Source organism: Henckelia pumila, chromosome 2 (assembly GCF_033568475.1).
Source record: "Henckelia pumila isolate YLH828 chromosome 2, ASM3356847v2, whole genome shotgun sequence".
NCBI lineage: Eukaryota > Viridiplantae > Streptophyta > Magnoliopsida > Lamiales > Gesneriaceae > Henckelia > Henckelia pumila.
The window spans coordinates 16,840,984-16,896,781 of record NC_133121.1 but is presented as its reverse complement, the minus strand read 5'-3'; the positions used below and the strand labels follow the sequence as shown (position 1 = coordinate 16,896,781).

General features: G+C 34.5%; 5 protein-coding genes across 7 annotated transcripts in view; 2 read left to right on the top strand and 3 right to left on the bottom strand.

Annotated features, from left to right (window-relative positions):
- LOC140880147 (magnesium-chelatase subunit ChlD, chloroplastic) overlaps positions 1-6,252 on the top strand; it is an 8,592-nt gene extending 2,340 nt beyond the window's left edge. Inside the window, exons 5-15 of the mRNA XM_073284317.1 lie at positions 18-141; positions 344-436; positions 966-1,061; positions 1,529-1,663; positions 1,853-2,056; positions 2,276-2,431; positions 2,529-2,636; positions 5,285-5,419; positions 5,509-5,670; positions 5,753-5,873; positions 5,960-6,252. Of these exons, the coding sequence (XP_073140418.1) occupies positions 18-141; positions 344-436; positions 966-1,061; positions 1,529-1,663; positions 1,853-2,056; positions 2,276-2,431; positions 2,529-2,636; positions 5,285-5,419; positions 5,509-5,670; positions 5,753-5,873; positions 5,960-6,045 (1,420 nt within the window). The 3' untranslated portion in view covers positions 6,046-6,252. The remainder of the gene's footprint in view (positions 1-17; positions 142-343; positions 437-965; positions 1,062-1,528; positions 1,664-1,852; positions 2,057-2,275; positions 2,432-2,528; positions 2,637-5,284; positions 5,420-5,508; positions 5,671-5,752; positions 5,874-5,959) is intronic.
- Positions 6,253-7,460: 1,208 nt separating this feature from the next.
- On the top strand, positions 7,461-10,402 carry LOC140884413 (uncharacterized). Its single transcript, XM_073291166.1, has 7 exons — positions 7,461-7,673; positions 7,789-7,905; positions 8,524-8,991; positions 9,087-9,226; positions 9,369-9,489; positions 9,717-9,857; positions 10,116-10,402. Exons 1-7 carry the CDS (start codon positions 7,506-7,508, stop codon positions 10,197-10,199), a joined length of 1,239 nt encoding a protein of 412 aa, XP_073147267.1. The 5' UTR covers positions 7,461-7,505; the 3' UTR covers positions 10,200-10,402.
- A 450-nt stretch (positions 10,403-10,852) lies between these two features.
- LOC140880146 (hexokinase-3-like) lies at positions 10,853-15,948 on the bottom strand. The gene is made up of 9 exons (XM_073284315.1): positions 15,376-15,948; positions 13,779-13,929; positions 13,505-13,687; positions 12,922-12,996; positions 12,354-12,509; positions 12,149-12,247; positions 11,934-12,061; positions 11,695-11,776; positions 10,853-11,618 (listed from the first exon to the last, which is right to left on the bottom strand). The coding sequence occupies exons 1-9, from the start codon at positions 15,645-15,647 to the stop codon at positions 11,232-11,234; spliced, it is 1,533 nt and encodes a 510-aa protein (XP_073140416.1). The 5' UTR covers positions 15,648-15,948; the 3' UTR covers positions 10,853-11,231.
- An 8,371-nt stretch (positions 15,949-24,319) lies between these two features.
- LOC140882371 (zinc finger CCCH domain-containing protein 46-like) lies at positions 24,320-28,473 on the bottom strand. 2 transcript variants are annotated; one of them, XM_073288339.1, is made up of 9 exons: positions 27,247-28,473; positions 26,536-26,718; positions 26,274-26,453; positions 26,088-26,176; positions 25,750-25,989; positions 25,175-25,328; positions 24,913-25,058; positions 24,742-24,806; positions 24,320-24,631 (listed from the first exon to the last, which is right to left on the bottom strand). In XM_073288339.1, exons 1-7 carry the CDS (start codon positions 28,197-28,199, stop codon positions 24,941-24,943), a joined length of 1,917 nt encoding a protein of 638 aa, XP_073144440.1. In that variant the 5' UTR covers positions 28,200-28,473; the 3' UTR covers positions 24,320-24,631; positions 24,742-24,806; positions 24,913-24,940. The 2 variants fall into 2 exon arrangements, with proteins under 2 accessions (XP_073144440.1, XP_073144441.1); XM_073288340.1 differs by having other exon boundaries at positions 24,918-25,058.
- Positions 28,474-31,374: 2,901 nt separating this feature from the next.
- On the bottom strand, positions 31,375-39,704 carry LOC140880992 (protein TRAUCO). Of its 2 annotated transcripts, XM_073285928.1 has the most exons (4): positions 38,641-39,704; positions 35,307-35,546; positions 34,306-34,439; positions 31,375-31,631 (listed from the first exon to the last, which is right to left on the bottom strand). In XM_073285928.1, exons 1-3 carry the CDS (start codon positions 39,680-39,682, stop codon positions 34,342-34,344), a joined length of 1,380 nt encoding a protein of 459 aa, XP_073142029.1. In that variant the 5' UTR covers positions 39,683-39,704; the 3' UTR covers positions 31,375-31,631; positions 34,306-34,341. The 2 variants fall into 2 exon arrangements, with proteins under 2 accessions (XP_073142029.1, XP_073142028.1); XM_073285927.1 differs by lacking the exon at positions 31,375-31,631 and having other exon boundaries at positions 31,649-34,439.
- Between the last annotated feature and the right edge of the window lie 16,094 nt (positions 39,705-55,798).

Sequence of the window (55,798 nt, the reverse complement as noted above, 5' to 3'; positions counted from 1 at the left end):
TCATCATTACTGTGCAGTGCAGATCTTCCAATGAGTTTTGAAGATCGTGTTGCAGCTGTTGAAATTGCTACACAGTTTCAAGAACAAAGTCGTGAAGTGCTAAAAAGGGTTGAGGAAGATATGGACGTAGCAAAGACACAGGTTTGGTTGTAAAGAAACATGAAGGATAACAATGATATCATATTATAGATATTATATGTCAAAATAAATCAATTTATGTATATCCTGTCAAACAAATTTAGTTGCACAAATACCTCATAGCAGATAATGGCCTATGATTCTGAAATCTTCTTAATTAATCATTTGGAAGCTGAACGAAGGTCTTTTTGTTTATTTGCTGAAGATAATTTTGGCTAGAGAGTATTTAAAGGATGTGATTATCAGCAGGGAGCAATTAAAGTACCTTGTTCTGGAAGCCCTCCGAGGCGGTTGCCAGGTTTTTAATGTTAAACCCTCCCATTGTTTGCTTTCTTATATCATGATTGAGTTTTTCCATGCTTTTTTGACGAAAAGAAGCACACTTATGCTATCACGGGTTCTCTACTTTTTTCTCCAATTTTTTTCTCTGGGGTTGGTGAATTTCAAGTTACATGCTTCAAATTTAAAGAGAGACCTGTTTATTTATCATCAAAGTTTTATACTTATATTTTTTTCTTTGTATGATTCCCACTTGTTTTTATCGATCATGTCAGGATGCTAGAATTTTAATGGTTTTAAATTTTTTTAACATATAAATTTACCACAGTGTGTAAAGAACCATCTTGATGCATATCATATATGCTTGACGCCAGCACACTTTCACCAAGTTACTTGATGCAAATATGTGATGAAGGGATATGCTAACGCTATAATTACTTATGAAGTGATACTGTTATCAGATATTCATTTTTTTTTTAAAAACACTGATTCCTCTATTCCGCAATGAGCCTTGTGGTGTTATTTGAACATCTTTTGTGTAAGTGCAGGGGCACAGAGCTGAATTGTACGCTGCACGAGTGGCTAGATGTCTAGCTGCTCTTGATGGACGTGAAAAAGTTGGTGTAGAGGACCTGAAGAAAGCTGTTAAGTACCATATTCCTCTGCTTTAATTGTTTTGATGTGTATCAGCAATAGTAACTTCTAAGAGGAGTGCCAAGATCAATGTAGATGAGTTGAACTGTTCACTGGACTTTTGAAATTTATAGATAGCTAAATATGTTTTACATCTGAGATGCCTTTTAAGTCTGTCCTTTGGATTGCCACAAGTTTTGTTTCTTGATATGGTTTCAAATCATTCGAGACAAGGAAAAGAACAAGCAGCGTTTGTTGAAAAGACGACCCTCATTCATCAAATGCAACTTATCCTACCTAGTTTTACAGTATACTAAGCATTTTATCTTTAGATCAGTGCTGATTAGATGGACACTCAGGCCTTTATCTTGCGTGTGTGCATCTTTAAAATAAAACATTTCATCTCAAATATTTGTTATTGTTGCTATTTTCATGAGTGCACCACCTTTGGAGAATTCATGGCAATCACTGTTAACAGGTAGAATTGGTCATACTTCCACGGTCAATCATTAATGAAAGTCCACCTGATCAGCAAAACCAGCAGCCTCCTCCCCCTCCTCCTCCGCAAAGTCAAGATTCTGCAGAAGAGCAGAATGAAGAGGAAGATCAAGAGGTTTATTCAAATATTCACTTCATTTTAAAAATTTTAACTTCTTTTCTTATACTCTTCTTTTTTCTTTTTTCCTTCCAAATCTGGCTCTTCTCATTACCAACTGTGTGACCTCAGGAAAGGAGTAACCTTCCTCCCGAATGGAATGATTTTGTATTTCCTTATGGACTGATCATGCCCTTTTTATAACAGGATGATGACAAGGATGAAGAGAATGAGCAGCAACAGGAACAAATACCTGAAGAGTTCATCTTCGATGCTGAAGGGGGTTTGGTGGATGAGAAACTTCTCTTCTTTGCGCAACAGGCGCAAAGACGACGAGGAAAAGCTGGGAGAGCGAAAAACGTTATATTTTCCGAGGACAGAGGGAGATATATTAAGCCAATGCTTCCAAAGGTCAGATATCCTTTCTTCTTCTTATGTGTGGACCCTCCAAAAGCATCTTACACATTGAGAGGGTAATGAAAGCTGCGGCCGATTATGAATGCTGGTGTCCTTTTCAAAGAAATCTTCTTACATTCCCTAGCTAGCTCACTGGCTAAGAATAGGATAGGTTGTTCTGTGAGGTCTGCTTTTATGTGAACTTTTCTGATAAAGTTTTCCATTCATGACCAGGGGCCTGTAAAGAGGTTGGCTGTTGATGCAACCCTTAGAGCGGCAGCACCATATCAAAAGTTGCGGAGAGAGAAGGATGTTCAAAAAATTAGGAAAGTGTTTGTGGAGAAGACAGACATGAGAGCTAAAAGAATGGCTCGAAAAGCAGGGGCATTGGTAGTGTTCTAGTCGATTGCTGTCAATTTTCAGTATTTAAGTTCCATATTATGTCAGCTTCAGTGTAGTAAACCTGCAACCTCTTTATATGTGGCAGGTTATATTTGTTGTTGATGCAAGTGGAAGTATGGCGTTGAACAGAATGCAAAATGCTAAAGGCGCAGCGCTGAAATTACTTGCTGAGAGTTATACGAGTAGAGATCAGGTTAGTTTTGAACGTGGTATATATATCCCAAATTTTCTGCCATGTTTTATACGAGTAGATGTGGAGAAGTTACGAGGAAAGAAAAAGAGTAGAGGGGAGGAATGAAAAACGGAGAGTGAAAGAAAGGACTTTTTCATTTATACTCATAATCATAATTCTGCCTTTTGCCTTCTCAATGAAATAATGTAGCCTATTTATGGCCTTATTACATAGAGTTAAAAAAGGAAATAAAATTGGTACTAGATGAATGAGAAAAAATAAAAGATTTTCTAGTAAACACATTATAATCAGTTTAAATCGATTTCGAAATTTGTCTTTATATTTGTACCTGAATTAGGTTTGCAATCCCCTTGATTTGTCCTCCATTTGTAGCTTAAATTCCCTGAGTATATGTTGGTTTAGATTCCACACTATGATGGAACAAGCAAACTATGTGAAAACTGATATTGACATTTTTTTAGAATGGGAAGGAATGAGTTGTCACCTCGTGATGATATCTCGTGAGATTGAATTGATTCTTAGAGGCATGCGCGGCTAGCACATTCACATCTTGTTGCCTGTGCCCATGTTTGGTCCATTGGAGGGAATGGTCCCACTTTCCATTCTTATATTTTTACAAAACAAAATTTCAATATTAGTTTCTAAACATATATTTTAATAATAATGATAATAGTAATAAATAATTATTATAATATTATATATACATAATAAATATTTATTTATTATTATATAATAAATATTATTACTATTTAATATTATTTATTAGTATGATTTATTTATTATTAATAATATTTTTACAATAATAATAATAATAAAATAATATTTATTATTATTAATATCATTAGGCTATGTTTACTTAGTGAGATTAATTATATATAGATAAATAATGTTAAGACTATTAAACTAATTTTATAGGATGCTGAATAATGATGGATAAACAATCACATGTTTACTTTGATGGATCAATTTGGTGATTGATATTCTGATTAAGTGACGAGCTACAATTTTGCACTTTACTTATAATATATATTCTTATTTTTAGTTTGTATTTGTAAAATTAAGATTGTGATTTTTATTGAATAATGTACATTATTATTAATCCACATGTAAATTATTTTAATCCAAAATTATTTAGTATAAATATTAATTATTTTTTAAAACAAAAAATTAATAAATTGAGTTAAAAAAAGTTTTCCATGAATAAGGATAATCATATCTTAAATTATTAGATTTTTTATTCATCTTTTATAATTTTAAAATGGATTTTTCATATATTAAAATCAAATGAAATGTATTAAACGTATCTTCAAGTATTTGAAATTTATATTCATGTTTTATAATTTTTTTAAATGGGGTTTTCATGTATTATTTTTTTGGGAAATAAAGGACATTGATGTAATTTTTTTCAATTGGAAACATAATTAGTTAAAATGATTATTTATCACACCATTTATTTGTGACAAATCATTAAGGTTTAAAGTTTAAATTAGGTAAATAAGGATGAGTTTTATGAGTTAATACGGGCCCTAAAAAAGCAAGTAAACATGAGATTGATAAGATTATTAATATAATCATATACTTATCATAGCAAGTAAACGCAACCTTAGGATATAGATTTAGATTATTTAAGTAAACTTAATAACAATAATTTTATAGTACTTAATAAAACATCAATAATTATTATTTTATTATTTAATAATAATAATCACTTTAATAACAAAACTTCTTGAGTAGCTATTATTTTGAATTTTAGGTAAAAATTATTTGATTATTAAAAATAATTTCATTCTATTTCTTTTTTGTTTCTTCCATCACCAAATATCAATCACTGGGGAGTAGAACTACCATTTCATTCTCATTCTTATTTAATTTCAAAGTTCATTTCATTCTCATTCTTTTTTCCATTCCAATGTATATCAATCATGACCTTAGAGTTTTGGGCTTTTGGCAATGATCTTTTGTCTATTTTCAGTCTTGGGGAGCTGAAGTAATGCCTAAATATTCATAATGCTTATCTCCTTAATTTACAAGAGCGATTTCCTTTCATTTTGTTACGTTCTGTTACTGGACTGTGTATTGGCAGAACCCCGATACCCCGAATATCTTATGGTAGAGAGGCTATTAAGACTAGGGTGGCATGATATCAATTCGGTTTGGAAACTGCAGGAGCTTTAGCTCGAAAGGACATGAATTTACATGTGTCAATCCCTGGTTAAATATGATTTCTCAAAAGCTACCCTGAGTTTTTATTAGTTAATGTAATCTTTAAATTTATAATTTGAAATATCAAGCTTAGTTCATATATCATTATTTGAAATCCTCTTTTTACTCCTCTTTAGTAATCTAAATCACCAGTAAATCATAATTTGCGTGATGATGGTTCTTGAGCTGGGTTTCTCGCTTTTTCTCAAATAATGTGTTGATCATCGTCTGATAGCAACTGCAATAAACAAAGCTTCAGTTTAGGTTTCTGTCCAACACAGACTTGAAGTTATAAATGATTTAGACACCCGGCTTTATTAAACTCGTTTTGCAACCCCGATTGAGATTCTACTCTCCTTTTACTTTAAGGGTTGTTCGATGAAGATCACGTAGAACCTAACAAGAATTCTGATATGGTAAATTGATGTTGGAATATACTTGAACAGGTATCTATCATTCCCTTCCGTGGGGATGCTGCAGAAGTTCTCCTGCCTCCTTCGAGGTCAATCGCCATGGCTAGGAAGCGTCTTGAGAGGCTTCCATGTGGTGGAGGTTCTCCTCTTGCCCATGGCCTTACCACGGTATGAAAGTTGCATTTATATATCTGTTCACATCATTTTTTCTAGCATTATTATATGAACTTTCAAACTCTCTGTTAAAATTCCCTCAGGCTGTCAGAGTTGGAATGAATGCAGAGAAGAGCGGTGATGTCGGACGTGTAATGATCGTGGCAATAACTGATGGAAGGGCCAACATATCGCTAAAGAGATCCACGGATCCTGAAGCTGCTGCTGCTGCTGATATGCCTAGACCCTCCGCTCAAGAATTGAAGGTGGATCTCAAGTTTACCCATTTTAGAGTACTCACGAATTTTACAGTTTCCAAATTTGATAAATTTGTTAATATTGTTTTAGGATGAGATTCTTGAAGTTGCTGGGAAGATTTATAAAGCAGGGATGTCACTTCTAATCATTGATACAGAAAACAAGTTCGTTTCAACCGGTTTTGCCAAAGAAATTGCAAGAGTTGCTCAAGGTCTGTAAATCTTAATTCTGGGATCATATTCTATATTTCGGCATTATAACGAAATTTTTCATGAGATATGGTTATCGAATATCCAGGAAAATACTACTACCTGCCGAATGCTTCAGACGCAGTTATCTCAGCAGCGACGAAAGATGCGTTGTCGGCTTTGAAAAATTCATAATCCGACCCCATTATAAGATTCAACTTATTGTTAGTTTTAATCTGAGATGAAACATGCAAGTAAGCGAGCAATGTCTTGTATTGGCTTTTTTGAAATTTTCTCCTCTTTTTGGTTTAATGTTAATGTAATATTGTTCTTTTTTTCTTTGACAATTTTGCCATGAGATTTTGGAATTGCACAGACCATCTGATAACATTTGTTGCAGAGTTCCTCTGTGTCTTGTTCGAAACAGTCTAGAATCTAAAGACATACTGTCTATGGATACATGAAAGTGGAGGCGGACATGACAGCAGGTTGGTTTTGGATCAATGGATTTTGATTTGTAAGGAAATTTCAAATCAATGCATTTGAAATCCATTAAATTTGAAATTAATAGATTGAGAATTGAAATTGAAGGGAAAAAAAATGCACTTGGTTAACATAAGAGATTTCAAATCTAACTCTAATCTGCACCCAATATATACAATGGATTTGAGGTGTAGATTTGAAATCAAATTCATTTAAATTCTTCAATTCAGACTCTTAGCATGAGAACCATATATGAGAATGATAATGATAATGAAATATGTATTATGGACATGTAGCAAAAAGCGATAGTTGATTGAAAAAACAAAGAGATGTTACAAAGTAAACCAGATAACGTGAATGAATTCGAAAAGGAATACATATTAAAATTGAATTTTGACAATATAAACGATAAAAATCTCGACTGAATATAAAATAATTATAAACAACAAATGACCACAAATACTTTCAATATAATTGTTCATAGTTTTATATAAAAAAACTAACTAAAAATAATAATTAGCCGCTAAAAACAAACTGTAAAGTGGAGGATATCATCTATACTATCTAAACAACAAAATGACCACAAATACTTCCAATTCCTTTATTTGTTTGTCCTTTAGTATATATTTAATTACCAAAATTTTATTTTATTTTGTTCATTGATAACTAATTATTTACGAAAATGTCACTTTCATTATATTTTTTTTTGGATATTTATTTATAATAATGTCATTTTTTTATTTCACTATTTATTATTTTTATTTTTAGTTAAAAAAAAATAACAGCACGCGCGAGTACTAGTTTAAATAAAACTTAAATATTAAATTTGGTATGCTTCTCCACATCTTCAGAAAATAAGAGTTAGTGTTAGTGCCCCAAAGGGGGTGTCCAATAGAGTAGGTGAACTTTTGGCCAGAGGTCAGAAGTTTGATTCCTCCTACCAACAATTTTTTGGACTAGTCTGTCACACATGGTTTGCCCAGTGTGGTTCACCTGACTAGCGTAGTGCGTTAGTCCGGGGTTTACCCAGAGCGCACCAAAAAGTAGCGGCCGCGGGTTTCCACATAAAAAAAATAATAATAATGTTAGTTCAAGTGCAAATCCAAATAGCAAAAAAGTTAGAGTGGGCCCAATACAATTTGGGCCGAAACAGAACTTCTAAAAATTGGGACATGAGCCCACAGTTCGAGCCCAAAATAGGCCATCAAGATTCAAGACGTATCTCGGCAACCTCTGCAATTTACCTTCGCAGCTCTTCAATGGCGACTGAGAATAAATCGAAGCCAAACAGCCACCCCAACAAAATTAACAAGAAAAGAAAGCACTACCTCCCTCACAATGTACTCTGTTTCTGTTCATCTCTTTTCCCATGATAAAAGATACTACACTTTCAGAATTTTGTTCCAAGTTGATTGTTTATTGGTTTGCTGAACTTTTTTTGTGGTTTTTTTTCAGAGGCCAGTGAAGAAGGGCGCTCACCCTTTATGCCCAGGAGTTCAGGGTTTCTTCATAACGTGTGATGGTGGGAGGGAACACCAAGCCTCGAATGAAGCCATCAATGTTATTGACTCTGTATGTATATATTTTCCCTTGAGAACAAAGGAAGAAGGCAAAGTTTTGAGGAGTTGTTTTGTTTGATGTGTTAAAGATTGAAGCTTTTTGTTGTTTCCATGTCGATTATTGTGGTGGGTGTTATGATATTAAAGTTTTGGTGCTATTAGGAGGAGGGTTCGGGGTGGTTATTATTGAAGTCTTGTTTTCTGAGTTTATCTGCTTTTAAAGATTTTCGTTTTCATCTCATAAATTATGATCTCTCTACTGCACCCTATTGCTTCACTCAACATAAGCTTTAGAGACTCAAATTATCTTCACTGTCTTTGCTTAATTAATTGGTGTTTTGTGATCTAGATTCTACTGTCCTTTTCTTGTTGCCCTTATGGTTGGTAGACCTGGTACCTCTTTGTTTTAGAACTCGCAGTCAGTCTCCAAAAACATTTTAAGTCACCATCTCTCGAATAAATATCCAGATCATTTGTTGAGTCTTGATTCCTGACGTAGGAATTATGTTTTTCCGGGATGTGTCATCTACCACTACCTGGATTTGTTTGTTGTATCTGTTAGTTTTTCTTCTCGGCCTTCTCTTTGAAGCTAGTTATAGTTAGTTTTATAATTTGTTGTTTCTGGATGCAGTTCTATGAAGAGGTTGTGGAGGGGATTGAGTCAAAAGTTGAGAAACTGAAACCATCAGTTAACCCTTTGAACAAAGTAACCAAATTCTCATACTCTGATTCTTCCAGTAGTGACGATGAAGGTGATGATGAGAATAAAGACCCAGAAGATGATGGTCAAGGGGATGGAGATGAATTGCAGAAAAATAATGTAGATGAACCTGTCACTGCAGTAAACGTTGATTTGAGAGATGAGCCAGGACCTCAGAATGAAGATGATGCATCTTTAGAGAAGAAAACACAAGAAATCGAAGAGAAGCCTGAGGATCACCTCAATCAAGAGGCTGAAGCTGTGGTGCCTCCTGTTAAGAAACAATGTGTGCGAACAGGTACAGCTGAATCTGGAAATGGCTCATCTCTCAAGGTAGAAAAAAAATCTATTGATCAGCTAATTGAAGCTGAGCTAGCGGAGTTGGCTGACAAAGGCAAGGTGAGTGGAAAATGACTGCCAGAGTTTTTTTTTGGTTGAAATTTGAAAAACATATGCTTTTGCTATTGATACAATGTTTCTTTCTAAAAAATTAGAGGCTTTTTACCAAACTAGACCCCGGTTGTAATGGCGTTGCCTTCATACAAATGCGCAAGAGAGATGGAGATCCTAGTCCGAAAGATATCATTCAACACATGATGACGTCTCTTGCATCCACCAGGAAACATATGTCAAGGTCCGAATTTTACAAGTTGCTTCCTCCTGATTCTCCCTCTAGAGGGAATAAAAATGGGTTTTTTTAGAATGCCCGTTGTTTCATTCATTTATTATTTTCACATTTGGCATGAGTGAGCTTAGAATCTGCTCTCTCTTACCAGATTTTTGTTAAGAGTACTTCCTATAGAAATTACATGCTATGCATCAGATGAAGAAATCAGAAGAGCTATCAAACCTCTGGTCGAAAAGTATTTTCCAGAAGAAACTCAGACCCCACTTAAGGTAAACGCACAACCCAGTGATTTTAGCCATTTTGCGTTTTGTAGGTACCGAACCATTGTGTACTCAATTGTAACCAGTTCTAGATTTCATTAACGAGTGAAAATTCAAAAGGGCAGTCATCTAGCTTGTTTAAGTTGCTTCTTTGAGGTTGATATATAATGTATACTTTTACCCTCAATCAAACATTACAAAGTAAATCTCCATCTTAATAACTATTTCCTCTGCAGTTTGCAGTTCTCTATGAAGCTCGCGCAAACACTGGCATTGATCGAGCTAAAATTATAGGTGCAGTTGCCAAATCTGTCCCACCACCGCATAAAGTCGATCTTGGCAGCCCCAACTTGAGTATAGTGGTCCAAATTGTCAAGGTAAGAAATCATTCTTTTCGGGATTCAAAAACCAGTGCATCTCTATATCGATTCGTCTAAACCACCCAAAAAAATTGTAAATTGGGGAGGGGACTTGAATTTGGTACTTTCCCATTAACTGGACGACAGTGCTGTTGTACAAGCTAGAAGCTGTTTTTCGTATATGTTCCTCACAATTCAAAGCAACAAAATCCATTGAGACTTGGGGATGCACTTGTTTCTAAATGTGCTGACACGCTTGTTCTTCATTTCTTTCAGACTGTATGTTTAATCGGGGTTGCCGAAAGGTACAAGGAACTGGCCAAGTACAACGTGAGGCAGCTCACATCAGAGACAACATAGCGACAGCCAAGAATTGTCCAACCTCGGTTATTGCACTAGATTTGGTTGTAATAATATGGCAGTTCGCATGTTTACATGTTCAACAACGAGTCTGAAACTGGTTAAGTTAGTGAAAACCGAGATCTCATTTTTGGATTTTACATATTGGAAATATACATTTCTAATTGCTTCTGCCCATTATTATCTTGGAACAGACGTATATGATATGTTCAAATCTTACTCAAGAGGCACAAAATCTTGAATCCCCTGCTTTAAACTAACCGAGGCAGAGTCAGGAGTTTATTGAGGAAAAATACCCTGGTGGGCCACCTATTGTCTTTCGGTTCTTGATTTTTCAATATTTGGTTTCATAGAAATCGAAATCCTCAGTTTCAGTTCAAGGATCTTTCGAAATCAAAACTGAACCAAATTCATTCAAAAAATTAAATGAAACTGAACATTGGTTGGAGAAATTTGACATCTTATCTTACCGTTACCTAGGAAAAGAGAGGTTCTTTAAGCCACAACTCATCTAGTTTCCAATTTAGTACTGTGTAAAATCTTGATTGTTTTTGGCATTCGACTTTCTAATCGATTTTTCGATTTTAGACTCACAGGAACAATCAAAATATCAACCAGCGACCATTAAAAATTACAAATCCCGAGTCGGTAAAAAAATATATATTAACGAATAAATAGAATTGAATTCAATATTTCAGACCTTAGTTACATCATATCTATCTAGCAATGTAACCTATGAGATCGACCTAGTATATATCATGAAACATATACTACAAACTGTACACCATAAGTTTATGGTTCCCACGAGTATAAAGGGGCTATGCACATTTTGATTCGCCCCTGATCCTTGGTGTGATATCTTCCATAACATGGCTGGAAATTCACCACATATCTTGCAATTCAAAATCTTGTTTGAAACATGAAAATGCATCACGAAATACGTAGCGAGCTTTCCAGCAAGTGCAAGGGAAGATATACTAAATATAACAGGAGATGAGGTCCAGGCTGTACATGTGTGTGTATATATAGCAACTATAGAACGGTATCCTCAACAGAGGATGCTGAATGAGATGCAGCTAAAAGGGCAGCACCAATACCTGATCCATCTTCAGTCACTTTAATTATGACATAAGGAGCCACATCCTCACCTAATATTTGTGCCATTGCCTCGTTTAAATACTCTCTGAACAATGTATAGTTCGTATATAAACCCCCCTCAATCGCCACCACCGTTCTTTTCATCTTGATGCTTCCCACTTTGGGTCTGACTTTCCCACTAGTGACTCCACCACTCCCATCGCGGCCAATCTTTTTCAGTATTCCCACAATTCCTGCTGCTGCCAATCTGGCTGCTCTGCAGGTCACTATATCGCATACCTTTACAATAAGCTTGCGAATATTAAGGGGAACATCAGGGATCTGAAAGGCAAAGCAATTGGGATCTTTTCAGAAAGATGCAAGTAAAATGAGAATAAAGATTGAGTAAGCATTCAACCTCCAAAACGTCTTTTAAGACTCTGGCTACCTCCCTTAAATCAGGGGATTCATCCTCGTGCATGGCAGCCATTAATGGAGTCCTGGAATAGTTTAAGGAGTGAATAAAAGAAAAAAACATGAAACAGAGAAACTATCGTACCAGTTTAAAACATAAATATGTAAAATGATAATACCAGCTTAAACATAAAGTTGAATTTGAATACTGAGACTAAATGCACCAAGAATGAGATCTATTACCTCAAGATGAAGGGCACGTGTAATTTCGAAGAACCAGGTCCAAACACATCAAACTCCTGAGACATCCGTAGAATCACTCTGCGTACAACATCTCCTAGGTACATTCCTGATATCATTTTCTCAAAACCCTATAGCATAGCATATTTTTCATTGATCAGTCGCCAGCTCGAATTAATGAGCAAAAAGTTACTTATTAACTGTTGAATTATCATCACCTGATCATTTGGGTTAGGACTCTCAGCATCCAAGTCAATATCATATGATGTTCTAGGCAAATGTGATGACCAAAAATTACCCCATTCTACGTTGACCACCTAACAACATCTCAGAAAATGTTGCAAATTAGATACGCTAGAAAATGAAAGCAAATATGTCTATATCAATCATGAAAAATACTTAATCGACACTTGGAAAGTCTACCATGTCTCTTGAAGCAGTAAGGACGCCTTGACACTTGATTATTGCATCTGCTCTTTCTAAATAACAGGCATTGGTACCTGTCCCGATAATCACGGCGACCAATGTGTCCTCATCATGGTAATGACCCACAGCCAAGGTCCCTACGGTATCATTTATCTACTTACACAATAAGAAACATTGATTGATACACCATATATGAACACGAAAAGAGATGAAATAATCATTCATATAATTATGAGGGAATCAATAATGAGTTGAATTATGAACCCACATGATATATGATGTCAATACTGAGGACTAAAAAAAAGGGGAAAAGCAATTATTCACATTAGCTAAAAACCAATACCAGAGGACTAAAGAAAAACAAAAGAAAAGAAAAAAGCAATTATTCACATCAGCTAAAAACCAATACCAACTAGAGGAAATAATTAGATTAACTCTTTTACGCTAAACATGAAATGTAAAACTAAATGAAGAAAACTGCAGCATTTCATCATATGAATGAGTATATACCTTCATTTATACTGTATGAGGCTATAACTCTATTAGGATCGAACAAAAAACTTACAAGTGCAGTCACTTGAATATCCAGTCCTTTCCGAGACAATGCATGCTGTAGGCACTGGGAAACATCTCTTCCAATCTAAAAGCAAGCATGAAATAGTACACAAAGATATAATTGATATCTACGTTCATATCAATGAATTTAAGGCAAAAATATAATTATTCTACTTTAATATAAGAAAAATGACCATATATTCTCTTAGAACGAACTAGCTTGACTGACAGATTTAACCAAGAATGACATCGGTTTGTTGGAGTAATGTCACTTTGAAGCAGGTAGAATTGAGACCAATTATATGGCAACAAGTACATTGCTTTCAGAAATCCATTGATTCTCAATAAAATCTATTGTCGCGATGTACAAAGGCAAGTTGGATGAAGGAATAAAAAGGAAAAGCAGAGTAGAATTTTACGTGGACAATAAGAGAACTGAATAAAATGGCATTTTGACACATATTTAATAATGACTGGTTACTTTAGAATAAATTCCTTCCCCCCAATCTCCCCACCCAAAACTACTTATCATCTTCCACTCATTAGGAAAGATAACTAGAACCAACACAAAGAAGCAAACATCTTTAACTAACCGTGTCTTCTATAGCGAATCCTTTCGTCCATTTGATTAGAAGTCCTGACGAAAAAGAAATTTGTTTCACTGGAAATGAAAATGTGAAGCCCAGTTCCCTCTTTCCCATTTTTGAAAGCTCAGAAACGTTATCTCCCTTTCCAACAAAAACCTTCAATGACGTGGCTATGAAATCAAAAAGCTCCTGATAGAGGAAAACCACAATGAAGAAAAATGGCTGTCTCAATTCTCAATTTACCCTGAACAGAAAAAAAAAATTGCCTAAACTTTCCTACCTCACTTGTACTAGTCATCAAAGGCTCAGGAATGGGTTGTCGATCTACGTCGTGTCCAATAATAGCAGACCTTTGGCCTCCTAGCTGAACCCGCAAGACTCGAAAGTTGGTACCACCAAGATGTAGAGCATAAAAGGTCCCTTTCTCATTCCTGGAGAAATAATGTAAGATTGAACTTAACAAGCAACGCTGAACTTAAGAAACAAAAAGGAAAAGCTTTCTAATTTTATCAACAGCAACAGAGATTTGAATACACAATTAGGACACTAAAAGAAGATTGAACAGTTATATTGCTGAAAATTTTAGCTGTTGATTTGTAACAGATGCATGTATAAGCACCATGAAACTTAGCACTAACAAAATAGCCATTCGACACAAATGAAAATTATTTTGTTTTTCATCATAATTGGAAAAAAAAATAGGAAAATACAAGCAACGAAGAGATACACACAAAAAAAGGTAACAAAATTTACCTTATAAATTTTATGAGAGAATAAAATAATGATCAACAGCAATAGAATTGAAGAAATCTAAAAACAAAAACCATTAGTGCCAGATGGTTTCGACTAACAAAACATAGTTTAGGTATGCAACAAAAATAATTTCAAAGCAACTTCATAAAGCATTTAAAAATTAAACGGTTTATCCCTAAAGAAAGCTTCTTAAAGCCAACTGAAACGAATTAGATTAGTATCATGATCGCAATGATGTAACAATAATAATATATAACTATATGTTATTACAACCAACGATATCAATACAGACGAGCACTTTATATTATCAACAATTTCGCTTTGGCAAGTAACGAATAACACAATAGTATTGAAACGATAGTATTCCAAAGTTACAGCAAAGGAAATACAGCCTTTATGAACCAGAGAATATTGAACTAGATTATTTAATGGGTGTGGGTTATCCCGAAATAAAACTGTAGAACCTAGCATACAATCCTATCCAACGCCATCAAACTAATTAAGCTTGTCTAAGAACAAAAGTGGGGGGCAGAGCCAGCAATCACAACTCCAAAACACGAATCAAATTAAAATATTAAAAAAATTAAAAAAATAAAGGAAGATTATGAATGAAATGCTATTAACACCAAAAAACTATTAATTTAAAACAAAAAACAAAACACCCACACACACACACAGAGAGAGAGAGAGAGAGAGAGAGAGAGAGAGAGAGAGAGAGAGAGAGAGAGAGAGAACAACAAAGAACAGCGCATAGCAAAAACCAGAGCAATCAAGCATATTCCCAAATGGGGAAAGAAAAAAATGACTTGGTGAAAACAACAATTTATATCCCATTCTTGAAAAAAACCAAAGTGATACCAACTTAGGAACAGACAGAAAGAAGGATACACAATCAAGCATTAACCAAACACATAAAAATTCGATAACATCACTAACAATTACTAAAAATTACAGCAATAAAAAACACAGAAAAGTCGAACATTTTCACATCATTTATACAAATAAAATCAATGCCACGCACAAAAACAAAAAAAACAAAATCAAACACTGGCAACAGCATTTTGGAGCACGATGAAAACAATAATACAATGAAGAGAGATATACAAAAGTATTGAAGGGTTTACCCAGTGGGAAGATCATGAACGTAAGTGAGGAGCATCTTGAGCTTCGAACCTCCCTCTGAAGCAAGCCCCGCGTGCATCTCAACCGCCATTGCATCCACAACCTGGCGCAGCCTCCCCACCGGGGTGGCACAGCCCTCCTCCAGCTCCTCCACCACCCTCAGAACCCTCCTCCATCCCATCCTCCTCCTCACCCTCCTCCCCACCATCACCGCCGCCACTACACACGCTGCCACTGCACACCCCGCCGCCAACCCCACCCCCACTTTCCCCATTTAAAAGAAAAAAACAAAAAAGACTCTCCCTTTCCCCCTTCTCACTCACTCCGAAGCAGAGTAATCAATCCACCATCGTCACAATAAACCGCAATCAACCAAATATCAGTGATCAATCCACGACATCATCCCGCAAGAATCAGATTTCCGGTCCAATTTATCAACAGCTGGAGCGCAAAAACGGCGACTCGCTCAAGGGTTCGCGGCACAAACGTCGTCTGAATATTTTTCCCAACACGTATCGATTCTTGCTCACTTCTTTTTACCCCCACTCTCCAATGGCGAAACGGAGAAGAGTTGGCTGCTCTCCAAGGAAAGAAAAAGTTTTCGGAATTGAGAAAGCGAACTTGGGTATTTATACTCACGTCCCAAATGACGGATTTGCCCTTCAACATTACAGAAATGCCTGATTTGTTACCTTTCTCGTTATAGCGAGGGGATCCTGAGTTTGACTGCTTAGAAATCTGAGAAATTTTTTTAGAAATTACGATTTTGCCACTGTATGGTGCTTTCTTAACATTAAAAAAAATAATAATACAGAAATTATGAAATATTTAACTTTTACGTTCTCGAATTAATAATCATTTTCATGTGATATAGTTTTTTTTTTCTTTGCGTTATTTGTAGAAATGTGTGTTAATTTCGAGTGGAACAGTAATTATAAAATAAAATACAATTATTTTGTTTAGTGTGAGGCATACCAAATTGGTATGTTGGTGTGGTTTCTTTTTTTATTTTTTAAAAATGATTTAATATTTTTTATTTTTACAATTATTTAATATAAAAACGAACGGTATATGAACGTAAATGTGCACGCAAAAACGAATCGTACAAACACGCAACGCATGTATAAAAAAGCACATTGTATAAGCACGCAACACATGCAATTTGGTACTAGTATATATATATAAATGTATCACGTGTTTGGTGGGTGGTTTTTGATGGGTTAGGATTTTGGAGCTTTGATTTAAAAAGGTGGTAGATTAATGGGACGTTTAATGAGAATGATAGGGACATTTTCTTAATGATAGCAAGAAAAAAAATTGAAAGGGATGAGACAACCTTTTGTCCTTTGATTTGGATTCTTTATGTTTGGTGTTTCTAGTGTATTATTATATTGCAATTTTAATGATGATGAGGTATTTTAAGCATGATTTTTCATTTTTTCGTCTTTTTATTTATATTATAATCTATAAATCGATGATAAACCATATAATTTTTTAAATTTTTTTTCAAATGTACAACAATTCACTATTCAACTATAATGTCTTAATCACTCTATCATAAAAATATGATCACACTCAATCTGATGTATTGTGATTTATATTCCAACTTTTCTCGGACATATTTAACCATTCATGATAAAATTTGATAGTTATAATAAATTTTTATTAGATTATAAAAATAGTGATCAGATTACGATATTCACGTATTTTTGCAGTTATTATCTAATCTGATCATTATATTTTCATAAAATAAAATTATTTTTATTATTTTTTTTTTAAAAAAAAAAAGAGAGATTGTACAAAAGAGACATTTTACTATGGGGGTGGGAGAAGATAAATAAACGACGACGTATTTTGGCGCTTTTCCTGTGCAGGGATCGTACATGGTGCCAGCTGTGATCCGCTAATTCCAGCTGTGCATCGAAAAAGCAACTGCACCAAAACCATACCATTCATTCCCATTACTAGACATTTCTTTTATTTTTTTTGTTCTTTTTTCAATTTACACCCTGTGTTTTTCTTTTTTCTTTTTTTTCCTTTGCCTTTTTTATTATTATTTTTTTGGATTTAAAAGAAAGAATAGTCAATAGACAATATAATAAAGTTTTTTTTTTTTGAAAAAAAATTGGAAATATGAGTATATAAATTTAATTAATCGATACTTTAATGCATCTTCCTATCTTTTAGAATTATTGCTCTCAAAGACTTTTAAAGCTCGACTCGGATAAATAGATTTATACAGAAGAATCACCATTCCTATTTATATTCGTATTCTCGGACACATTTTTAATAATATGTAAATTTATAACGTGTGATGTATTTGGTCTTGGTCCACGCAAACGCGACTTAGATGAGAAGGGGTTTTTGTAGAAGTATTAGTGATCCACTTTTTTTTTTTATGATTGGTCTGTCCAATACATTTTTTCTTGGAAATAGAACGTGTAATGTAACGTCACAATCTTTAAGGTCATACGAGCATGATTGTTGTACACAATGGTTATGGGATCCGGTAGCAAGTTATTTATTTGTCTTCAATTTGCGGAAAATGGTTACACTTATGTATCAATACATAATGATATGTTATTAAATCAATTTAAATATCTCACACATTCAGATATATGATATAGACAATATCACAGAGTTGTAAATAAAATACAATGATCAGTCTTTACTTGAGGGGAGCTATCTAGTAGTCATATTTTTGTGATCTTGGATTATCTGTTCTACTTCTTATCTCGACTCATCGATGTTTGTCCATCCTGTGGATTGTCCACCTTCAACATGATTTTTTTCACTTTCTCTTAGTCATTTCCTAACCAAACTCCTAAACCCTAAAACGAAAAATATAGAAGAAATATTTTCGTGAGTTACATCGCTCTAGAATTTCATGAAAAGAACGAATAATTCATATACATAATTATGATTGTATATTCCCCACTTTATGATTTCTCCTTTGTGAATCGTAATTAAAACCGTTATCTAAAAAATTAGAATTTTTTGATGTGATGTGATTTGAATTAATACGAAACATTTTTTTTTTAGTCAAAAGAAACTATTTTTTTTTTGGGCTGCGTGTAGTGTTAATATTTTGGGCGTAGCTCTTAGGTGAGGACTTGTTGTGGTTTGGAGTATTTGTTTAATTTTAATTTAATTTTATGTGAAAAGTGAATGGTTGACTCTTCCACATGTGCAGTCCACCAACAAAGCTTAGCTTTCGTGCCATCCCATTTTGTTTTACGCTACAAACGTGCTCAAATTTCCCCATTCAATGCGACACCTACCACACTACTTTCTACTTTTCAATTACTTGTTCTACTATGGGATATTAATGTTTTGTACAATCCAAATTCGCTTTTTTTCGTATTTTATATCCCTAATTTTATAAAATTTTGATCTTTTATATTGCTAAAGTTCAGCACTAACTTGTTTCTCGATATAGTGTTGATCTGACGTCAAAATGACATACATCGGGGTAGTGGCAAATTAACGAAGGATGAGATGTCACCGCGTCAAAAACATTGTCTTAAGATTCCATGTAAAGGTGGATATTTATCAATTTATATGAAGTCCATATTTGTTTCAGTTGACTCTATGTGTTAGAAAAAATATATACCTTTAGATATGAAAAATTTTATAAATAGGCTCCGTTTAATTTTTTTGTGCATTTGAATAAACTTGAGGATGTTATTTTCTTTAAAAAGCAGTTGATCGAGATTTTAAAAAATAAACCATTTGGATATATTGTTAGGTAATAGTATTATTATGGTTTGGATCTAAATTAACACCAAAAACTATCTCAATAGAATATGATTGTCAAAATTCATTTATGTAACTTTCAATAACTTAATACAATCAACGTGAGATATTGTACGAATAACATGAAATTTTCCCACATTAACAATTGTGAAGAAAAATGATTTTTTTAAAAAAAAAAACTTTTAAAGATGCAGTAAAACGCAATTAAGAGACATACAAAACGGAAATTTCAGTATCGCGTTCGTGTAAATTCAAAACTTAATACTCTGGTATAATATATTTAATGTCACATTGAATTGAACAACATCGAAACCCGAAATTTCGGTAAATATTTATTTATTATATTAGCCAATGCAAGTAGCCTAGGTTTTGGATTGGTCTTAAATTGGCAAAGATTTCAATCATAATACACATTCGCCGATCTTCAAATTAATTATCCTGTAATGTTTTTAATACATATTCTTTAATTTATGTAATGTGATAATCGTATTTAATCCAAAATAAATAAATGAACACAATTTTTTAAACAAAAAATGTAGAAAATATATACAATACCAATATATGACTTGATTTAAAATTTTAAACTCATAAAATTTCTTTTTTTTTTTTTTGCAAATCGTAATTTTATTATCCTAGTTAAAATTCAATTTATAGCCCCCAAACAAGTCAACATTAATTACGACCAAGTAAATGATCATCACCAAATCCGCTGCCCACATTTAAGTGTTGAATGAAGTGCCATTAAATGCACTTACATTAATTGCTCTCCATTATTTAATTATTGTTATTATTATTTTTTTTCAATAATAATAATAATAATAATAATAATAATAATATTTTTTCAAAAGAAATAATTCATCAAATCACATTTTACACGAAGGGGCTATTGTTTATTCATAACTCGAATTTTTATACGTCCACATTGTTCTTTCCATTAATTTACAAATAGTAAAAATGAATCTCGGGCTTTTATTTTATATTTTTTTAAAAAATAAACTTCTGTATTTTTCATTGTATTATGTATTCAATTCCAAGCACGATCTGTCGATGAATTCGATTATGATTGACCAATTAATTCGATACTAGATCGAATAGCCATTATTAAAATATATTATTGATTTTAAAATATCTAAAACGTTCTACATTGTTTTACACAATAAGAGACATATATATATATATATATATAGTAAATAATTTTTAGTTTTTGATGACAATAAACCAAATTTCCTTGCCCAGACAACCTTTCCCAAACTTTTATTTTATGAGAAAAACGCAGTAAAGTGAAAAGTACACAATTAAATTGAAAAAATTACTCCAATATGTTACTTTTCTACATAACAAAGTTTATGTAGATAAAATGATACTTTTATGAAAATTTAACGTAAACACACATATCTCCTACAAGGAATCATCGGTATAGACAATAAGGTCATCTCCAATCAACACATTACGCTATTTTAGTGTCGCATACTAACGTCGATATATATAATTTCTAAGCCAAATACAAGACTAATCTATAATCCATCAACTCGAAAATTTACATTAAAAAATATTATCGAAATATTTCTTATTATTTTATTCAACACAACTACTTTATTCCATAAAATATTAATTAACACATTAATTAAAATATCAATACACAATTAATTTATTCCAAAAAATATTAATTAACACATAAATCAAAATATCAATTGATTAATTATAAGCGTAATAAATTTCTATATCGAAATTTATTTTAAAAATTAATTAATTTAAATGAATAATTAAATATGTCTAAACAAATACTTTTAAAAATTTAAAATTTAAATATTATTATTTTAAATACTTAAAATTATAATTTTTTTATATGTAATCAATGAGTTTATACTATATTTTATTCGATTAAAAAGAACCTTAACGTTATTGCTATAGTGTTGCACCAAATGTGGTGCAACACAGTATTGTAGCATTCTTAGAACATAGCGTTAAATATAATTTAGCTAGGGGTGGAATTGGGTCGGGACTCGTCCCGTAACCCCTTTATCCGATTTCCGTCTCGATAGAAATTGGGATATTTTTTTCTCCCGATCCCGCACCCGAGAAATGTCGGGAGCCGAATGTTCGGGATCCCGAACATTCGGGATCCTTTCGGGTCGGGAGAGGGTAATCCCGAATAATATTTTTTTTTAAAAAAAATTCTATGAAAATATTTTAAAAAAAAATTATGAAAAAAATCAAACAATTTTTTTTAATACATTACAAATAAATTAAAATTTCTTTATATATAACCATTAAAAAAACTAAAATATTTTTTTAGTACATTACAAATAAACTAAAACAACTACTTAATTAATAAAAAAACATATAATTATTCATAATAATAAAAAAACAAAATAAAAATTTATAACTCAATGTTAATATTTAAAAAGATAAATATAAAAAAAAATTATATGGTATATAATTATAAAACATTAATATTAAAACATAAAATTTTTTTAAAAAATATTTTTTTAATTAAAAAATATTATTTTTATATTTGGGTCGGGTCGGAAATCCCGTCGAGAAGAGTAGCCTATCCCGATCCCGATCCCGAAATTAATCGGGTCGGAAAAAATCCCGACCACTCGGGTCGGGAAAATTTCGGGTCGGAAAACTTTCGGGACGGGGATCGGATTAAAAATCGGGTCGAAATTTATATAAAATTTGCCACCCCTAAATTTAGCATTTGGTTGGAGGAACCCATTGGACGTTACCTCAGCTTCCAATGCTAGGATAGCGTCCAGTTGGAGATGCTCTAGTTGTATTTTTTTTTACATTTTATTTACATCACATAAATTCCACAAATTGCACGAATAAATTAACGAGTAATATTTTTTCTTCACTTTATTTATATCACATATACTCAACTTTGTGGTTGATGAGTTGTAACTCATTTGACATCAATGTCCCAAATTTAGAACTATGTCTCAAATTTAAAATTCGATAGCCCTTCAACTAAAAAAAAGTCAACTTTGTAGATAAGTCATAAGTGCTTTTATACTTGAGTAGAGTGTGAGTGATATTATCGGCTAATTTTTTTTTTGACGGTAAAAACTTACAATATTATTTAGATTATGGATTAAAAGTCATTACAAGATTTATCAACCATGACGTTAAATTCCCTTGCTCCCATACAAAATGATATAAACGGCTAATTAGGATAGCTTGTGCTCGAATGATAATAATAGTTTTCTTTCAATAATCAATCAATACAAATTGTTATGTAAATAACATTGCTTATAAGTAAATAGGAAAACAGTAGAGCTCGATGTACTTTAAGGATATTAACCTAACCATAAATCTTATGTTTTGTGATTTGACATATCAACAATATAACATTAGGAATATGCATCGTTAGATATATAGTCGTTAATTTAGGTACTATCTTTAATGTACAATCTCATTAACAATACGAAAATTGCAAAAACGTAATTTTAAAAAATATATAGAAAAAGAACCATTCATTAGCATTTATTCCGACGAATTAGTCGGATCAACAAATTCTGTGTTTTTATTAGTGGACCCATTTAAAAAATACATGTCTTTCATTAATTATTATTATTATTATTATTATTACAGGCCTTAAATTCAAATAGACAAGTGAACCACTTGTAAGAGGGGAAGATTTATGTGGCCTTATTTCATTGGGTTAGCCCATGAAAAATGATAGGGGTCAATAAAATTTCCCCACAATTTTACGTTATAAAGCTTCAAGCGTTATCATAAATAATATGACTAGAGCGCCCTTCACGTGTATACATATTAAAAATATATATCATCTTAATGAATATTATGTTTATAATTAGCAATTTTGATATGTTGTTCACTCGTTGTGTCCACTTTTGTACTTATTATTGAGGTGACACTCACTTATTGGATGTTTGTACTCACCATTGAGATGACACTCACTTATTGGATTTGATGAATTATGCATTCAATAAAGTGTCACCACAACGGTGGGCACGAAAATGGATACAGTGGGTGAGTAGCATATCAAAACTCTATAGATTATATACGATTTTATTGATAACTTGAACCTGAAAATATAATAAAGATAATTTGGAGAAAAAATTGGTTAAAAGATTGAAAAAGATACGAAAGTTACTAATAATTTCACACCCAACAAAAATAGAAACAAATATTATGAATAGTAAATTTGTAAACAAATTTTAGTGTCCATTGACATACCAAAATTAGTTACCCGTTAGTACAAGGTACTAAAATTTAATAATATAGTATAGCTTTACTCAGTACTGTGGATAAAACGGCTAATATCTATAGTGGATCCAGATATTGGCATAAAACAACATTTTTATGCATAAACTAGTTATAAAAGTAAGAATCTTTTTTTAAAAAAAACACGCACACACACGAGAATTAAGAATCAAGTTTTTACGGCGAGATTTATAGTAAACTTTTCGAGCAAGGAAAAATGATGCAAGTAAAAAAGTGAAATTAACCCATAAAACAACTTTTTCATTGCTTTTCTTTGTGTGAAGTGACAACAAAATCTTTCTTCTGCGCTCAAATTTTTACCACTTTTGAAGTCGAGAACAGAGTTTAATACCACAAACCTTCTCCGCCCAAGAACTCGTTTGGCTTGGATCGTGTCCAACGAGTCCAAAGAATTCAACACATGCTTCGTCAAGCTAATTTCGTAACACATATGCTGGCAAAATTTGCTTTCAATTATGCTAAATTTGTTGTTTGGAATGATCGAACTGGATTTCGTTCTTGGTTATAAGAAGTTGTATCTCATCATTCTGGAACAAAAAAATTTTCACAAAAAAAAAAAACACAACAAAAAAAGAAACGAGTCTAACGCACACATAAATTTCCTACCTTCACTTTTAACAACTCCTGAAAGTGTCACACTCAATCGTAAGATAAGTACTTAGTATTCAAACTTTTCCTTCCTTTACGTTGAAGATTTGGTAAGATACTAAGTGCCAAACCTTCTCTCGGTTTCCTATCCTTTAACGTCCTATATCCCAAAACACAATATTTTCACAGCATAGAAGGTCGTTTTTCGAAGCACACTCAGGGGTATCTCGTTCATGACAAGATCGCCATTATCTCCTGTTCAAGTAATCCCGCCTTCGATACAGGGCAGTACATAAAGCCCAATATAATCAGGGGATTAAATTCAAGTTAAAGAAAAACAAAAAACATAAGAGGAGAAAAATTTGCATTCTGTGATAGTAAGAGTTACAACTTGCAACTGCCTTTGATTGTTATATGTGTCATATAGTTCTAAGGGGTCCAAAAAAATTGAATGAACAAAGAGGTACGGGTACCCGGTTCTAAAAGATCAGTTCTGCTGTCATCTATGCATGCATTATGTATTGATGTTCACTAGTAGTATGGTGATATAGATGATGGATGATACCGAGGAGATCTTGCTTACAGATCCTTTCCTATCGTTACGGCCATGGTTTCAGCTATACAGCTACTACACAATGTGATAGTTCTTCATAAAATTTTCTGCATCAACGTAAAAAGGTGAACATCAGCTAATTGTTTTAGCGCGACGGGGTTGGACAAGGCAGCTAATTGTAAATCAGAAAAACTTGATCTAAGATCCATGCTCTTACCATGCTAAGCTAATTCCCAGTTTGTTCGTATCAATCAGCTACAGATACCTACATATCAGTGGTTCCTTCGAAATAATAAAGCAGCATGTAAACAACTGAAGATAGGTAAATTTTTAAAATGTGGAAGACAAGGGACAAAAGGAAGCACGAGGAAATGATGAAAATAAGTACCTTACAATTTTTATTTAATGTGATTTGGCTATGGTGGAGAGGTAAAGTCGGAGGATTCATCAGAAGCTGGGAAGTGAACTGGTCGGTTTTCTGAAGTGAATTTTGTAGGCGAAGCAAACAAGTTATCAGGAAGACTGTACTCGATGCTGGTTCATGACAAAAAAAAGAAAAAAACAATAAGAGAAAATTTGTGATATGCTTTCTCAGCAAGGTTATCAAAACGCATCATGCCGCACTTCTTTAAAATAACTTCTAGTAGTACCTTTGAGATATATCAGTTTCATCTTCGTCCACACGTTCTTGGTTATTGGCACCTTCAAGATCATTGTTAATTGCCAATTTAGTTCCTCCAGTCAACTTCCAATCATCAGCAGCAACGGCTTGAGAACTAGATGCTTCTTGGCTACCATCATCATCTGCAAGAAATAAAAGACGGCCACTTGTAAGGGTTGTCCTTGGCTATATTAAGGGCTCCCAAGAACTCTATCCTACCGATGTGGGACAATATTTCAACACACCCCCCCACAGAATGAACATCTGGAGCGTGAAGATATTAACGAGTGGAATAATTATAGGCAGCACAATTATGGGCAGTCCAACACACACGGAGGGTCTGAGCTCTGATAAGTCACCCTAACTTGCCTTAAAAGCTAACTCAAGAGGTGAGCATTGTCCTTGCCTATATTAAGGGCTCCCAAGAACTCTATACTACCGATGTGGGACAATATTTCTACAAATTTGTTGAACTCATTTGTCATGCTATATTACTTGTTGCCAGTGTGTTTGCGAACACATGCTCGAGAACTTATGGAATGACAGGAGGATTACAAAACTAACCTCTGGGAACCTCCTGATCAATTGCATTAGAAGAAACAAGGATGTTCTGATTTATCAACTGGGACCGTCTTGGAGAGGAAACTGGAAAAAAATTATCCATTTGAGGCTGATTTTTCAGGTCCATTAGGCGTAAATTCATCATCCTTCTTCCTTGGAGTTCCACAGCATGCTGTAATTCAGCTTCCTTCTCAATTTTTCTTCTCAGCATCGTCTCTCGTGAATTGAGCAACATCCTCGGTCCTGTGCCAAAAAAAGAGAATAATAAAAATAAATTAAAGAAGAGTCGTGTTAAAATTCGTGTTGGTCGGGTTAATATGTAGTCATCCAACTGTACGTACCAAAAGGGACATCGAGGTGCTCTCTCAAATCAAGTTCCATGGGGTTTAGGGAAGCAGCATATTCCCCTAACTCAATGTTCTGATGTTTCCTACACGTGGTTCAATAAAAATTGGACATCATGACTGGTAAGGGATCAACAGTTATAGCTCCTAGGAGGCATAATAAAGATGGAGTGAAAAGAGTACTTGTCAGGGATAGTTCCTTTCTCTTTGTAAGGTTTGACAAGAACACGAGAATCGCAAACAAAATGAGGATTTCCTTTTGCCAAAATGAGCTTCACAGTCTCGGGGAAGGCGAAAGTGACAAAACCAAACATTCGTTTTTGCTGATACGGTATCCTAACATCTTGCACCGGCCCAAAAGTACTTCAAACAAAGATGACCAAGCACATTCTAGTATTAGTTCCAGTAATGAAAATTTCAATCAACTGTAAAAGAAATCACCTACCGAAAGTAAGCAGATACATCCTCCTCCTTAAACGTACTGTCAGCAGGAAATGTCAAGTAAATCTGTCGGGAACTAAAATTTTCACCAGAACTGAGTCCCATTGAAAAAGGGTCATTCCTCTCAGGTGGATACCGGTTAATTTTTTGGAAATTATCTCCCATCAGCAGAGCAGCAGCAGCCGACCTAACAGTACATCACATCACATCACATCACATCACGATGAGAAACTACTTGAAGTAGTTCAAAAGGAAGACCAAAATGTGTCATCCATTATCCCCACAGCCACAGTTCTATCACCAATATATAATATCCTTCTTTAACTATTCCATTATAAAGATACAAAACTACAGTGCACGATTGTCATGGAGAACTATTTCAGCAGGCATTCAGTTCATACACATCTACCAAAAACAAGATTTCACAGTAGAATTAGAATATACACCAAAGGATGAGAAGGGAGCAAGAATAATACCACAACTTACGATTCAAAAACCAGGTGAAGTAAAATAAACGTCAAATGCTATTAACCAGGACCAAAATGAGATCAAAATCAGAACACAGCCACCTTCTCATAAAGCACATAGAGATAGAAATACACAAGCACAATGGCACAAGGGAGAAAAACGTGAAAACAAAGAAAGGCAAAGAGTATTCAACTATTCAGGAAAAAGGTCAATAATTGATCTTGTGAATTGTGATGAGCTTGATTACCTCTGAATTTCATTCAGAAAGTTCGCACGCTTGTTGCATCCATAAGGAGAGCGACCTCCGGCAGCCGCCATGAGAGCGAACCTCTGCTGCTGAAGAGCCTTCATTCTCAAAAACTCATCAACCCCCGAAAAATTCCTGCATGGAGACCCTACATCAACAGCATCTGCACCACCACTGGCACTGTGCAAGAACTTGCAAGAACTACCATTCTTGCAAAACCCCCTTGCAAAGTACATGCAAGGAGTCCACCCAAACCCACTTCCAGCGCCTCCTTCCTCGAGATTAGCAAGAAATGAAGAAGCATCATTCACAGAACTACTCCTTCGGTGAAATGGGTTGGTGTGAGGGGAAGCAATACTGCTGTTAAAATCCTCGGAATAAGGTAGAATCAGAGCATCACTCCTTCCATTCGGGCTGATTCTCCTATCAGCCATGGAATCATTCTGATCGTAAACATTCTGGTGCACCTGCACTCCCCCACCACCGTTGCCGAACAATTCTTCACCAAACTCATCTCCATACAAAGACAAACTCGACGAACCCGAAAAACTATTAGCACTGCTAATACCACTAGCGTAAGCGCCATTCATTGCAGAAGCATAAGAGCCAGGCCTTGGGCTAATCCTTGGAAAAACACCCGCCGGCGAAGAAGGGTTGCTCAAATGGAACCCGTCGCCTGGTATCGAGATTCTTGGGGAACCAAGCGAAAATGGGTTCTTCGGCCTCACGGCATCCGAAGCGTCGGAAAAATTACTACTTGCACTAATTCCCAAAAACATCTTCACTTGATTAACACAAGATAACAAGATGGTATCAGAACTCTGGGCCAATCTTATTATATCCCTCTCCCCTTCGTCTTGTATCAGAATAACACCGATGATTTTAGTAGCATTTTCCGGATCCAAACTCTGAATTCTCGACATCAAAACCTTGGTAGCCTCGGATGTATCCATGGACAGTTGTTGGGACTCTTTTTCTTGATCTTTTCCCACTATTTACTGTGTTTCTTTTCTCTCTTTTTTGGACAAGTTGTACATAAACTCCAGCAAGATTTCCACTCCAACAAGGGCTTTTCTTTAATCTTTATCTTTTCGTTTTCCCATCAAAATCTCCAAGAGAGAGATCGAAAAAGCGGAGGAATTTGTAGGGTTCAAAGTACTGGTTTTTATAAAAAGACTAAAGAGGCTTTTTAGAGGGAAACAGAGCAAAGAGATGGTGATTAATTTGGGGAATGATAAGGAATTTGGATGCCAAATATTTTCGTTTGCATATTTTATTTTTATATATGGTAAATAAATTATGGGTTGGTGCCTACACATTCATAGGATTATGTGAGACCATAATATTAATTGCAAATTAGGTACATCTTTTATATATGTTGCTTCCCAATTAACAAAAATATATCATTTTTATTTAATAAAAACATTATAAAAATATAATTTAGTAAATTTGTATATTTTGATAAAATGTTTCTTTATCTTTATTTGTACGTTTTTTTTTTAAAACCTATCTTTATCTATACTTGAAAAATTTTGTATAAAGTGAGGATAATTCCGTGTTGATAAAAAGATAATTTAAGAACAGATTATGTATGATTTGTTAGATAAATGAATAAATAAGTACTGCATTTTTTTTTAATATATATATATATATAATTAGTATAGTAGTTTTTTTGTCACATTTTAGTTATAAAAATAATTTTTTTTTTAAAAAAAAAAAAACACCCAAAAGTTTGTTGAGTTTGAAGATATTTTTCCTTTGTAATACAAGGAAGTGTAAAAAGATTTATATATCAATATTAAGATTTTAGAATTATAGAACATTGATATCAATTAAATTGATAAGTTAGTTGGGATATTCAATTTTTGATTATGAATAGTAGTAAATGCAATCTAGAATCTAGAATATATATACATATATAATATATTTCTCCGTTTCAATTATATAGTCTACGTTTTTTTTGTTTGTCCCAAATATATAGTCATATACCATATTTAATATTTTTTACACTCTTATTAACTACACCTTGAAAATTGTGCAATCATTTTTTAATACATTAATAGGGATAAAATAAAAAAAATTGTATAAAATTTGTTTTTCCAATGATTTTTCTTAACCCGTGTGAAAAAAAGTATGACTATATAATCGGACGGAGGGAGTATTTATCTCTTTAATTGTTTAAAAAATATATAATTTTTTTTATTGGCGTGAAAACTCATAACCGTTACTTTTCAATATGGATTGTGTAAACCTTCTAACTAAGACAAAAATCTGCTAACCCTACAATAGACAACTTTTGTGTAACAAGCTAATCCAAAAAAGTTTTGGTAAAGAAAATCGAACACCTGATTACTACTCATTAAATGCTTACTTACTCTAACAACTTGGGGCAAATATATCTTTTTTAAAAAATATTTTTTTTGACAAATTGTTTAAACAAATATTGAAAAAATACAAACTATTTAACACTTAATTAATATAGTTACAAATATTTATAATTTGTTATTTGTTCATTTGAAAGAAATTAACTTATAGTGTTGAATAATCATAATGATTATGTACTCGTACGGAATTTAATTTAATAATTATTAATTTTGTTGGTTTCTCTGTCTCGAATTAACGTTGAGTGGGGTTGTCTCTAGACATAGGGACAAACAAAATGCTCAACAAGGAGGGGGCAAATAAATGTTCACGTGCCTTCCCATTCTATCCCACGGCTTATTTAGATATGAGTATAGATTAGTACTCAACTCTTTATTATAAGTGTTACAAAGATATCATAATGATCGGTAGATGTTAACATATGAGTAGTACTCAATTTATTATTTAAGAGTTATAACGAGATTATAATTATTTTTTTAACTTGGCCAAGATATTAAAACGGGTCAGTGGGGCAGACCAGCCTACAATATGCCGCAACCCACCATTAGGCAGGACAGGGCGGACCGGCCACCTTTTAGGTGGGTTGAAAAAACACCAACCCAACCCACCTATTTTAAGTGGCAGGACGGGCCAAGCCAGCGGGTCTAAGTGTAATTTGACGGATTTTGACGGACCAATCCGCAACCCACCCCAACCTACCATTAGGTGGAACGGAAAAATGTCAACTCAACCCACCTATTTTGTATGATGAGGCAGACCAACCTGATGGGTCTTGCCCATTTTGAAAAAAAAAAACATCATGTTGCACTAGTGCCACTCTGCATGTACACGGTAAAGAAATTTCGTGTTAAATAATATTTTTTTTTGAATTCGAGAGATTATTTTAAAATTTAAATTTTAAAAACACTTTTTTTTAATGATTTTTTATGGTTTAGAGTATACGATTATTTAACTTAAAATTTCAAAATATAGATAAAAATAGCAAAATTTTGTTAGAATGAAGTAGATAAAGATAAGATACAAATTTAATAAAATAGGTTTAGTGGCGTTTTTATTAAAAAATAAAATATTTGTAATTTGAGAAAAAAAAAGTATTTTTGGATTATCAAAAAATAGAATATAACATCAAAATTAGTTATCATATGTGTTTCAAATTAAACAAATAGTGTATATAAAAAAAGTTGCACCTTTACAACCTTTGATCAAGGGCTGGGGTTAGAATATGCATATTCTAATGATTGTGTGTAATAAAATTTGGTTTGTTTAAAATTAAAAAAAAAAAGAGTATGAACAAACCTATGTTTCACTTGGTTATATATGGGTCGGGTCAACTTGATTTGCTGACTCAAATTTGGTGATTCAATTATGTTCATATGGACAAAATTTTTATATATATAGTTACCCATATCCATAGGTACTGGATTTGGAATCATATTTCGAGTTTTTCAATATGAAATTTACGTTTATGGTGTTTCATTTAAAAATGTCGGTATTTAACAGGTTTATGATGAAAGTTTTTTCCCCATGATTTTTCATCAAAAAAATGAACTGGATGGTCTAATATATTTTAATTTATTGTTAACTTGTAGTTCAACGATTTTAATTTATTATCAAAAATATGTTACACAAGTACTACTACATTAAGTTAAAAAATTTCAACGAGATAACTTATCTAATATCAAAATCTCAGGTTTAAAACGAAAATTTCATTTTCAAAATTGTATATGAAATATGATGGCACACGATCGGACCCAATTGGGATATCAAAGATGCTAAATGGTCCCAAAAGTAAATAATACACAGGCCACTCATTCCAAGTATCTTTACCAAAATCAACCTCAAAATATTCTAGGTCGGAGGACGATGATCTAATAGATGAGGTTGTAGCTAACGGCTCTATTCTTCGACTGAAACCCGCCATGCCTCCATCGTCGTCGGTCGTCTCGGCTCCAAACAAAGCTCGGGGATGTGGTTTTTACGGCGAAGCTGAGGTTGAGGCTGACCTAAATGTAAACATAGGACACCCAAAAACCATAAAACCAAAACAAGAACCATATAAGTCGATGTTACCCGCAGGGTAGTGCCCTGTGGGTGACGTGGCGACTTATGATTGGTTAAAATCAGTGGGTCCCACGTGGGATTACACATCACCCGCAGTGGGGCCCACTGATTTAAACCAATCATGGTGCGCAGGGTACTTATCCCGCGGGCGGCATGTACAAAACCTAAAAGAACAAAGAAGCCAAATTCAGAACCATTGTATTTGCTATTAGATTCCCATTATTAAAAAGGAAAAAAACCTAAATGATCCAATTCAAGATTTTAAATTCATATTTTTTCCCTTGTAACACATCGACACAATTAATTATCAATATATAGGTTTTGTAGATGTTGCACCAACGTGTAACCCCATGATTGATCAAAAACAGTGGGTCCCACGTGAGGCCCACTAATTTTGACCAATCAAAATCTGCCCTTGTGGGTAGCATTGACACTTTCCAATATATATAACATATGACTAAAGACAGCCAATTTATAGGGTCATTTTATTGGAAAAATGATTTTTTTGATCCATTAACTTGTCCATTTTTTGGTTTTGATCCATTTCACTTTTCAAATTTTGGTTTTAGTCCAATAACTTTTAATTTTTGGTTATTTTGGTCCAACTACTGATGTGACAGCTTGACGTGTCAGTATTTTTCGATGTCACATCATCATTTTTCGATGTCACGTTATCATTTTTCGGTGATACGTCAGCAATATGACCAAAATAGCTGAAAACTAAAATTTAGTGTACCAAAACCAAACTTTGAAAATTTAATGAACCAAAAAAATATTTTCCCTATTCTATTTTTTTTGCAAATTTTACAAAATATTATCTATCTAACAAAATATATTATCAATTCACAATATTATTTTTTAAATTCATATCAAACAGTAAAATGAAATTTCAATTCCATGAATTCTAATTTCAAATCCAATTCCAAGTCACATTGTTTATAAATCCAAACACATCATCCTCGGAAGTTATCTCTTATCACTAAAATAAGTTTCTTAAGCAATTTCCCCCCTCACATCTCCTAGCGTTATCATTACTTTTCATTAAATTCTTATCATTAATTTTTAACTCAGTCTGTTATCATATTAAATTTCAATCTCAAATATCGGGCTAATTGCAAACATAAAACCATTAAAAAATATTGATAAACTAAATATATTTCATTCTTAAAAAAAATCAATCTGTTTAGTATTTACCCATTTTTAAAGGTGATTTTAATAAACGTGGTTTCCATATTTTTGCAGATGTAATTTGCCCTCAATATCTAATTTTAGATTTGTAGAACAATTTTATCTGATCATTTTATAACCTGTGTGGCATTAGTTTTTCCCAAACAAAACCAAACCACGCATGAATTTTATTTCTTTCCAAATCAAACCAATTATTGCGATAATATTTTGTAGCTATTCTAAAACTAACCGACCGACAGAAGAGGAGTTATTTCAGGAAAGCAAGAAAAACTTCCGCAAAAATGAAGAAACCATTAAACTTTTTCTCCTTTCATAGGATAGATATTTTAGTATTATTACACGGGTTGTTTTTATTTCTACTTCTGTATACTATTGTTGGAGATTCAATGTCATGCTAAGAAAAACACTCAGGGTATTTTCGTATTTGTACAAAATGTTTGACGACAATCTCACTTAAAAACAAAAAAAAAATTACTGATGAACCTCACATAATTGTTTTCAATTTAAATATTCATTCGAACATCTCGTACAAAAAATATATCGAGATTTTTTATTTTTTTCCCTTTCGAATCATGCACTATGCCTTTTGGGGATCAGTTCATGCTACCCTCAAGGTAGCTACCTTGACTTGATCTGGACGGACCAGATCAAGCAACATATCAAATGATTTGACCTGCTGATGTGATCTGGTCCGTCCAGATCACTTTGAGGACACTACCCTCAGGATAGTATCGACCAAACCGCCTTTGGGTTAGAATGACTTACTGCTTCCCCATGACACGACTTGACGTGCACAAGGAATTTAAATCCAATGACAGGCACAAAAGAGACAAATATTTCTCAAATTAAGGAGCCATCTTCAGAATACCAACGAATTTCATAGCAAATCCTTACAACACTCCAATTCCCTAATCTTATCCTTGATATTTGTACAAAAATCGGGTCAATAGTGTTTGAGAGAGTTTCTAGTCCTTCACAAAATTTCATCAAATTTCAAAATTTTGTTAAGAAAAAGCGGAGAATTGCTTCCTAGAAAATCTTCCAAACACTACCTTAGAGGGTATAAATCACATCTAAGTCCCTTGAGGCAATCAGGTTTGTATTTATCTTACATTTTAAGCTAATAAATATGTCCTTATCTTAAATTTTTAGGAGGCTAAATTAAATCCAATATAAGATAAATAAAAACATGGAAGCTACTTGTCCTTTTAGAAGTCGAGTCGTTATATTAATTCATTATTTTTCGAGGACCTAAAGAGGGATATATGCAATATTTAAATACCATACTTTTTATTTAATTATGACATCGAGAACAAGAGCAAACACGGCCGTTCTTTCTGAGTTTCAAACAAACATTCAGCCATGTTTCCACTCTCTACAAGACCATCAGCATAACGATATATAACACACAACAAGAACATGACAAACCTGAGAAATACATACTGCTCAATCTTTTGACTGCATTTAACCAATCATCTCCCCAGCTCTCGCAATTTTACCGTTTCCCTCTTTTACCAGGTTGAACATTGGGCAAATTCTTGTGATTTTCCATGGACTACCACCTGTCACCGCCAACAAATTAACTTTCCATCACTTTGAATCATACAAACAGGCGTTTCTTTGAAATTGTTGCCAAGGAAAACAGAGACTCAAAACTCAAGAATTGATAGTTAAGATGGACAGGATGATGTATGTATCCAATGACTAGTAAATAACACAAATACTCATATGAAACCGTCTCATGGATCAATCTTGTTTATGCCAAAAATATTACTGTTAACTACAAACATGAACCAAATTCACATCTCTCACAAGAGATCTCTATTCTATAAATGACCTGTTCTATAAATGGTATTCATAGAGCTTTTGTTTACACTTTCAAGCAAGTTTCGTTTCCCAAGTACCGAGGAATCAAGATTTAGGTGGTGTTTTCAACCTCTGAAAATAAGTGATTATGGATTTTTTCTTCACAAAGTTGTTGCGAAAAACTCCATAATCATTTATTTTTAGAAGTTGCAAACACTAACTTTGTACCATGCCAACTATGTTCCCTCTTTGCTAACATGAGTCATTCACAAGAAACAGAAATGAGATCCAGTCGTATGAGAGAAATTGAAAAAGATTACAGCAGAAGGATTAGATTTCGATGAATTGTTGTTGCCAAAAATGGGAAGAAATTGCCGGCATACAAATAAACAAACATGTTCCTCTTTGAAATTGAAATCTATGTTGTTTTTCCTTTTTCAATTCGAGCAATCTACAGCTAATTCATAGTCATGAAAATGGCAAGCCATGCTTCCAAGAAAAGTCAAGTTTCCAACTAGGTGTCTGTTCATGTTTCAAATCTAAAGAAATGTTGGTTCCTATGAAATTGATAAATAAAAAGCAACCGAAAATTTATAGCTACTCTTTCTTCTCATTGAACACACCGTTCTCAACTCTGCCATCGTAACTTTGATAAGGGACTTCAACCATGGGTCTTGGGGCAGGTTGTCCACCAAAGTCTTCTGGAAAACATTCAAAATCAGGACCAAAATTGAACTTCACGACACAATTCGGTTGGTTCGGAAGAGTGTACATTGAAGCAGCAGGAAAGTAGTGGCCGCCGAAAAGATTACTGAAAGCAACTCCTTGGCATACTCCATTCTTGAAAAAAGACATCTCGCTTCCTGCACAACACCAAAAAAAAAAAAGGGTCTCATGAACAACTCAATGGTAGATTAAAACAAATTAGGAACAATGTACAACAGAAAATAGCTTCAATAAATAAGATAACTGGGATTTTTCTGCTATCAAATTCATGAAAAAGGCAAAAAATTGCTTTTCTGCACTATTTCAAATGAAAAGTTCACAAGCATGCGCCCGTGGCAATATTCATATTTTGAGGATATTGCAATTACATTCTAGAACTTGGTTCACCAGCGAACAGGACATCATCGATCTTGTGTACATGAAAAATCCAACGTAGTCACTCTGATTATAAACACAATCCAGCCCAAAAGGCATGGTTGTAACTTGTAAGTCAATGTAGAACTAATCCAACACGTGTAGCGACCATGCATGATACAGAATCTCACATTTTGAGAAAAAAAGTACTTAATTCTTCAACTACCATCCCTCGACCAAAAAAAAAGAAGCATTTCTGCACCTGAATTCAGATTTGGAAACATTCCACAAATAAACAGTCAGTTGCATGCCTGATGGAAATTAAAAATGGCCATCGAGGTATCTATATGTATTTGATAAAAAAAAGGTATCTATGCTTATATATATATATATATATATATGTGTGTGTGTGTGTGTGTGTGTGTGTGTGTATGTATATGTCACCCAGCTAGTTCAGTTGGCGTATTAACTACCTACTAGACCTATCATTTTTACCTTTAACAGACAAGCTAATCAGGTTTCAAAGCTATGAAAAGATTGAAACAATTTTTTGCTATCTCTTTACATGATTTTATATTCCAACTGCAGTATTTCAATTTCAAAAGATAATTGCACCCACAACTTCATTTGTTTGTTAAAGAAAATTGAAGAGATCACATCAACCTGAAAAACAAGACTTTTTCTAATTGCCAATAAACTATAGTTTCTAACTCGAAATTTTAACAGACAAACAATTAAGCAATGCAAGTAAAATAATCAAACAAAACCTGGGTTTTCTTACACGCAACCCAAAATAAAACTTGAACAAAAAAATCAACGAAGATAACACCGTGCAGGACAAAGCTTCATATCTACAATTGTGTAAAGAAATAGCTAGAACGCTATAACTGTAGGCTACATTAAGTTGGCGTTTCTCTCTTTCTGTTCTTTAAAACTTAAATTCATGTCATTTTTTAATTAAAAAAATCATATCAGCATTTGCAACTACACATCATTGCATTTATCCAATCATTATTTTTCCCCTGGAGTATTTGATCCTAAACCTTTTCAAATAATTATTATATCTTATCGACCGTTACCCACTATCCATCACCTACCATAAACGGCTTTCAAATTAAATCATCAAGTTTCTTCTTCTCGTCGAAAAAAACTTCCCATGATAGATGCCAATCTAACACGACCTTCAAAAACTTGATTACCCAACATGAAAAGTATACAGTGAAATTACCCAAATTAATTTGTCGATCAAATGACAGGCCAGTTAATCTGTTCCTCTAAGTCCGGTGAGTGGCTTAATCTAGCTTTACGGAAGCTTTAATAATTTACAGATTGGTTCTAGGATTAGCACTTTTATTCGCGAATCCTTTGGATTAATCTTAGAATAGGAAAAAAATGCAAAAAAAATTCCTATTTATTACGGTGGACAACATGCGTACTACCAGAGACGAACCTCTTTAGGGGAAAGAGAGGGTTCTTGCCCAACAGATTGTTTGCCCAACTTCTACTTCTTCCTTATTTTTAGGTGAGAGCAACAAAGCTTGTAGAAAAACAGAAAAATATTCAGTCTAGACTGAAAAATAAGAAACGTATCTATTCGAAACGTAATATAAAGTTTCAACCATAGACCAAAGGAATCATTTTAATCAGAAAAGTAAAAAAATAAAATGGAACTTCCCTATTACATGATAATCCTTGAAATTGCAATAGCTGTAACATAGTCGTTCAGAGAGACTTCATAAAGTGGAGTTTATTGGCATTGCCACAAAGAACTTTCTCCAGCACATCAGCCCATAATTTCTAATTATCCCATGAGGATTCCCACACAGATTAGGCTTCATTTGGGAGTTCACATTTGGATGGAAAGGAAAGGAAAGGAAAGGAAATTTTTTAAAGTGGGTTGTTTGGGAGATTTTAAAGGGAGGAAAAAGAAAGGAAAAGGTTTTAAAAATTGAAGAGAAAATTTTCCTTCCATTTGTGGGAGGAAATGGAAGGAAAGAGAAAAATTCTATTCTCATCTCTTCTTTCCCTTTCTTTTCTTTCCTCACTTCCAAACTAAGCCTAAGGGTGAGAATTCCAGATATTGGAGTTTCCCATATTTTCTCAGTGAAAAGTCGCGACTGCTGAGTTGCCATTGACCATAAGAAAGATTTCATCACCCAATTTTGGAAAGAACTCATTTTCGTTCACCGTGGACGGCGTGGAGCTTTTTCACACTAATCTTATTCATCTTTTTATCGCTTTTTGCTGTTTCTTTTTGTCTAGGATTTATGGGCTTCATTTGTATTGTATATTTATTTGGATTCAAGATTCTCCGGCTTACACTAAGTGTTTCTAGAAAGTTCTCTGTTGGGTTCTCACTTCTAATCACTGTTTTGGGAACTGTCGAAGATGGCTGATAACAGAATAATGACAAATGGCAAAGACTCCCCCTATGGTGTGTATATGTTTTGAGTAAATAAATTATTTGCCTAACAGATCCATGAAACCAAAGTCAGGTAAAGCCACTAAACCATAAGATAAGTATGCTTCCTCAAACCACGGAAACAAAGAGGGTGTGAAAACATTCAGTCCTCTCTAAGACTAAGAGGGTGCCTGCCACCGAGTGGAGATTGGATTTCCAACTTGCAAGAAAAGCCTGTTACGAGTAAGCGGAGGAGAAAGATCTCCAGGGATTCTTATCAAAAAATCTATTTGTCCAAGACAATAACTTCGTCATTGACACTCGCAAACCACACAGCGAAAAACTAGGCGTTATGAAATATATAGCACACAAACAACAGTCAAATATTGGTTAACATCAATACTACACCAACAATGATCAAGAACAACGATATGCATTGAAACAACCAACACTATAAAGAACAAAGATGTGCTCACCAGGAACAACTTTCGGGAAATCATCTTTGGCATCAGGAGCACAAACATAGCGCTGCCCCTTGTACCAAACCATTCGCTGAGGATCGGGCGCGTAAGACCCTCCATCTGGTAAATTGATGTAAAACCCAATAACATCACCTTCTTTATATCCTTCCTCCCCATACTTCTCCCTCAAAGCCTTGTGAACTTTACTGCCATCAACATCTCTATACCCGAAACTATTCCCATCGAATCCTACTGGTGCCTGCAAGTCGCCTTTATCTGTCGACCACCCCAACCTCGTATGCCCCGTCTCTCCCAAATGCACCACTTTGATTTCAAAATACCATGCACCTTCACTCACCCCTCGAGTAGCTCTCACCATTCTATACCCCTTAGTGCTTCCCGCACTTAATCTATCTTCACCAAGTTCAACTTTTTCTGCCTTGTACAGCTTTGAAAGACATATTTTCAAGTCTGGGCTGTCGTCGTTTTTGTCGGGAAATCTTGGAATTGGGGTGATTAAAACTTTACCTTCGGCCGAGGGGTCACCGTTTGCTGCCTTCTTGGAATTATGGCCATTGTTAGAGACATGCTTGGTCTTCTTCTTACCCTTCCTGGACGTTGTGGTCCACACATCCTTGCTCTTCTTCTTCGGCTTCTTCACGGCATGCGCGGGCTTCCCGTTCGGGAGAGGCGGCGGCATACTCGTATCAGCGCTTGAGGGCACTGCAACAATTCCAGCATCCGAAGAATCGCCTTTCGGCAATTCGGATAGCTGCTTTTGCTTCTTCGTAATGTGCTCCTCTTCTTCTCCCTCCTCTTCTTCTTCTTCATCATCTTCTTCGGCATCCGTTTCTGGGTTCAAACTCGGAGTTCCACAGTTGGAGGTCTCGTCAGAGGAGACCTCCTCGGAGGCTGCGTGTTCCAGCTCTTCTTTGGCACCACACCCGTGATCTGCGTCGGTTTCCCGATCGGCCTTGATTTCAGAGTTTGTGACAACGTTATTATCGGTGTCTCCGCCGTTCACGGTGGCCGTGGGTGGTGTTTGTGGGGACTCCATTGTAGATGTTAGAGCATTGAAAGAAAACCAGGCTCCTAAAAACAAACAAAAAAAGTTTCAAAAAAAAAATAAATAAATAAAAGAAACCAGGTGAAATAAAATTCTTTGGGCCAAAATATGTAATGGGCTTTTGAAATGTAACAAGGCCCAATAGAACACATTCATCTATTTAAACTTTGCTACTACCTCAAAAAAATGACACATTACACAATACATGTACACGAGTATATCTTACTATAAATAAAGTATAAAGTAAGTAATTAAACTCAATGTTTTTATATTAAATAAATTTTAATTCATTTAACAGAATATTATTTAAAATTACATCCTCGTGATTTTCGCAATAAAATTTGGGTTAATTGTATTAATCTTCCCTTTGAAAAGTCTAAAATTCATAAAATATTCTAAAAAATATTAATAGACTAATGAATCCTTCATTTTTAAGAATATAGCGTATTTAACCTATATGTTATACAAATTCATGGGACATTTAGCCTTCTAATAGGGGGTTTTATGTTAAATTTTTTTAAATATGAGGTCTAACATGCTATTAATTTTGTTGAACAATGAAAACCTTAAGTTTTTGTGTTCGCAAATCAAAGCGATAAAATGATCGTAAAAACAATAAGAGCTAAACTGATCGCATCTTGTTGGCAATAAACTGATTACATTATGTTTTGCGCTAAACTGATATAGCAAAAAAGAAGTGCTAAACTGAAAAGGAAGTACTAAACTGAAATCACAAAAGTAGAAGCGTTAAACTGATCGCATTGCAGAGAACGCTACAATATCAGTTTAGCTCATTACAACAGCTACATTGATAAAGTAATTGGGAAGCAAACTGATTGCTCAAAAGGGCTACATATTGCATTAATCCGCTATCACTTTTCTAAATGGATAAGGTCTTCCGTACACTGACACTCCTGCAATATAACGTCGCAATTTCAGAGAATGTTGGATATAGAGAATGTTGGCAAAAATGAATAAAGCAACGAGAATAATTCAAATGATACTTGATGCAATTCAAAATTATTATCGTTGGAATTTGAGCCCATAAATAGGCATATTGATCAGTTGAAGAAGGCGCTCTGGCTCGCGCGCACATTTTCTTATCTTTGCATTCAAGAACATCAAGCTTTACAAGCTAAACTGATCAAGAAACTCGAAGCACACATTTACATTTGGTTCGGTTATGCAAAAAAAATTCGATTCGATTAGGTTATATGAAATTCGGTTCAGTCGGTGACCGAAACAACCGAATGCCTCACCCCTATGTATGAGTATACAATTTTATATTCAATGTATGAAACATGAATGCTCTGGCAATCATATCAAACTCTTGAATATCATGCTCAGAACAAAGACGCCACTAGTATGCGCACGTAGCCCCCGATGATACAGTTGGTGCCATACATACTGAATCCGGTGTTGGACTATCACCGTCCTTGTTAAATGCACATGCTGCATATCGATACAGCTGGAGACACACGTCACCTGATCGTACAAGGAAAACTAGGGCTGAACGACCCTATACAAATAAATATCACTGTAACATGAAAAGTCTTGACTAAGTCACTAGCTACTCCCAAAAACTAATAAGTGTCCAGACTTGTACCTGCGTCCGTCGTTAGTCCGCTGATGTTGAGAGCTTGCAACTTGAGCACATATCCGTTACAAGCCCAGCAGCCTTTTGCTAGTGCCCAACCGCAAAAATATGGTTATAACACTAAAAAGTACACTAAAACGGGGACATACACATACAAAAGCACACATGACTGTGTGAAATTCGATGGCCTATTTGTAGACAACGATCTGATCCCAGTTCACGATCCAATCTTCTGCATACAATGACATGTCAACATCATCTTGATACCTAAGTGGACAACTATGTTCGGACGGTCCGAACATATTATTCAGAGGCGGATAGAAGGGGTAGGGGTGTTTATCCAGACCGAACCGAAACGAAAATTCGATTAAGCGAACCAAATTTCACCGAAAACCGAACCGAATTTCACGATTTGGTTCGATTAAAAACCGAAATATTTTTGGTTTTTCGGTTCGGTTTTCGGTTTAACCGAATTTTTATTTATTTATTAATAAAAACAAATAAAAATGAATTAAATTATTAAAACCAATTAAAAATTAAAAATAATTAAAAAAATCGATTTTCGGTTCGGTTCGGTGAACCGAGCTGAAAAACCGAACCGAAAATTCAAAAAACTGAAAACGAATTTTTTGCTTCGACTCGGTTCGGGCGGTTAATCAAACTGTGAACACTCCTAAGAAGAAGTGGTAGTTCAGGCCTGCTTTGGACCATAATAGATATATATTATTTTTAAAAAATAAAAATTCTTTATGCCCTAGCCCCTAGCCCAAATCAATTTTAGCTCAGCTCAATATTATTCTTCCTCTACACTACAAAGTAGAGCCGTCAATTTGGGTTAGGCTCGACGGGTTAGCCTGGCCCGCCACATAATTTAAGTGGGTTGAGTTGAAATATTTTCAACCCAACAAAAGGTGGGCCTAGATGGGCCAATCCGCCAAGGTCCGCGGCCCGCGTGGGTTGGCCCGCGGGCCTGAAGAATTAATATTTTATTTTTATTTTTATTGTGATATATGCATTTTTAAATAAAAGTTGTGAATTTATTTTATATTAATTACTTTATATATAATTTACACAGATGAAATCAATAATTAAAATTTTTATTAAGATGTTTCTATTAATATTTATTTATGAAATGATATTTATAATTAATTATAATATTATTTATTTATTTTTATTTGTCGTGAGCCAACCCGCGTGTCGGCCCGCCTAACCCGCAACCCACCTTGAGTTGGGTTGGGTTGAGGATTTCCAGCCCGCTAGGATGGTGGATCGGCCCGCCATCGACCCGTCAAAAGGTGGGTTTTTGGTGGGCCGGCCCGCCACGAGTTGATCCGTTTGACAGCTCTACTAGAAAGTACAAGACGGCTAAACAAATCTGTTTTTTATTCTTATTTCTTTCACAACTTAGGAGAAGATAATCTTTTTTTTTTTTTTTTTCCCCTTATTTCTTTCACAACGCGTTGTACGAGAAAATGGGTTTTGAGGAGTTAAAGGTTGCTTATTATCAAGGTAATAAAATATTAATTATGAGATTAAGAATTTAAATATAACTAAAAATTGATTTCTTATTCTCAATTTTCTGGTTTAGTAGTTTTAATGATTATTAGAAATATTTTATGGTTTCTACTCTCACCGAATATTACGCATGGTTGTTCCTGGATATGGGCATATAACTATTTTATTTTGTTGGTTTCATATTGTCTATGTGTATACTATATATTAAATTGTGTATTATATATGAAAACATATTTTATGCTTATTGAAAATTACATGAGAGTAATATAAATAGATTATTCCTAGATTCTATTATTGACGAATATTATGTTATAAAACATGACCGGGCACCCTTAAATAGGTGAATCTGATTTTTTTTTTTTATATGTTTTATGAATTTTATTTGTACAACTTTCCAAAATTTTTAATCACCCCTTAATTAATTTCTGGTTCCGTCCCTGATATGATTGGTAAATCCGATCTTTCACGTGTCCATATACTTTGACTCCTCAATAAACTGCATTAACTAAATTTTAATCGGATATTCTGATCTACATTCGGTGCTTCCAAACTCACCATTAGTGAATTCGAACTCTTCGGATGTTCCGAACTCCAATCATTTGGTTCCGAACTGTTTAATAATTTGATTTGCTCAAGTAATGACCATTTATTATTGTTTAACTTTTTAAACAAATAAAATGGTTCTTAGGTCATTACATATATGAATCGGATCGACCGTTTCACGAATATAGTTCCATTAAACAAATTCTTTAAAAATAGTCTTAAGTTTCAAAAATGTCATATAAAACATTTTAAAAATTGGGCAAATTATTTGACCCATTCTACATGAAACAAAAAAAATATATTTAGTCTTCCTTTGACCCATTCTACATGAAACAAAAAAATATATTATATTAAATTATTTTAATGTACAAGTTCATAATTAATATACGACAGTTTTATATAAACATCTAGAGATAGAATAAGAGCAAATTGATGATAAATCCCCAAACCCAAACTTGACTTTGCCCTAGCTCCCTACCCATAAGATTCTTTGCAATAGCTCCCTAGGACCCCAAAACTTGAATATTTAATTGTTTAATTCTTGTACTGGATTTATGCTTTTTTATGCTAAAAATCTAAAGACTTTATGCTAAAATCTGAAGATTTTGTGCTTATTCATGGTACAAAGAATTATCCGTAAAAATGGTATCAGAGCCTTAGGTTAATTATTCAGACATAATATTATTCGTTAATTCATGCTTTTCTTTGTTGAGGATAAGTTTTTTTTTTAAGATGACTTCAAACGAAGGTTTGAATCAAGAGGATTTTATTGATATGAAATCATATAAACAAGTTAATCTATTCACAATAGATTACTTACAACAAGTTGTGATTAATGCTCTTAATTTTGAAGAGATAAAGAAAAAATGATTTCTAACTCTCAATTTTTAGAGATTACCCCAGATTCCTCTAAACTCTCCGGAGATCTTAGAGAAATTCAAAAGACAGTACAATATTACAGCAATCAGCTGTATGAAATACCTCGAAAAATTGAAGAAATCCTTAAGAAACAAGAAGAAATTCTTGGAAACCTAAATGATCTTCAAAATAAAATCATAAATCTAGAACACACTTCGGGTTCTAGAAAAGGAAATACAGGAGGAAGGTTACCACTCTCATTTGGTACCGAACCTTTGTTACATCAGAAAGGTAAAACCAAAATGGTCCAAAAACTTTTAACCAATGATGAAATGATAATTAATCTTATAGAAGCAGTATCAGAGAAAAACACTATCTGATGATTACTTTAGAAAGATTAAATCTCGAGGATCTACAATATCTTGCAGATTCTTTTGCGAATCTCAAAGTAGTAGATCTAAAAATGAATTTTCCTGAGGGTGAACAACCCATAGGGAATCCCCCAAGATATGTGGTTAAAACAGAAGAACCACATAGTGAGTTTCAGGTTGGAGAAAATTCACATCCAGCAGGAACCAGATCAAGAAGGAGTAAAATCCCTCTCCATCAAACTCCTTACGGAAAAACTGTCTTAGATCCAATACATCCTTATGGGTTTATGTTAAACCTTGATGTTTTGGACTTCAAAAACAGAGAAGATCTTATAGATGATTGGACGTCAGCTATGAGAATAGCAGCAGGGACATTAGATCTCAATAAAGAAGGATTCATTAAACTTTTAGAAATGAGTTTAATGGGATCTGTTAAGATCGCATGGGAGATGACTATGCTAGAAACTAAGGAATCAATCTTAGCAGGAGAATCCCTCAGCGAGATTGGAGAAAGAATGGCCACCCTATTTAAAGCACAATTCATAGGGGTGGACTATTTCAATAATCAAGATACAGAAAAAAAGAGAAGATATACTCAAGCTCTTTATAGCCTCGAGTTACATGATATCTGCTTAGTTGATGAATACATTATGTTATTCACTAAATACAGATGGAATTCGGGAGTCGAGAAAAATATAGCTATTCAGCTATTTTTTGCAAAAATGTCAAGTCCCTGGAGAGAAATGCTGATTAAAGAATATGTTCCAGGCAATCTTGATACATTGGCAAGAAGTGCCTCCTTTTTGAAAGGAAAATTAGCAGAATGGTGTCATATGGCAGCATTACAGAAGAACTACAAGAAAATAAGGGGTATAGATAAGCATACACCTTTGTGTTGTAGAGAAAATGATCTTCCAACGATCATTGAAAACAGATCACAGAGATTTAAAAGGAAGAAATTCATAAATAATCCCTATAATAAAAGAATGTAAAGTTCTTGGAAACCAAGAACATTTTGGTCCAAACAAAAGGTCAGATCCTATAGATCAGGTAGAAGAAGTGGACCTACAAGAACATCCCCAACAATAGGCTCATCACAAAGCAGGGGAAGAACACCTTCAAGAAGAACTTTCAGAAGAACTCATACAAGAGCAAGTGAAAGTTTCAAGGATTGCAACTGCTGGACATGTGGAGCAAGAGGACATATATCTACAAATTGTCCAGAAAATGAGAAAAAAAGAGTTAAACTTTTTGAAGCAACACCATATATGGATGATGCGGTCTTCTTTCAAGATCTAGTCCAAGTATATCAATTTGAGGATATCCCCTCAAATGAAAGCATATACGAAGAAGAGATATTGTTTAGTCGAGAAGTTTCTGAGAATGAATCAGAATCAGAATCAGAGTAAAGATTAAGTGTTTCGCCATGAAACACATGAAAGTTTGGCTGGGTTCTTTACCCAAACCACGATATCTCGTAATATGGTCCAAAGGATTATGAGAGAAAATATAACATTACAAAAGTACCAAGGATTTTCGGCAGGACAAGTTGAAAGAGTCTTATGAAACCTAGGGCTAAGACAAAGAAGACATAATTTGATTTATAAGGTATCCAGAAGGGAAATGGCGATCCCTATGGAATTAACCAGTAATCAAATTGAAATGCAGTTAATTTCCTTTGAAGAAATTCGAGAAGAATTACAGAAATTAAAAGCAGAAGTAGCAAAGACAATGTCTTGGATTCATATTGGAGCAATCCAGATTATGATCAAGGCTATTTTAAAGAGGGAATAGATTCATCCATTGTAACGACCCACTGTATCAAGACGGGTCTTTTCAGCGTGCTTATGTCCTCACTCACACGCACCCTAAGAAACTTCCCAGAGGTCACCCATCCTATAATTGCCCCAAGTTAAGCACACTTAACTTTGGAATTCTTATGTGATGAGCTTACGAAAAGAAGATGCACCTTCTTGATATGAGCAGTACATATGAAATCTTTTAAGCCCTCATCAACTATGTAGTCCCATACCTACACAGTCTCAGAATCCCCTCTCATTCCGGCACGGAATCGGTTCATTCATGTCTCCCTCCGCCTAGAAGCCTACCAGGAGCCGCTCATTGTCCGTGCAACCGCTTGGCACCGGCGATCACTCCCTGCCTCTTCAGCCCCGGGCGTCACATGCCCACCAGCTTCCGCTTGGTTCGTCCCCGAACCATACCGTACTAAGAGAGGTCGGCTCTTATACCATTTGTAACGACCCACTGTATCAAGACGGGTCTTTTCAGCGTGCTTATGTCCTCACTCACACGCACCCTAAGAAACTTCCCAGGGGGTCACCATCTTATAATTGCCCCAAGTTAAGCACGCTTAACTTTGGAATTCTTATGTGATGAGCTTACGAAAAGAAGATGCACCTTCTTGATATGAGCAGTACATATGAAATCTTTTAAGCCCTCATCAACTATGTAGTCCCATACCTACACAGTCTCAGAATCCCCTCTCATTCCGGCACGGAATCGGTTCATTCATGTCTCCCTCCGCCTAGAAGCCTACCAGGAGCCGCTCATTGTCCGTGAAACCTCTTGGCACCGGCGATCACTCCCTGCCTCTTCAGCCCCGGGCGTCACATCCATAGATATCGTAGTATGCGATAAAAGAATGGGAAATATACAAGATGCGGTTCTAGGAACTATTTCGGGAAATTTATGTGCAGAAAAAATTGTGGGAGTTATTTATCCAAAAATAGCCTACAATTTAACTGATAGATATTTTAGTCGACCCTTGACTTTGCATCAAAACTTCAAGGAAAAAAGACTAATGAAGGAATGTAATAGACCATATTCTATTACGTATCAAATTTCTTATGCTCTTTTTAATACTCACCATTCTGAATTATTTATTAGAAATGAGTTCATTGAAATTCCAGAGATCTTTGGGAAAGTTGCTCAAACAATATACCTGGAAAGAATCGAGTTTCCTTTAATTCAGGAAACAGACATTCAAATTCAAGACAGACCGGTTCTATACAGAGACCTTAAAATAGAACCCCGAAGGTTATCTTTCCAAGGAGACAGAATGACAAGCAGGAGATGGGACAAATCTCCTATTCAAGAAATTCCACCAGAAGAAAAAGAGTTTTCTATAATAGAAAAACTTAGATCTTCAGAAGGATGGAAAAAAGTTAAAATAGTATTCGAAATTACAAGTCATCGAAACTTGTTCCCTTGTAACTCGATTTACTATTTGGAACAACAGGAAAAAGGTACTTATCAAGGAGTGATAAATATTGGAGAATTGGAAGTTCAAATCTGGGGAATTCCAGGAAAAGAAATGGATCAACTCATTCTTGGTCTAGAATTCCTGGAGGACCATAAACCATGGAAACGCCTTGAAAAAGGAATAGAGTTCATGGCAAAAGAAAAGACTTGGAGGATTCAATAAGAATTCTACTAAATGAAAAACCAAGAGAATTGGATAAGGGATGATCCCTTAATCAGATTCGAGAACTCTGTTCACAGACAGAGGAAGAAGCAACAGTTGAAATTAGTAAGTCATGAACATGATTTACTAGAACACATTGAAGAAGTAGAAAGGAGTAACCATACTCTACCTTCTGAGGCCTTAGGGAAACTAAAGGTAAATAGTCTTAATCGGATTACTGAGTTACAACACAGTCTGTTAAAAATGGCGGGGCCATTTAGTAATCCCTTAAAAAAATGACAACAAGTTCTTTCTCCATATACATTTCGATAAGGATGTTATATGAACAATATAAGGCTGAGTATTTTGCAGCTTATATTGACTCGGGAGAAGAAATTTGTACAGCAAAAAGAGGAGTCTTCCCTGAAGAATGTGAAGAGGAATTGCCAAAAATTGCTGGACGAGATTTCTCTTGAAGAATTTTAATTCTTTGCAAAGGAATAAAACAAGCAGAGATCCTTATGGGAGGTGCAGGTCAAACATCTTGGTACAAGGTAAAAACACCACCAATCTATTTCCATGATACATGAGCTGATATCCTGTTAGAAAATAACTTCTTACAAATCTTTAAGAAGTACACACAAGACAATGAGTCAAGAAGACTTATGTTCACTACAATTTGTGATCATAAAATTATCGTTCAAAGACTCAAGGTTGCTTTTTATCGACAATTGCCGATAACATTTCGCAGCCAGCGTGGTGATAAAGGACAACTTTTTCACCCAAAAATGAAAGATCCAAGAAGGTTTGGAGAAACCATGTTGAAAATAACAACAGAACAAGAACTCCAAACAGAGGATATGGAGCTTCTCAAGGTAACTCTAAATCACAAAGATATAAAGTTAGAAAATAAAGTATCCCTTGAAGATGTCAAAAAGAGGCTTAAAGAAAGTTACAACGAGCATCCTTTGACATGGTGGGATAGAAATCAATTCAAAGCCAGTCTTACTCTAAAGGAAGACAAAGATTATGAATTCGTCAGATATAAGCCTATCCCGATGAACATAACAGATCAAAGGGATATGAGAATGATTATCAAGGAACATTTGGACCTTGGTTTAATCAAAGAAGGAGTTTCACCATATAGCATCCCAGGTTTTCTGGTTAGAAATCATGGTGAAATAAAAAGAGGGAAACCCAGGCTAGTTATTAACTACCAAGGTATTAATAAAATCCTGGATTTTGATGGGTACTTCATACCAAGTAGAGAACACCTAATTAGCTGTGTACGAAATTCTATAGTGTTCTCAAAATTTGATTGTAAGTCTGGATTTTACCAGATTCGAATGGAAGAAGGAAGTAAGAAATTCACAGTCTTCTCTACTCCACAAGGACACTATATTTGGGAAGTTATGCATATGGAATTAACTAATGCACCCCAGATATTTCAAAGAAAAATGGATAACCTTTTTAAAGATTATTTCAACTTTATGTTTGTTTATATTGATGATATTCTTATAACATCAAAAAATATAGATGAACACGTTAAACACTTAGAGATTTTCTCTAAAATTTGTAAACAAGAAGGACTGGTTTTATCTGAAAAGAAAGCAGTCATAGCAAAAAAAAAAAATTGAATTCCTCGGTATTGAGATTGATGAAACTGGAATAATTCTACAACCTCATATTGTGGAAAAGGTAAAGAATTTTCCAGATAAACTCACAGATGTAAAACAACTCCAGAGTTTTCTTGGAGTAGTTAATTTTGCAGGGATGTTCATTACCAATCTAGCAATTTACAGAAAGGTGTTCAGTCCTTTGTTAAAAAAGGATGCTAGGTTTATATGGACCGATGACCATACTAAAGGGGTAAACCAATTAAAAGAGATATGTAAGAATCTCTCAAAAATGGCTATACCCATAGATGAAGATGATCTGGTATTATTTACGGATGCCAGTGACGATTGGTGGGCAGCAGTCCTTACCAAGATCACTCCAGATGGAGAAATACCATGTAGATACTGTAGCGGTTTTTTTTCAGAATCTGAGGCCATTAGATGACATATCAACGAGAAGGAATTTTATGCAGTTAAAAGGGCTTTTGAAAAATGACCATTATTTTTACTTGCTAAAAAATTCACTCTGAAGGTTGATAACACCCAGGTAAAAGCTTTCCTAAAAAATAAGATTGAATCTAAACCTGAGAAAGCTAGGTTATTAAGATGGCAAGCATTATGTCAAAATTATATTTTTGATATTGTTATTATTAAATCTCATGAAAATATTCTTGCAGATTTCTTAACAAGATATGGAAGGCAGTGACGTGGATTCCATCATGAAAATGCATAGGCATCTCAGGGAATGATGGGCATGTTTGTGTTGCATATTTTAATATCATTGTGTTGTTATTTTGCATGCGTTTATGTGTTTTGATTAAGCATTGTGTTCATATTTCATACATCATGTCTACATTACATTCTCCCATGTTTATTGTATAGGACGTAGCGTTTTGTCGAGGAAAAGATGGAAAAGCTATTGCGCGAGAATGAATTACGGAGCAGCAATGATCAGAAACTCATATTTAATTTTATAAAAGTCCAAATCCGATCTTCACCATCCAAAATAAATTTCAAGATGTTTTAAAGCAGCTGTCCAAATTTCAGCTCAATCCGACGGCTAGATCTCCGGATATGAATTTTTCAAAATCGCTGCTCGCTGGGAGAAAAGTTGCTCGCTCGATCCGCAACATCTTGCGGATCGAGCGGCCAAAAAAATTTGAAAACAGTAGGTTCGGAAAAGTTGCTCGCTCGATCCGCAACATCTTGCCGATCGAGCGAGACATGTTGTTCGGGAAAATATTTGTAATTTAGGAATTTTTATTATTTAGGACTCTAGCCTTAATTAAAAGATATATCTCGAATTTTAGAGTCAGATTTTGATAGGGAAGAGAGAGGAGACGCAGAGGAGGCTCAAGAACCATCTTGGCGGCTAGGTTTTATCTTTCTTATTCTTAGATTTTAATTCTTCTTGTTTTTATTCTTGGTTGAGGAAGACGAACCCTTGAATTTATTTATCTTGTGAGATTCAGATTTTCATTGTTTGATTTTTATCAAGTATCAAGAATTATTTTGAATTGATTGATATGCTTATGTATGAGATTTTTAGATTGGCCATCTTAGGATTTTATTATACATTCGAATGCTAAATTAGAATTCAAATCCGTAATTGTTTGAAACCTCTGATTTGCGAAGCAACTATGATTAATATTTTCTGCTGTTGAATTTGTTAAATCGTAGGAATAATAATTGACTAGGCTAAATTCATCCGCTTTTGTATGGGTTGTCTAGCTTTATCAGTTTTACTAGTTGGAATGCTACCGTGGATTTAAATCTGATCGCTGGTATTGGGTTAGTTTATGGGATAAGGGTTAACTTAGACTGCTGTTGTCTAGTTAACTAAAATTAAGGTGAAACAGGAATTAAATTTCCAATGATGAATATTCGATGTGAATTAATTATTTTTAGAGAATCGATGATCGAGTGAATGATTTCAAGGGTGTAGTAGACCGATACCAAGCCTCGTTATTTATTGATCTTTCTTATTTTAATTCTTGCTTAGTAGTTTTTTTAAATCCAAAAAACCCCCCTTTTATTTTAAAGAACACAAATAAATTTCACTTTCCTCGTGGGAACGATCCCTACTCTCGCTACTACATTAAAATTTTTTATCTGATTGAGTCGTGTAATTTGGGCGTACGCGATAAGCGCTACCAAATTTTGGCGCCGTTGCCGGGGAAAGGCGTTTAATTTATTTGTGTTTTTGTTTTTGTTTCTTTGTTTTTTTTTCTATTCCTCCTAGTGCTACTCTGGTTTGTTCGTGCGTGTAGGTGAATCTTCGGAATTAGAAGAATTTCTATACGACCCAAGAGATAGAAAGAATTTTGCGTAGGCGAAGGAGGATTATTGCGGTGTAATACTTTGAGATGTCAAATCTACAAGTATTCACAAGTTTTACCCAGCAACACGGAGAGCCTTTCTACGCAGCATGGAAGAGATTCAATGATTTAGCAACCCTCTTTTGGTATCATGATTTTTCTAAATATTCTCTCCTTACATATTTTTTTGATGGTTTGGATGTAGTGACAAGAAGATGGGTAATTGATGGAGCTTTCACGGCCCGTATTTCAATATTTTGCCGAGATGATGATACCATGAGACACCTGTTGGATGATATGGCCGAGTTTGACTATTACTGGTATTCACACTCTCAATACCCGAATTTTACAGACCAACCATTTGAGCTTCAAAAGGAGGAGGGAAGTTGTTCGCAGTTGATCTTACATCCGCTAGAGGATATCATGAGCAAGCTTGTGGCATCGACTGTGAAATCTATAGAAGATCTGAAAAAGTCTAGATGCGACCTTGCGGAGCAAATAGAGAATATGAACAGATCATTCCTCCATGAACACCAAGAACAAGAGGTGAAGCAAGATACTCAAGAAGTGACCAACCCAATTTGGCTCGATGATGATGATTCAGAGAAACAGGATTGGGAGAGCGAATCAATTCCTACTGAAGATTTAGAGGTGTTTGAGTCTTCTCTTCTTGTTGAACATCAGCCGAAAGATGTATTGGAAGAAACAACATATGATGGAGTACCAGTTTCGAAATATTTTGGTTTCCAAGAGCCTACAGAGATATTCTCTTCCCATGTTTACCAGCTACGGAGTGTTGTTAAGGTGACGAGCTTAATCTGTTTATATCTGGCCAAGCTTGAGGGCTTATGGAACCAAGAACCATTTGTGGTGTCATATGACACTTATTTTGGGCGTCAGCCGTTCTTTGAGCAGTGCTTCTGAGAGTCAAGCCGATGACTGAAAATCAAGCGCTGGCTGGGAGGCAACCCAGTGTCTTTTTCCTTTATTTCATTTTTTGTTTTTATTTTGTTTTGTTTTGTTTTTTTTTTTGTTTTATTTTCTTTGTTTTCAGGAGCCTAGCCGCCCTATCTGCAGACCAATTTTCAATATGAGTCTCCCATTATTCAGCCTAAGGCCAAAGAGGACGACAACGCCAACACTTGAACCAGGGGTGTTTTGTTTTAATTTTGCATCTTGTTATCATTTTGTTACTTGTGTTTGTGTCGTTAGTACTAGAGCATTGAGGGCAATGCTTTGGTTAAGTATGGGGGGAGTTCATTCGATGGTTTGTCATTTTGTTTGCATTCGTTTGTTGAGTATATGCATATAGTTCGTTTCGTATAATTTGTTAGTTTATTAGTGTTTGTCGTGTTACATGAGTAGGATGATGATTGTTAGCCTATGATGAGGTAGTTGAAAAATTATGAATTTTTGAAAAAAATTTACTCTTGATTGGAAATGAGAAACCGGAGGTTGTTTGTTGAATATTCTTAAGCACACATGTTTAACCAGTGAAGTGTAGCGATGTATTAGATATCGTGGATGTCTGTTGTACCATTGCACGACAATAGGTGTTTGTGGAACTTGATAGTGCTTGAATCTTGATGATTTCTTTGATATGGCATAAACGATCTTGGGCGCACCTAGAAAAAAAAATAAAATAAATTTTACAACTCCATCCGGGCCTGAAAAGGATTGAAATCCTAATCCTAAAAAATTCAAATTCAAGGCTAAGTATGCGGATAAAATGGGGTTGATGCTCCATCCGCGCTATAGACGAGGGGATTGAAATTCTAATCCTGTCTTAGTTGTAGCTAAGTTTGCGGGTAATTATTTGGGCTAAAGCAATACCGGGTGCAAAATCCAGAGGTGCGTAATTATTCTAAAGAAAGTTGTGTTGTGTTGAAGGATTGTTGGGAGGAGAGTTCTTGATGGTGTAGCTTACACTGAATTGTTATAGGTCGGCGAACAGTCTTGAAACTTTGTTCTTTTGAAGTTGCATGTAACGGGGGTAACATGGCACACACACACGTTCGCATTCGACTGAAGGTGCATCATTGATGATTGAGAGTCGCTATGAACTTATTTTTAGATAAAAGTGGTTTTTTCTGAGGCTATTATGTGAGTGATTCGTCCTTACTTATGTGTTTGTTGTTGTTTCATTTTGTTTTTGCATGACTTGCTCGAGGGCGAGCAAGGATTAAGTGTGGGGGTATTTGATGAGCATGTTTGTGTTGCATATTTTAATATCATTGTGTTGTTATTTTGCATGCGTGTATGTGTTTTAATTAAGCATTGTGTTCATATTTCATAGATCGTATCTACATTACATTCTCCCATGTTTATTGTATAGGACGTAGCGTTTTGTCGAGGAAAAGATGGAAAATCTATTGCGCGAGAATAAATTACGGAGCAGCAATGATCAGAAAATCATATTTAATTTTATAGGAGTCCAAATCCGATCTTCACCGTCCAGAATAAAGTTCAAGATGTTTTAAAGCAGCTTTCCAAATTTCAGCTCAATCCGACGGCTAGATCTTTGGATATGAATTTCGCAAAATTGCTGCTCGCTGGGAGAAAAGTTGCTCGCTCGATCCGCAACATCTTGCGGATCGAGCGGCCAAAAAAATTTAAAAACAGTAGGTTCGGAAAAGTTGCTCGCTCGATCCGCAACATCTTGCCAATCGAGCGAGACATGCTGTTCGGGAAAATATTTGTAATTTAGGAATTTTTATTATTTAGGACTCTAGCCTTAATTAAAAGATATATCTCGAATTTTAGAGTCATATTTTGATAGGGAAGAGAGAAGAGACGCAGAGGAGGCTCAAGAACCATCTTGGCGGCTATGTTTTATCTTTCTTGTTCTTAGATTTTAATTCTTTTTGTTTTTATTCTTGGTTGAGGAAGACGAAACCTTGAATTTATTTATCTTGTGAGATTCAGATTTTCGTTTTTGATTTTTATCAAGTATCAAGAATTATTCTAAATTGATTGATATGCTTGTGTATGAGATTTTTAGATTGGCCATCTTAGGATTTCATTATACAGTCGAATGCTAAATTAGAATTCAAATCCGTAATTTTTTGAAACCTCTGATTTGCGAAGCAACTATGATTAATATTTTCTGCTGTTGAATTTGTTAAATCGTAGGAATAATAATTGACTAGGCTAAATTCATCCGCTTGTGTATGGGTTGTCTAGCTTTATCAGTTTTACTAGTTGGAATGCTACCGTGGATTTAAATCTGATCGCTGGTATTGGGTTAGTTTATGGGGTAAGGGTTAACTTAGACTGTTGTTGTCTAGTTAACTAAAATTAAGGTGAAACAGGAATTAAATTTCCAATGATGAATATTCGATGTGAATTAATTATTTTTAGAGAATCGATGATCGAGTGAATGATTTCAAGGGTGTAGTCGAACGATACCAAGTCTCGTTATTTATTGATCTTTCTTATTTTAATTCTTGTTTAGTAGTTTTTTTAAATCCAAAAAACCCCCCTTTTATTTTAAAGAACACAAATAAATTTTACTTTCCTCGTGGGAACGATCCCTACTCTCGCTACTACATTAAAATTGTTTATCTGATTGAGTCGGGTAATTTGGGCGTACGCGATAAGCGCTACCAGGGAACACCTTGGGTTGCTTCAAAACGAGTTCAACCAGTTAGCCATTAATGCTGAAATGGCCGGCAGGTTACAACAAGCTGATCGGATCAATGTATCTAATCGAATTACAGGATGTATGCAAGCTCAAACACAACTATGGGTTGCTATTCAAGGGCCAATTGTGAAGGCTATAGAGAAATCATTGGTTTCTCATAAACAAGATATGCTAAAACCATTGGTTTTACAAGAATAAGAAATACAACCACCGGTTGTAAAA

What these genes read in the sequence shown, in the direction of transcription:
- LOC140884413 (XM_073291166.1), top strand. Translation starts at nt 7,506, where the DNA reads ATGAGCCCACAGTTCGAGCCCAAAATAGGCCATCAAGATTCAAGACGT. An exon ending in AGCACTACCTCCCTCACAAT is followed by an intron (nt 7,674 to 7,788) that starts GTACTCTGTTTC and finishes GTTTTTTTTCAG; the next exon opens with AGGCCAGTGAAGAAGGGCGC. An exon ending in ACCAGGAAACATATGTCAAG is followed by an intron (nt 9,227 to 9,368) that starts GTCCGAATTTTA and finishes CTCTCTTACCAG; the next exon opens with ATTTTTGTTAAGAGTACTTC.
- LOC140880146 (XM_073284315.1), bottom strand. Translation starts at nt 15,647, where the DNA reads ATGGGGAAAGTGGGGGTGGGGTTGGCGGCGGGGTGTGCAGTGGCAGCG. An exon ending in GTCCTAACCCAAATGATCAG is followed by an intron (nt 12,062 to 12,148) that starts GTGATGATAATT and finishes GCTATGCTATAG; the next exon opens with GGTTTTGAGAAAATGATATC. An exon ending in TCTTAAAAGACGTTTTGGAG is followed by an intron (nt 11,619 to 11,694) that starts GTTGAATGCTTA and finishes TTTGCCTTTCAG; the next exon opens with ATCCCTGATGTTCCCCTTAA.
- LOC140882371 (XM_073288339.1), bottom strand. Translation starts at nt 28,199, where the DNA reads ATGGATACATCCGAGGCTACCAAGGTTTTGATGTCGAGAATTCAGAGT. An exon ending in GATGTATCTGCTTACTTTCG is followed by an intron (nt 26,454 to 26,535) that starts GTAGGTGATTTC and finishes CTTTGTTTGAAG; the next exon opens with TACTTTTGGGCCGGTGCAAG. An exon ending in GAAACTGATATATCTCAAAG is followed by an intron (nt 25,059 to 25,174) that starts GTACTACTAGAA and finishes GTCATGAACCAG; the next exon opens with CATCGAGTACAGTCTTCCTG.
- LOC140880992 (XM_073285928.1), bottom strand. Translation starts at nt 39,682, where the DNA reads ATGGAGTCCCCACAAACACCACCCACGGCCACCGTGAACGGCGGAGAC. An exon ending in TTTCCCGAAAGTTGTTCCTG is followed by an intron (nt 35,547 to 38,640) that starts GTGAGCACATCT and finishes GGTGTTGTGCAG; the next exon opens with GAAGCGAGATGTCTTTTTTC. An exon ending in CGATGGCAGAGTTGAGAACG is followed by an intron (nt 34,440 to 35,306) that starts GTGTGTTCAATG and finishes TGGCGGTGACAG; the next exon opens with GTGGTAGTCCATGGAAAATC.